Here is a 72,089-nt window from a genome sequence, read left to right as displayed (position 1 = left end):
GACGCCTTGAGCCGCAGAGCCGAGAGCGCTTCGATCCGGGATGTATATATGAGGATGACGGTGAATACTCCAGTCTTAGATACCATCTGAGAGGCTCAGGTGGAGGCTGTGAAACCCAAGAACCAAAAGAGAGAGCGTGTGATTGGGCAGGATTCCGAGTTTGTGACGGACAGTCGCGGGCTTATGACTTTCCGTGGGCGGATTTGGGTGCCCTTTACGGGCGGAGCTCGGCGTATACTGATGGAGAAGGCGCATAGATCGAGATTCTCGATCCATCCTGGAGCTACCAAGATGTATTTGGACCTAAAGACAGATTATTGGTGGCCCTGTATGAAACGGGATGTTGCTTGGGTAGTTGAGAGGTGCTTGACCTGCCATCGGGTCAAGGCAGAGCACCAGCGCATACATGGTCCATTGCAGCCTCTGGAGATTCCCCAGTGGAAGTGGGAACAGATCTTTATCGACTTTATCACCAAGTTACCGAGGACTGCGCTTGGAGTTGACGCGATTTGGGTGATTGTGGACCGGCTGACGACGAGTGCTCACTTCCTTGCTATTAGTGAGAGCTCTTCTGCACAGAGATTGGCCGAGATTTATGTGAGAGCGGTGGTATCTCGGCCTGGAGTGTCGATCTTGATAGTATCAGATCGAGACGTGCACCTTACTTCCAAATTTTTGAAGAAATTTCATGAGGAGTTGGGCACGCGCTTACATTTTAGTACTACGTACCACCCGCAGACGGACGGACAGAGCGAGCGGACGATTCAGATGCTTCAGGACATGCTGCGTGTTTGTGTCATGGACTTCGGAGGAAGTTGGGACACATACTTACCCCTGGCTAAGTTTTCCTACAACAACAGCCACCATTCGAGTATTGGTATGCCTCCCTTTGAGCTTTTATATGGGAGGAGGTGTCGGACTCCTATTTGTTGGGGAGAGGTGGGACAGAGAGTGATGGGTGGAACTGAGATAGTGCTAAAGATGACTGAGCAGATTCAGCAGGTTAGACAGAGATTACTAACGGCCCAGAGTCGCCAGAAAAGTTACGCAGACAGGCGACGATCCGAGCTACAATTCCAAGTCGGAGATTTTGTCCTCCTGAAGGTATCCCCATGGAAAGGGGTGATCTGATTCAGGAAGTGGGGCAAGCTGGGGCCCCGATACATTGGTCCTTTTAGAGTGACTGCCAGGGTAGTCATAGTAGCCTACCGGTTGGAGCTACCTGCAGAGTTGAGTCAGATTCATAACACCTTCCACGTGTCCTAGTTGAGGAAGTGTGTAGCCGACGAGACGACAATGGTACCATTAGAGGACATTCAGGTGGATGCGAGCCTAAATTATATTGAGAGGCCGATTGCGATTTTGGATCGGAAGGTGAAGGTTCTGAGAAACAAGGAGGTGCCCCTGTTTCAGATCCAGTGGCAGCATCAGAAGGCGTCCGAGTCGACATGGGAGCCGGAGTCGGAGATTCGGTAGCAGCATCCAGAGCTATTTCCGGAGCATGACTTCGAGGGCGAAGTCTGATTCTAGTGGGGGAGAATTGTAACATCCCAAGTCCAGGTATACCTTGTAAACCTTGATCTTTTGAGCATTTGTCCATTTTGGCCCTTTTTAGAGAAAATCTGGTAAATGAGTACGCGGGGCGTACTAGAGTGTACGCTCAGCGTACTCATATGCGTGCATTTGACGCGGAGACCACCTAGTACGCTGGGCATACCGGAGGGTACGCGGGGCGTACTAGGCCTAGAGTGGAAACCCTAATTTGGGGTGTGACCCTATATAAAGGATATGATGGCCTCATTCCTGGCCACCATTCCCAGACACCAAACCCTCCTAACCCTAAATATTCGTTCTTATATCTTGTGAGTGAATTTGAGAGCTTGTGAGTGTAATCTTGTGTTCTTGAAGTGGAGAAGAAGCTTTGGAGAAGAATGAGTGAGAGTCCAGGCTTTTTGATCTGAGCTTAGCTGTGTGGAAAGGTTCACATAGAGGTATAAATCTTCAAGCTTTCTCACTTTTGATTTGTGCATTTATATGGAGTATTTTAGGGTTTTGTCCCAAAAGATGGTGACTATATGAGATAATGAGCTCCAGAGACCTTGATCAACCCCCTTTTAGTGTATTTTGTGGAGTAGAGTCATAAAAATCCAATCTTGGACGTTAGAAGCAAGCCATGCATGAGATATGAGCTTTATGATGAAATAGGATGAGTATTTTGAGTGTTTGTGACCTAATCAGCCATGCAAAGGCTTAAAGTCACTGACTTTAAGGATTAAGAGACATTAGGGAGTCCAGATCTATTATATGAGCCAAGGACTTAACTGATTAAGACCAAATATGTTAGGAGTGTGAAACTGGGACGTACGCTGGGCGTAATCACAGTATGCGTAGAGTAGGGGTCGAGCACCCCTGATGTCTGCATGGCAGCCGAGTACGCCCAGCGTAGAGAGTTGGTACCCGCAGCGTACTCCCTGCCGTTGACTTTCGGTTGACTTTTAGGGTTTGGTCAATTTGTGGACTATAAGGTCATAGAGGGGTAAAATGGTCTTTTTCCCTTCTGTGAGTTTGTAGAAGGGTTAGTTTAGTTTCAGTGAGAGCCTTATTAATTAGGGATTATTATCATTGTGTTAGGCGGAGGCTAGACCGGTAATTCGAGTTCGAGATTATCCAAGTTCTTACGAGGTCAGTCTTCTTACTACACTTACCTTGAGTGGTGATGTGTGTGTGACCGGAGGGTCTTATGTGCATATACTGTGTATTGAGATATCCTGCTTATTTGTCTTTGTGATATGTATGTTGTGTATTATATTGAGTTACTGAGTTGAGGGACCGGAGGGTCCATCTGAGTTGTGGGACCAGAGGGTCCCACTGAGGCACATTTGACCAGAGGGTCTTATCTGAGCATAGCCATGAGAGGCTGATGAGATATGAGTGGTATTTTGGGGAACTCACTAAGCTTTGTGCTTACCGTGTTATGTGTTATGTGTTTCAGGTACTTCTCAGGATCACAGGAAGGCGTCGGCTTGATTGTACACACATCAGAGATTTTAGTCATGTTTTGAGAGGATCATGGATTTGTTATATATATAGTTTTTGGGATATATGTTGGATGATTTGATACTATAACACTTTTGAGATGTTTGAATTGAGAAAAATGTGTTTTAAAATTTGAAAATTTTGGTTTGAAAATTTACGTTGTTACAGGTATGGCCTAGGTGATTGATATGGATATGTGATTGATATGGCTATGTGATTGGTATGGATTATGTGATTGATATGGTTTATGTAGTTGTTACAGCTGATATGGATTATATGGTTATGTGGATTGTGTGGGGTATGCTCTGGGGAACTCACTAAGCTTTGTGCTTACGGTTTACAGTTTTGGTTTCAGGTATCATCGATTTGGAAAAGAAGGGCTCAGATTGATCACGGTGCACACACCTATGATTTCCGCAATGAATGATTTTGGGATGAACTATGATAAATGTTTTACTTAATGATGATTTGAAATGTTTGAAATGAATAGGATCAATGTTTTACCTATATTAAAAAATAAAATTTTTACCCTTGATTTTTGGGTCGTTACAAGTTGGTATCAGAGCCTTGGTTTGAGGGATTCAGACATACTTTTGGGTGCGTCTGAACTCAAACTGAGGATCTGTAATGTTTTCAAAAAGAAAAATGCTTTCAAGGAAAAAGTTTTCTAAGACAAGAAAGGGTGTGGTGCATGCAATCAGCCGAGCTCAAGTAAGTTTCCCCAGAATACCCATGTACATTATCTGTTATGACTTGGTTTATGAATCTGAGAATCGCATGCTAGTTAGGGCTAGGAGAGATGCCTTTCTATGTTGTATGAGCTGGTAGACGTGCAAGCTAGTGCTGAGTAGACAACGATAGATTGGCCTAATATATGATGCTTGTAGCCTTGGAAATATTATATGTCATGCTAGAATGAGAAGGATTATTGGTATTAGTAACTGTTAAGTGTATGCTTTTAAAATTATATGCAGTTAGGATCTTATAGCCTTAGAATAATTGATTTGGCCTTATTTCATGTTCCTTGTCTGGTTGTGGTCCTAGGGTAGATTCTATTATTCGACAGTCTATTAGATCCTGTTCTATGTATAATTTGCATGCATAAGGCAGCCGATAGTGAGGATGGATGGATGTGGATAGCACGATTTGCAATATGTGGGTTGAATGTTCAATGATAGTCCATTGGATCGGAGTGCTACTACACGAATGTTGTTTGCTTTGTACTTTGTGGAACTCTTGAGTGATGTCAGTCAACTACTAAGTGGATATGACGATATCCAGGAGGTGGATGGCTAGCATCATGGGGAGTTCTTCTACAACCGATGGAAAGGTGAGGTTGGGAACCTATGGAAGCCTAGGATATGCTCCAATGAGTTAGTAGGGTGGTTCGGTAAAGTTGGGAACCTAGAGGGAGCCTAGGAGTTGACTTGGCGGGTGTTATGTTGCTGTTTAGTGGATATTTGGTGCACCAGTGGATTAGGTGACTTAGAGGATTCGGGAGGATTGCTGTGGAAAGTATGGATATGTGTGGAAGGTAGTATGGGCCCATACTACTGAAAGTGCAGGATCCATACTCGAATCGGTGAGAGTCTTGGAGAATCTAAGAAGCTTATGGGAAGGAGAATTCTTTGTTATGCACTGATAGTGAGGATAGCTGCTTTGCCAGATGAGGATGAGCATACATAGGGAAGGACCAGGGTTTGGTCCCAGCTCCGGCAGTGAGCCAGTTAGTGGAAGGACTGCCAGGGTTTTGATTTCGCCTTGGATCTCTTGTATCAGGCAGCAAAGATTGATTGTGCGATCTATTGCACTTACGGGATTAGAGACTATGTCTTGGGGGTAGTTGTAGCCCAGGTAGGGCGAAGGTTGCTCCAGCTATTGCTGTTTAGCCGTTAACGATTGAGTTGGTGGGTGTGTCAGGGTGCAAGACCCTGAAGGATATGATTTCTGGAGTCAAGAGACAGGGATTGACTTGGAGCACCTCGGGAAGAGGGGACCAGATTAGGTGCATATATTAGAGGGTCCCGGATAGAGACCCAAGAGTTTGGGTCAGCTTTTGAGAGGCCAGCAGCGCAGGATTCAGTGCAGTACTTGCGGGAAACTACACGAGGGAGTTTTTCGTTTCAAAGGTTTTAGCAAGTGTATCTCTCGGTCTGTTTCCCTACTTGTGTTTGGGTTATACCTTCAAACATTGTCATATTCCATTTACATACGGTGAGTTACGGGGTTGTTAGTGAAAATTCGTTTCCCTCTTTGGAGCGTCCAATTTGGAGCGTCCAATGTTATCTGGTTCTATGGTCGAGATCGGTTCAGAGACGTGATGCGGAAGGTCTACGGTCAGGATTGGTGACCTAGCCATTGTGCTTGGGTTGCTTTTTGGAAGCGCCAAGGGAAGTGATCTTTTGCGGAGGCTTTGGTCTGGGCATCGGATATTTGGACTTCGAGATATAAGTGTGGCATCATTTCAAGGCGTCTGAGGTTATTAGTTTCGCTAGGATTCGGGAAGTGTTCTTCTGATCTTTAGAAGTTGTGTGGTCTTTGGGGTTTGGGCCAGTAATGGAACACTAGCATGGGTAAGCAGCAGGCTGTAAACAGCTTGTTTATTAAAGAGTAAAAAGGATTGGTAATCCTTCAAATATCATGTATTGTGAACATTTAGTCGAATCTAAGTGGGGGAGAATCGCGCGGGTATTCAGAACAGGGGCAGGTATGAGACCAGTATGAGTTTCTCATCCTCATTGAGGAAAATGGTGGCCCAAGTGGCTATTTGGTTTGAGGGTTGTGTAAGTTTGGAGTTCGGTAAAACTCCCTAGCATGTGAATCGCGTTTTCTTGGGGCTTGATAGCAAAATTTGGGGAAGCGGGTTGGAACTCCAGTCATGAATTGAGTTCCGTTCGGGTGTTCGGTCGAGTTCGTGCTTGACTCTATATGCGTTTCAAATTGATAGATTAGGGGTAAGGCATTGGGCTGCGGTTATGTTAGGGCAAAAGTGTTGTAAGACTATGGGGGAGCTGCAGCATTCACTAATGGTCAGTTAGGATAAAAGTGTTGTAAGACTATAGGGGAGGCGTAGCATTCACTAATGGCCAGTAGGGTGAAAGTGTTGTAAGACTACGGGGGAGTTGTAGCATTCACTAGTAGTCAGTGGGGTGAAAGTGTTGTAAGACTACGGGGGATCTGTAGCATTCACTAGTAGTCAGATAGTGTGGAAAGTGTTGTAAGACTACGGGGGCTCCGTAGCATTCACTAGTAGTCAGATAGTGTGGAAAGTGCAGAAAGACTACAGGATGGCCGTGGCATTCATGGATTCGTTCAGATGACTTAGGCCAGGGTGGGCCAGTTCGCAAGGTTGTGAGTAGGTCACAACACAACTAAAGTTAGGAAACGGTAGGTCGAAGAAGGTCGAGTATGAAGTAAGACTACAGTTATTTTGGTAGCATTCACTTTTTTGCATCAGATTCAGTGGCGACAGATTGTCATCCTATCATGATCGGATGGATCAAAGGATTAAAGGAGCCATGAGTAGCGGTATAGATAAGGCAGTTATTGTCAGAGGAGGTATCCTTTAGAGGTTATGTGGGACTGTTGTGCGTGTGTTTTTGGCTCAGCAATCGGGTAGGTGTCCAGTGTTCCGGACAGTTCGCAGACAAGTTAGGAGCAGGGAGGTCCCAGTTGTTCTTCAGGAGAGCAGCTATGTGGCAGCAAGATGAGTTGGAGTGATTTCAGTGATTTGGGGTCCGTGTGAGGAGTTGCTTCTCATTCGGGGCATATAGTAAATTGGTTATAGTTGGACTAAATAATATCAGAATTTGAATAGCCAGCTGGGAGATAAGTGCAGTGAACTCGGCAATGATTCGATGTGGGCGGTCTGTTAGAGAGTTAGCCCATCTTGAGACTTCAGATTTCAGATGGAGCAGATGTGATCAGTTTTCAAGGAATTCGTTAAACTTTGGGTTTTAGAACCCTACAAGGGATGGTTTTGGTTGCCCTGGGAAGGTTGGGGTGTGCTTGTAGTTGTGGCTGTGTTGCTCAAGATGTTTGGCATATCAGGGTCGGTAAGGAATGATTTTGAGGACGAAATCTAATTTAAGTGGGGGAGAGTTGTAACATCCCGTTTGAAATAGAGTTATTAAATAATAAACCCGGAACCCCGAGATGTAAATTTATATTTTATATTACTTTTAAATGGCCCTAAAATCAATAATATTTAGCGGGGTGTTGGTTTCGGGGAGCTAAATGATATAATTTTGGATTATGGGGGTTAAAAGTGTAAGTTTTGGATTTAATTTGAAAAGGATTTCAGAAGTAAGGGTGTGTTTTGTAATTAATGGACTTAAATTGAAAGGACTTGAAGGCTTATGGGGCTGATTGGTAATTTCGGGACCTATTATGAAAGGACTTTTGGAGACAAGGGCTACAGGGGTAAATTTCAGACATAAATTCTAAAAGATCTTGGAAGGAGGGACTGAAGTTGGAAAATGGAACACATGTTTGAAATGAGACACGGGATTAACTCCTGTATCCCTTCCCCCTCGTTTCTTTGCACGAACCCTAACCCTACGTCGCTATACCACCAGCCGTCATCACCATGTGTAGCATCTTCAGCCACCACCAGGAGAAGCTCCAAGACCACCACTTGGTGCCTCGCTGAAACGCAACCCTGCTGTCGGAGACGTCGTGGTAGCCAGATGAACCATTGAGAATTGCCAGAAGATCATCGATGACCGAAGGAGGTGTTGTGTCGTCGTTGTGGGAGTCAGGAGCGACTGGAAAAGCCTCGGTAAGAATGCCCGCCACCCACATTCCCTCTTCTTCTTCGTTTCTGTTCGTAGGACGTCATGGGACGTCGCTGCTGCCACCGGTGGCATTTTTGGCCATTGTTTCCGTCTTTTCCGGTGACGACAGCCACCTGAGAGGTGGCTGAATGCGAGTATGTTCGAGTATATTGATGGTTTTCGTTATTTGTGGTATTTTATGCGCATCATTTGGCCTGAAAACCAAGGAAGACCCGCCACCACCACCGTGAAGTGGTGTCTGCCATCTCTTTTTCCACCACCAGCCACCATGAGGGGTGGCTGTGTGCGTGATTTGGTGTGTGTGGGCCTAGTTCGTGAGTTTAATGTTGTATGGACATTCTTGGACAGGAAAAACGAAGAAAACTCATAACCACCACTTGCTGCTGCCTTTCCGCCACCTGCAGCCGCCGTTCCGCCACTGCTGGCCACCATCTCGGGAGGCTGTGGACTTTCGGGTGCATTTGGATTGATGTTGGAGTGATTTTGGTGTTGTGTGGGCCCAAGAACATGATCACCACCACCGTGAGGTGGTGGCTGCCGCCGTGAACAACCGCCAACCACCACTGCCCGAGCTGGTAGTGGGTGGTACCCAACTAGATTAGACTTTAATTAATGTAAAAATTGAACTATTGGATTAATTGGTTTTTGATTTGGTTGGAAACCCTAATTAGGGTTTAGAAAACCCTAATTTTGGGAATATGTATTTTGGATTTGTCGGGACCCGCATAGGACCATTGGCTTGGAATTTTGAACTATGCCTGATTAAGTTGATCTAGTGGAGTAATGGACTTAATGGATTAAGTCCTTAAGGGGTTAAGTAGGAACACTTAACCCTAATCGTCATTTTATGTGCAAAACCCTAATTTGTTTTGGGTTCTTATTGGGCCATTTATTGGACTAAGCTGTTGTGGGCCTTTGTGGGCCAATTGGGAACATATTTATGGACTAAGGAAATTCTTGGACTTTAGGATAAGACCCATTAGAGAGGCTTGGGCCCAATTTGGAAAATTGGGCCATAAGTGGGCCATAATTGGGCCTTGAGGATTATTAGCTATTGGGCCATCAGAATGCCAAGTGTTTGGACTAGAATAAATGGGTGGTCCTTAAGATAAGCCCATGTAGAGGTATTGGTTGATTATTGTGCTTTTGGGCCTTCAGAGTGTGAGTTTGGGCCTTGGTTTTGAACCAAGCTAGGTTAGGGGTAAAATGGTCCATTTAGCCCAAGTGTAGATTTATGGTTATGTATTGGAACCTAATTATTAATTGGGTGTCGTTTTGATGATTGACAGTTCGGGAACCTGTCAACCAGTAGTTAGAGTTTTAGCTGCGGGACTTCAGCAGTGCCAGGTGAGTCTCCTCACCATACCAATGGGTCTAAGGCAACAAGGCTGGCCCATTCAGTTAGTTGTAGTGTTTATTGTAGATTCACTACTAATATGTCTGGTATGCATGTATATGTGGTATGTTAGTGATTATGTGGCATGCTATTGACTATGTGGTAGGTGGTATGCTAGTTGTCTTTGTCATACTCTCATGGAAGAGCATGAGGGGAGCCCATGGCACCTGGATGTAAGACCATGTGCAGAGCCAATGGCTTTCCTATTAAAGGCCATGGGGGAGCCCATGGCACTTGGATGTAAGACCATGTGGAGAACCCATGGCTTTCCTATTGAAGACCATGGGGGGAGCCCATGGCACTTAGGTGTAAGACCATGTGGGGAGCCCATGGCATCCTGGAGTAAGACTCTGGGGGGGAGCCCACGGCATCCGTATATGTTTATATGCATGGCTATGTGATTGGTATGGCCTATGTGATTGATATGGATATGTGATTGATATCGCTATGTGATTGGTATGGCTTATGTGATTGATATGGTTTATGTAGATGTTACAGCTGATATGGATTATGTGGTTATGTGGATTGTGTGAGGTATGCTCTAGGGAACTCACTAAGCTTTGTGCTTACGGTTTACAATTTTGGTTTCAGGTATCATCGATTTGGAAAAGAAGGACTCAGATTGATCGTGGTGCACACACCTATGATTTCCGCAATGAATGATTTTGGGATGAACTCTGATAAATGTTTAACTTAATGATGATTTGAAATGTTTGAAATAAATGGTATCAATGTTTTAGCTATATTGAAAAATAAAATTTTTACCCTTTGTTTTTCGGTCGTTACAGCTTTAGACTCTTTTTGAGAAATAAGTGGTGGTAACACAACTGTTGTAGTAGTGGAATCAATCGAAAGCAAATAATTGACCAACACAGGATTCCTTGGGTCAGCCAACTTAAGCATTGAATCAGGAATCCAAGCGATGTTGTAAAAAACATTAGCATCATCCACAAAAACCCTTGGAGCAGACATCGTTGGAAAATCAGCAAATTCAATACCAATAAGGATGAGAATATTCTCCTGACTGTAAATCTCTTAGAATGAGTCCCCAAAACCTAGCACTCGACAATCTTGTTGCTAGATTCGTATGAGAGATTGAGATTCCAAACTCTTCCCACAAAAGTGATTCATAATCAACATTAAGACCATAGTATAATCCTGCCATAACATAATATACTTTAAGCTTGGCCATATTAAGCCCAGAACTTCTTCCTGTCAAACACCTTAGAACAATCCCAAACAAGAAACTCCAAACACAAAGAAGACTGGACTTCTTAAAATGACTAATTGCATTGAGAGTAGGTTGATGTCCCATTTCATTGAACATATGAATAAATTGATCATTCGTGACTTCATAGAAAGTACTTGAAGTTGGTAGTCTCAGAATTTGGGCAAACTGTTTCCAAGTAAGCATCTTCAATTTTGAGTTCGTAATCTGGAACGTGGCCACCTTAGTTGTTTTGTTTTAGACCGCGGTTGAAGAAGCAAGAGACAACCATTTCATAGGGATTGCAAACAATGAAGAAAGAGCATACGACATAATAAAGTTATTTAGAGTTTGAATAAGCATATGTAACGCCTCCGGATATGAGTCAAGAGATGGAACTAGACAAAGATTGGTGTTTTGAATCTTCATCATAGGTTGCGAAATTCTTCGTCATTGGTTGTTGTTGGATCATCATTTCGAGGAGTAGTAGCCGTTGTAGAGAATTTTGAAGAATTTTAGAAGCGATGGACATTTAGGGTTCTTGAGATTTAATCAGAAAGCAGAAATATGTAAAAGGAAATTATCATCGTCCTTTTATACCTTGTGTTCTTTTTGAATTTGAACTGATACCCAATAAGAAAATGGCACGTAGTGTGTTGGTTACTTGACCAGCACTGTAAAAATTTCCATGTAAGAAAAGTGATCACCACGTTGCTCCTTGATTTCCATGACAATCCTGAATCGTCACATCCATCGGATCTTTTGTTGTTCCCAATTGGATAACGACCGTCATTGGTTTCGTTCCCCAAATGAATACGCAATGTGTTTCGTCACCAAGTAAAGACAATTATGTCAACATGGAGGTTGGGCTCATTCGCTTATGGGATTGTTAAGCGAAATCATATGCCAGACTATGCAAAATCTAAGTTTCGAGTTGGTAATACCCAAAACCTCAAGGATTTTAGTGCTTTCGTGTGCCAAAGAATGAGATAGAAGCAATAATAAATATAGTGAGTATAGTGATATTAAAAAATCTTTGGATATAAAAACAGATTGATCCCGGGCAAAGATCTCTTCATTCAACATCAAGAGAGATGAATAATTGCTTGTGTGGTGTCCCGTGAATTACAATCGAATACTCGTAGATGAGTATCGAAGGGTTTCTTTTTCTTTTTGTTTCGAAGGTGGCTTCAATTTTACACAGGATCACAACTTAACATAAGTGTGATTCAGTTGTGCAAAATTACTTGGATGACCAGTGTAGTCAAGAACAAGTATGGTTAGTGATGATTATAAGTGACAAAAGTTCAGAGAAAATATTCAAACGGAAATCTCATTCCAAAAAAATGAAAAACTGGATCATTTTAGGCAAAAAATATCTTGGTATTAGAACATTTTGTCAAGTTCACGCAATACGAATGGAAATGAGATTTTGAATATCAAAATGGTACATAGAAACAAATGTTTCGTGAAAATATTCGACAAAATTGTTCATCGTCAATTCATTGATGTTTAGGTTCGTCGAGTTTCACCGTCATCACGAAAGAATGACTCAGGATCATAAACACAGATGTGTGACATATCTACATTATGGTAGGTTTTGACCATAGATTTCGAGGATATGTAGTGTAGTGTGTGAATTGGGTGAAAAATATTGGTGAAAGAACTCATTGTACCTCTGCTAAAAATTTGGACCAAGCAGAAAACTCTTGACTCATCATGAGAAGAGTAAGGTAGCTCGTCGACTAGTGTAAATATAGCCTGATTGGGAAGAAACTTTTGTGTGAAGGTTTCATTAAGGATTCGAACACAAATAGTCTTTGAGCCTTTGAGGACAACATGTTGTAGCATGCTTCTAAGGATACTTAACTAGTATATAGTTTCGAATAATATATGTTCCCTTGATGAATATTTTCATGTGGCATGCAAACGAGCATCATGTTGTTACAATGAGATCTAAAAGAAAATATTTTTGTATTATAGTTTTTGTATTTATCAAAGAAAGAACAGAAAATAAGAAAATCTTTTGGGATTTTTGATTTTTGAAAAAGCAATAACAAAGAAAATCTTTTTGGATTTTTTATTTTTGAGAAAGGAAAAACAACAAAAATAAATAAATAAAAGCAATCAAAACATTACCTAGATATTTTCGACCCATAAGCTAACCGTCTTCAAGAGTAGGTTGTGCGTTGAATGTCTTCCATCAGAGGTGAATCAAAATCATGTATTAAGCGATTCAGAAGGAAGTCGAATGCGAAGCCAGTCAAACGCTTAACATGAAAAATAACCTCTGAATAGAACATAAGCAATCAAATATGAATAAAACACATGAACGTTAGACCCACTTATGAAAAGTAATAAAAAACAATCGACAGTAAGGTAAAGCATATGTTCAAATAAAATTCAACAAGAAGGTGGAACAGAGCTTGCGTCCATCATTCCCAGTCCATTTAAAATCCTTAAGAATGATTTTTCATCTAAAGGTTTTGTGAAAATGTCAGCAAGTTGATCTGTAGTTTTGACAAAATGGACTTCAATATTGCCATCTTCAACGTGGTCTTTGATAAAATGATAACGAAGAGCAATATGTTTTGTTTTCGAGTGTTGGATTGGATTGTGACAAATGTGAATTGCGCTTTGAGAATCACAATACAAAGGTATTTTATTCATGTTGATTGCATAGTCACACAATTGGCTTTGAATCCAAATCACTTGTGATGTGCATGCAACATCAGTGATATATTTTGCCTCGACAGTCAAAATAGAAACACAAGTTTTCTTTTTCGATTGCCATCTCACAAGTTTTCCGTCCATAAATTGACACCCTCCAGTTGTGCTCTTTCGATCCAGTTGCCATCCACCGAGGTCCGCATCAAAGAATGCTTAGATGAAAAATCTTGTCTTTGAAGGATACCACAATCCTAACGAAATTGTACCTTTGGGGTATTGAAATATATTATTTACTGCGTTAAGATGGGGTTCTTTGGGATTCTATTGGTACCTGGTACAATTATATACAACAAACATAATATCGGTCGACTTGCAGTTAAATACAAAAGTGAATCGTTCATGCTCATATACGTTGTGAGATCGACAACATGCTTATCCAACGAAGTGCTTAAGCATGTGCCAACATCCATAGATAATTTGGCTTTCATATTATTCGTCATGCCAAACCTTTCAAGAAATTATCGAGTATATATACCTCTTGATTGATAAAAATTCCTTCCCTGCTCTGACGAATATTCAAACCCAAAAGTTATTAATTTTACCCACCATGCTCATTTCAAATTGACTTTTCATTAATTCCTCAAATTCCTTTGATAATGAAGGATCAGTCGAGCCAAAGATAATGTCATCGACATAAATTTAAACTAGCATTAGATGATCGCCTACTTTCTTTCGAAATAGAGTAGGATCAACTAATCCTTCTTTAAATTTAGGAATTTTCAAAAAAATTGTTAGAGTTGCATACCAGGAACGAGGTGCTTGTTTTAACCCATAGACTGCCTTGTCTAAAATATAACAGTGATCAGGATACTTATTGTTAACGAAACCTAGTGGTTGTTCTACATACACCGTTTCTTCCATAAGACCATTTAGGAATGCACATTTCACATCCATCTGGTAGACGTCGAAATCCTTGTGAGCTGCATAAGCAAGAAAAATTCGTACCGCGTCGGGTCTTGCGACAGGGGAAAAGGTTTCCTCATAATCAATACGTGCTTGTTAAAAATAACCTTTTACGACTAGTCTCGCTTTGTTTCTTACAATATTGCCTTCTTTGTCAGTTTTATTCTTAAAAATCCATTTCAAACCAATTATTGAAATATCGTCAAATTTAAGAACCAATCTCCATACCTTGTTTCGTTCAAATTCAGCACGTTGATATTGTATTCAACAACACAATCAGGATGTTCTAATGCAGTCTTTATTGTTTTTGGTTCTAATTTCGAAATGAAAACATTAAACATACAGAATTCTTGATGAACATTTAACACCTCATTTTTGGCTCGAATCTGGGCTCGTGTCAAGACACCAGAGTTTGGATCACCAAGAATTTATTCTTTCGAATGATTTCTTGTCCATTTGTCCATGGGTGGATATGCAGGATCAAAGTCTAAAGATGCATCTTCAAAGATGTCATCAGCATCCGAAACTTCTCCTACAATTGAAATATTAGCAGTTACATCATGACAATCATTATTTGGAAGATTACCGTCAACATGATTCGATCCACATGGCTCCCCCTCGACCAATGGATTTGTAGCGTGATGCTCCCCTCGACATCAACATGGTTAGGGAAGTGCTCCCCCTCAATATCAGCATTGTAAGGCATGTTCTCCCCCTCAACATGAGAATCTTTCCTTCGATGTAAGGCATAGAAATCAAGTGCTCCCCCTCCACTAGATTATCATTCGAAACAGATACTCTTTCAAAATTTACTCTTGAAGTCGATGAAGAATGTGCTTCGTTTTCTTCATTTGTGACTGTCGAATCGTCAGATTATTTCGATGCCTCAGGAATTTAATTATCATCAACATTGATCTCTGAATTAATTGCCCTATCAGGAATACAAAAAATTAATTCAAGATCAGTATCAAATGTATACATTTGTTCAGACTCAACATTTGAATTCAACAATAACTGCTTTTTAAATGAATGATTGTTCAACTCTTTTGACATAATGATCATCAAATGTGAGATTTAAAGTTTCTTCTAGCTTCCTTGTTTGTTTGATCAACACCCTATAGGCTACATAATTATGAGAATATCCCAGGAAAATTCCCTCATCAGATTTCGACTGAAATTTGGAAAGATTATCCTTGAGATTCATGATGAAACATCTGCATCCAAAAACATGGAAAATTTTCACATTAGGTTTCCTTTTGTTTATAATTTCATAAGTTGTTATGTTAAAATAACGATGAATAAATGAACGGTTTTGCATAAAGCAAGCAGTCGAAACTGCCTCTGCCCAAAAGTATTGTGGCAAATTTTCATAAGTGAGCATCGTTCTCGCCGCATCACACAATGAACGATTCCTCCTTTTGACAACACCATTTTGTTGTGATGTGTATGGGGACGAAAAATTATGATATATGCCAGTTTTTTAGCTCAATTCAATTTTCTTGATAAAATCAAATCATTACTTGAGCAGTTTCAGACTTCTGTCGAAGAAAGAAAACCCAAGTAAACATTGAAAAATCATCAACAATAACTAGTATGTACTTCTTCTTATTGAGTGCCTCAACAGTTGAAGGTCCACACAAGTCAATGTGAAAAAGTTCCAAAGGTTCAATGATTTTTGAATCAATTATGATCGAATGACCTTGACTATTTTGTTTTCCCTGTTCACATGCAGCACACAATGAATCATTGTAAAATTTTAAAACATGTAAACCACGAACATGATCGTTAAGAACAAGTTTGTTTAGATTTTTGAAGTTGAGATGAGAAAGATGTTTATGCCATAACCAGCTGAGATCTGAAGATGCTTTCGCTAGCAAACACACTGAGGGAATGCCCACAACTGGTTTCATGTTAAGAGTGAACATGTCTCCCTTTCGTTTCGACTTCAGCTGGATCTCCTTCGTTTTCTTGTTGGAGATAATACTTCCTTACTCATCAAAAAGAACTTGATTACCTGTTCCAACAACTAGTTGCAATACACTAATCAGATTGTGCTTTAAACCTTCAACATAAGCGACTCGATTCACGATGAATTTCCCATTTGTCACTTTTCAATAACCTTTGACTTTACATTTTTGGTTATTTCCAAACTTTAAAACTCCAGCGTTTTCCAATTTTCGAATGTCTCTTAAATTTTCTTTTCTCCCAGTCATTTGATGCGAGCATCCACTATCGATATACCAATTTTCATCATATTGGTCGTCACATAGTACCTGCAATCAGTCAGGAGAATTTATGTCCCCAAGACCATTTGGGTCCTTGGACATTAGTTTGAAACATATTGTTCAATTAAAGAACCTAAGAACCAATTATGAACTTTCGATTTGAAACAGTCAATTAAGTCAATTTTATTTGATTTAGGCATCGAAATATAATCATGCAATGGGGAAGGTTCAACTTTGATTTTCACTTTTTCATCCTTTTTCTGAGAGGCATCAATTTTCTTATTTGGATTTTCGTACTATTTTCACACCGTTGGAGTGGACTCTTGAGATGAAGTATTTCCATTCATTGAATCATTCAATTACTTCTCATAAGCAGTTTGTATTTGCCCTTGAGAATACTTTCGTGATTGATATTGTTTTCCTTTTTCTTCAAGCCAATGATTAATGTTCTTAACATCACTTCTACCTTTTGTGAATGAAGCTTTCATCTTCTGTGTCGAATCAAGATTTGGAAATTTGGGTTTTTAGGTTTAAAAGGCTCACTCTTCCTTCCTTTAACTTCTAATTTCTTAAATTGTCTTTTGGGAAATGATCTTTGTGAATGATTTTGAAAATGATTTTGATATTGGTTTTGATAACCAACACCATTTTGTTGAAAAACTTTTCGATTTTGATCAAAACTTCTTTGTACATGCTCAAAACTTCTTTGATCATGAATTTGAGCAAAATTCCTTTGTCAATGATTTTGAGCAAAACTCCTTTGTCGACGATTTTGACCAAAACTCCTTTGTTCATGATTTTGAGCAAAACCCCATTGTCCATGATTTTGACAAAAACTTTGTAAATTTCTTTGTAAACCACTTTGTCGAAAGTTATTTTGGACATGGTTTCGACCCCTTTGAAAATCATTTTGTTTTTGAAATTGTTTATTTTGAAAATTCTTTGTATTTTGTGAAAACTTCTTTGATGTTTCATGAGATTTTTGTTTAAAAACCTTTTCTTTATGAAAAGCTTTTTCATTTTTCCAATAGGCTTTATAAAGAGCTTTTGATTTCGAAATTCCTTCCTCAGAAGCCAAATTTTCTACTCCTCTTTTGAAAGTTTGTGTTTTCGCCTTTTGATGTTTTGGATCATTAGGTAAAGAATCAAGACATTTTTCTTTGTTTTAATTATCAACATCATATTTTTCTGTTTTCACAGCCCAAACACATTTTGGTTTATTTTGTGGTTGAAAAGTTTTCGAATTTTTGTTCAAACCATTTTTGATTGTGTTTTGATTCGAATAAAATCCTTCTTTCGTCACACTCTCATCACTAAAAGAAAAACACGATTTTGCTAGGGAAGGGTGCTATTGAATGTATTTTCATTGTTACTCTCCAATGGATCGTGCTATGGAATGTTGTTCGATAGCAATGTTGCTACCACATTGTCTACGGAATTTATTTCCGGCAGAGAGCATGAGACTTGCTAGGAAAAAAGCTACCAACTCTAAATCCGTTGGTATTATGCTACCGATATTTTTATGGAAAAAACATTTGTAGCAATTTTCCAATGAATTTTTTTATGAAAACACTTTCCGTTGTACTGCTGCTATGAAATTAATTATCGTGGTTAATATGCAACGAAATTTTCAACAAAAAACAATTTCATAGTTGTTTTGCTATGGAAGTAGCATTCGTAGGTATTTGCTAGGGAGCTATGCTATGGAATTTCATTTCATTTGCTTTTTTTTCTATGCAAAAAAAATCTAGCTAATTTGTGACAACATTTGTTAGGAAATTAAATTTCATAGCAACTTTGATAAGGAGTATTTCAAATTCATAGATATTTAGCTAAGAAAATTTGCAACGGCAATAAAACTCGTTATGTTGCAACTTTTTTTTACCAATTTTGCTAGGAATTAATGTTTTGTAAAGTATTTTACATTATAGTGTCATATTATGGAATTTATTTACATAAATAAACCGTGCACTCCAATTCCTATATTCGCAAACCGACAAGCAGAAGAAGATAAATTAGGGAAAATCGATGTCGTCGTCTTCAAGCAGTAACGTGAGACTGTGCGGATGTAGACATCTGGTTGGAATGTGGATGGCATGGATGTTAAATAATTATGGACGAAGGTTCCTTGGTTGCACAAACTACAATGATGAATATATAAATTGTGGGTTTTTTCGTTGGATTAACCCACAACTCCCGAACAAGTGGTATAGAGAGAAGATGTACGAATTGAGAGCTCAAGCCAATGGTGATGATGTCATTTTAGATGCCCCCCCCCTCCCCGACGCTCCTGTGAATTTTCAAGTCAATGAAACCCCGACTCAAGTTGTTATTCAAGATACTAATGAACATGGTAATGAGCCTCGAGTTAAAGGAGGTCAAGTTGGATTTATCAAGTTCATGATCGTGTTTTTGGTTTGTTTATTTGTTGGGATGTTGTATGCTTAATTTTCTTATTGTTATTATGATCAATGGAGGAATTGTTATTATGATCGATGGAATTGGTAAGCTATGGTTTGAATGATATGTTTTTGAATTGGTAGTATATTTTGTTTGGTTTATTGCATTTTATATCTCTTTAATACTACATGAAAGAATAAAAATTTGTTATTATGTTTATATTATCTTGAATAATTTTATACCATTTCAAACAAAGATTTTATTAGGGAATCATCAACAACCCTTTATCGTGATTTCGATATGGTGGATGGATACTAGGTCAAAGTATATTTGGTAGATATTACTCATTAATCTCACTTTCATGTGCTTTCAAGACATTGTACAAATTTACAAGAGAGTAACCATCAAAGCTTTATTGTGTCTTGATCATCAAATTGATATTTCTCCACTCCTTTCTTAAACCCATGAGAAAGGAGAGATTGAACTCTAGTGATGAACGTGTCACTCCAAGGCGAGAACACTTAATGATCAATTCATTCAATCGATCATAATATGATTCGATTGATTATGTTTCCTTCTGCTTGAATTCTCCCAACTCTAGCCAACATTGTTTGACTGAACTCTTCTTTGTCTTCTCATTTCCTTGATATTTCTCCTTCAGTGTATCCCAAAATTGCTTTGCAGTTTTACATCCTTGAACGTAATTGTAGACTACTAATGGAAGAGCACCACGTAATTCACACATACATTTCTTATCGTTTTCCTTCATCCTAGGTCCTCTTGTGATCATGTCATCAGAAATTGCAGACGTACCAACATTGACTAACATCACCTGCCAATATTCTCCTCTTTTGATGGATCTAATCATATCTTCATCAATCCCATTCGGATAATCATCCATCATGTCAGCCCGTTGCTCATAATATTCTGGAATCAACATCAGAATCTTTGTTGATGATTCGAGCAAGTGAGAGAAATTAGACATTGTGTTCATATTGAAATTTGCCATTGTTGAACGGATTTCAAAGAAAGAGAATTTTTTATTCAAATAGAAATATAAGAAGAAAATGAATCAGAGATTGATCATAAATTAATCGACCTAACACACAAAGTGCAGAATCACTTCAATACAATCAATTGACACTAGTTTCCTGATTCAATTTTGCAGAAAATTTGGAATCGGAAAGAGCGATTCAAAAAAATATGAAAATATGATAAAACTTCAATCGATTGAGTGAATCCTTCTCTGATACCAATTGATGTGAGTTAGAGATTGATTAAGAACACAATTGAATCAATAAAAGTTGTAAGAAGACACAAGATCTAAATATGGTCTGTTTGGCTCTATTACATCTGAAGAGTAAAAGAGAGTTTCAGAGTACAAATGAAAAAATGGCGCTCAGTTCTGATCGTTACTGTACTCTATGTACTTACCCTATTTATAGGGTACAACAAACTCACAAAAAATACAAGGACTAGACATTAAGTTTCGAAACTGAACTTCTTTCGACACTAACAAACTCTGACTACTTTCAACTTCTCACTATATACATTTGACTCAACAGATGGTCAGATTGAGCGGACTATCCATACATTGGAGAACATGCTACGGGCGTATGTACTTGTTTCGGTGGTAGTTGGGATACGTATCTTCCTTTGGCGGAATTTTCGTATAACAACAATTATCAAGGCAACATTGATCGACCATATTTTGAGATTCTCTATAGGGGGAAGCGTAGGACCTCGATTTGTTGGGGAGAGGTCAGTCATCGGGTCATGGGGAGTACCGAGGTGGGGCTCAAGACGACGAAATTAATTCAGCATGTTTGCGACAGACTTCAGACAACACAGAGTCGACAAAAGAACTACACAGACAGACACTGGTTAGATTTGGAGTTTTCAGGTTGGAGACATGGTACTCCTGAAGGTGTCACCTTGGAAAAGTGTCATCCGATTCAGGAAGCGGGGCAAGTTGCGCCCCAGGTACATAGGTCCTTTTAGGGTTTTAGCCCGGGTGGGCAGGGTGGTGTATCATTTGGATCTGCTGGAGGAGCTTAGTTAGATTCATAGCACTTTTCATGTCTCTAAGCTGCGGAAGTGCTTGGTTGATGATTCCACAGTGGTTCCATTGGAGGACATTTAGGTGGATGATCGCGTGCATTATATAGAGAGACCAATGACGATCATTGACAGGAGTACGAAGACTCTGCGAAACAATGTGGTGGATTTGGTGAAGGTGCATTGGCAGCACCAAAAGGGTTCTTAATGGACGTCAGAACCTAAGGACGAGATGAAGGATCATTACCCGGAGCTATTTGCGACAGCATACTTTGAGGATGAAGTCTAATTCAAGTGGGGAAGAATTGTAACACCCGATTCAACGTACTCTTCATTTTTGACCCTTGGTGTGTAAATAGTTTGCAAATTTGGTCCTTATGGGCCATTGTTGCCATTTTTGGAAAAGAGGGAGTACATTGGGCATAATCCTCGTACGTTGGGCATACGCACTCAGGGAATAACCATAATTTTTAAGGTTTGGACCCTATTTAAGCAACACTATGACCTATGATCCTCTCATTTCTCAGCCTCCATTACCATTTGAGCCTCATTTCGAAACCCTAGCCCCTCTAGAGAATATTTGACCCTCTTTGTGTGTGTTTTAGTGTGTGTTGGTGAGCTTTGAGGAAGAACAGCTTTGAAGAATGAGCTTTGATCAAAGGAGAGATTGTAGATCCAGATTCTACTCATCATTTCCAGCTTTATTGAGGTATAAAATTTGGAACTTGCTCATTGTATGCTTAGATCTAGTCTTTATGGAATTTTGGTCACTTTTGGTCCCATGAATGAGATCTACTGGGAATTATTCCACTCCAGAAGTTGGGAGTTGCTTCTCTTGATGTTTCTAAGGTCCCTAGTCCATAAAGTTACCATCTTGATGGTTGTGGATCAACCATGCATGTGTTTATGTCATATTGGTGAAAGTAGAATGCTAAATCTAGGGTTTAAGTTCATTTGAGCCATGTAAAGGTTCCAACTTAAGGAATTTATGGATTAAGACGTTCCCCAAGGATTGGATCCGAAGTTTGGACGTTTGGTTGTAAGCATTAAGTGCTTAAGGAAAAAGAGCTTAATGGGCACGTACGCGTTCGATTCCCCGATCAAGCATGTGATCTAGTATGTTGGGCAGCATACGTCTGGTACGCGCAACATACCAGGCATGCTATTGGGCTTTCCGGTTAGGGCCATATTTAGATTATTAGGGTTTTAGGCCTTGTTGGGCCACTAGCCTTTCTGACTTTAGGCCATTGTTAGACTTTCGGCCTTTTGGATTTGGGCCCATATTGGGCTTTGGGTAACCTTTAGGAAATTGGGCCATTATTGGGCTTTTAGTGCCATTGAGTTTGGGCCTCATATATTAGGCTAAGTGACGAAAGGGTAAAATGGCCTTTTACCCTAGGTGATGGACCAATGAAGTAGATTCCTGGTTATGGATTATGGCCCAATTATTAAATGGGGTTTTATTTGGTTGGTTAGTGCGGAGATTCTCCATTTTAGCAGCTCGAGCATCTATTTGACTGACAGTAGACTAAGGTGAGTTTGCTCACTATACTTTAGGACACTAGGATATGTTATGTGCTTGTAGTCTTTGTGACTCCTGATGTATGTGTTGTATGTCTATGTGCCTCTTTGATATATGTATGTAGGGTGAAATAGACTCGGGGGTGAAATAGACTCGCGGGTGAAATAGACATGGCACAACCTTGAGCTGGCATATGAGTTGAAATACACTTGGGGGTGAAATAGACCCGCCATAGCCTTGAGCTGGCATATATGTATGGTAAGTGGTATTTTAGGGAACTCACTAAGCTTCGTGCTTACGATTTTTATTTTATGTTTCAGGTACTTTTGGATCGAAGGGGAAGAGTTCGGGAGGATTGCATCGCACACACCATGCCTTATTTTACTTATTTAACTTTGATGTGTTTTGGATGATTATGAATGTATTATCATTTCCATTTGGTTTTAATAAACACGTTTGGTTAATGTGTTTCATTAATATGAAAACAAAAAAATTTGGTTTTGAATTTTGGGACGTTACACACACAGAGAAAGAGAGAGAGAGAGAGAGAGAGAGAGAGAGAGAGAGAGAGAGAGAGAGAGAGAGAGAGAGAGGGAGAAATCAAATATCATCCTACTTTTTCTTCCTACAAATCATCCTACTCACTAGATTAAGGTAAGTGTCAAAATCAAGAAAGGATATTAAGAGAGAATTAGTGGATTCCACATGTCATTGTTTTACATGAGTAGGAAGATAAGTAGGAACAAAAGGTATAAGGATATTTAATTTTTCATATATATATATATATATATATATATATATATATATATATATATATATATATATATATATAGATATATATATATATATATATATATATATATATGGCATATGTATTATATATTTATATGCTTTCAATATCATAAGCTATATGTTTATGTATCAGATTACAATAAATGAATTTGTGTGTATATGATTTTCGAAAGTCTAATTCTATAAATATCCCTCCAATTGTTGTGTGTACCCTTCCCTGTCTGACTAAGTGTGTGTACCCCTGTATTTGACAATTTAAGTAAGTGAGGGGTACATACAATAGCACCCTTTTGAATTTTATAATACTAGGTGATTATGTTAGCTTCAAGTAAAGTAAATGATTGAAACCTATAAAATGATTATATTCTCTTACACTCTGTTTCCGAGTTCAATTTAGCAAGGAAATAGAAGGAAAATAGATGAAAATAAGTAGAAAGTAAAAAATGAAAAGAAAACTTTCTTTCATAAATTTCCTTCCAATATCTAAAGAGATATCTACAATATGTTTAATTTTTCTTTCATTTCTCTCAAACTCGTGAACACAAAATATAATTTCTTGCATTTTTTTTGGTCTTTTCTCTCATTCTTTTCTTTCCACTTCTTTGCTTTTCTTTGCTAACACTCAGGAACTAGGCATTAGAGATGGAAATAGATATACATAACAAAAAAAATTTTATTGATTTGTAAACAATACTTTTTAGGCATACACACCAATTTATGCTTTAGATGTCTGTACAACTGTATAAAAAAATATAACGTCCCATTTTCACAAAAAAAAAATTCATTTTTAATTAAGGTAAAACTTCCCATTTAGGAAAAACCATTTGTTCCAAGATACATTTCTATGAAATTGAATAATATAATAAACACAAAATATCCATGGCTGCTGAAGAATGTGTACAGTCATGCCTTCACCTCCTCATGGTCACCAATGGTACTTGAAAAACATTTAATCCACAACTATAAACCAAAGCTTAGTGAGTTCCCCCAAAATACAATACACCACAATATGCATACAATACATGAACACCGGACCCATAACACGAAGACTTGATTGCCCCCGGGCCCACAACACGAAGACTAGATTCCCCTTAGGCCCACAACACGAAGACTAGATTGCCCCCGGGCCCACAGCACGAAGACTAGATTCCCCAGGGCCCACAACACGGAGACTGGATTGGCCCTGAGTTTGGTGGCCTACAACAACAAGTAGGACCACCTCAACCCACCCCACAACAATATGTCGACATATGAAACTAACAAGAGATCAAATAATCACATAAGCACAAACAACTATCTACCCTCGTCTACCTGTCTAATAGCTCACTACTGCATACCCGGCCTCATATAACAGTACATCACTACTGGCATATCTCTAGGGAATGCATAGCTATATGTAACTAGAGGTGAGATAAACATTCGAACATGAGATCCCACTCTAGAGCCACAACCAAACAAGGAACAGGCAAGAACGCCTAGATCAATAGTTCTCAGTTATCCTACGTGACTACATACAATCCCTAGGGCACTCCACTAGACGATCACCAACCCACTGGTACTCTAACCAGCATACTGCTACTCCTATATCCTAACATACAAGGATATACAATCTAATACATAGTATAGTGAGGAAACTCACCTGAATCGAAGACCCAAAAAACACAGCAACACTCACTCCTTGTACTAATTACTCATGCGAACCGACTAGCACCAAAACAAGGTAAAACCTTAATCAATAACCCAATTCCTTCAATTTTGACCCAAAGTCAAACCGGTCAAAAAGTCAACGGTCAGCGGTTAACAATAGCCATCGGTCGACAGGTCAACGATTCCCCACGACCCGGCAAGCTCTTAGTCATGTCGTGGCCAACTAAAACAAAATAGTCAATCATCCGCGAATCGGCATGACATGTCAAGCCCATGGCCACGTCGTGAGATCTGGTAAAATGCCAACTTTTTCGTTAAGTGCTTAATCCCTTCAGATCAAAACCCAAAATCTCAGATCTACTCTTTCACAATGACTTAATGGATAAAGTTTCCAACTTTATCCATTTGAATTTCATATCAAGGCTAAATCTAATATTCTAAGTCCATTAAGTCCTTAATGAGGCTAGAACTTGAGCATGAGCATAAGATACACCAAACATGGTCCTTTTTCTCATTCCGCAGAAGCCTAATGCCCTAGAAAATCCATCACAAGCTCTAAAGTTCTTCAAACTCCAAGAGCATCCAAGGAAGGGACCAAAATCTTAGAAAAAGGACTCAAACTTGCACCAAGAAGAACATAAGTCAAGATGAGAGCTTTATACCTCTAATCACTCAAAATTTTGGAGTAGATGGTGGATCCAAACTAGTACCTTTCTCCCTTGCACCAAGATGGTCTTCCTCTTTCTTCAAACTCCACTAAAGACTAAGAACTAAGCTTCAAACCAAAGGTACAAGCTCTCAAAACTTCAAAGAGGCTAGGGTTTCATTTGGAAGGGATAGAGGCTGAAGAGGATACCTAGGTCATGAGTTACTGGCTTTATATATGGAAGAAACCCTAAAAATTCATGGGCTTAGGCTGCAGCTTCTGTCAGTTCGTGACACTCTACTTGTCACGTCGTGACACCCATTCCAAAAACACGACATCTAATTGGCACGTCACGACGTGACACCCCATTCACCACGTCGTGACGCAAGGTTTTTCCTAAAAACTTTACATTTGATCTTTCTTAACCCTCGGCCGATCTGTTCTGAAAAACGGGTGTTACACATAAATTGTTATAAAAATTAACAAGAAGCTAGAAAATAAAAAAAAAAAACAATTTCAAGAAGATAGTTGAAATTAGGTTTTGTAATCAAACAACGTAATTGGTTTCAAGTTTGTTATTTCTATGCACAAATCAATCAAAAGAAATTCTATTTAAATAAAGTCTTTATGATCAATTTTGGAACGGAAAACTCTAATTACTCCAAAGCACTCATATAGTTGTCATCAAAATAGCATCTATGGTCGAATGATTCAAACTGGACAATCTCTAATAGTCAACCAAAGAACATAACAATTTGATTGAATCGCAACTAAGAATCACCAAATCTCCACCATTGACCATTGTGAGACCAATTTTCTTACGCCACTTCACAACTAAGAAATAAAGGTTAAATGTCTTCTATGTGTATCAAACGACACAAAAGTGACTCTAGATCAATTCATCTATTGACCAAATTTGTCTTAATTGGGATCGGAATAGATAATACCTTCCAAACTAAAATAGTGAACAAATCTATTTTATCTAGTGGAATCATTTTCGGCTTCTAATAAGACTTCATCAATGTAAAGTCTAGTGGAACTTACCGAAAAAATCTAAGGATTATCAAGATCTCACATTCATTTTTCAATTTGATTCGAAGGCAACATGGGCTAGTGAGTTGCATTAAATACATGAGACGAGGCTTTCAACCCCACCCTTCCTCATTGGTTGATGCCAAATCCAACTACAATCCTAATCAGACCAAAATTAAGGTATAGTTTCATGAAATGTATTTGATGTTAACATGGATAGTATTTTATTTAATCAATTATGAAAAATGTGACTATTTTAACTCACCTCTCTTATATAAGTTTGTATAAATTTTTATCTATTATTATTATTCATATATTCATTCGTAAATTTATAATGGTTAATATTATGTAATTTTTTGAATGAATAATCATAATAAACTGATAGCTCTTATAAAATGATAAATTATAATAGACCTATGATGATAATCAATTTATATTATGTAATTAATGATGTAAATTTATTATAGTTTACAAAAATAAAAGTAGATCGGATCATTTTAAGACGAGAACGAAAGTTCTTGTGTTAGACTGGACTTTTTGGCTCTTAATCTTTTAGACTTGAATCGATCTAAATCTAGACCTAACTATGTGTTGCTGATTTTAATGTTATACTAATCAAAATATATACAAGTGCTAAAGGGGGCTCACACAATATAACAATAATATAACTAAATAAGTTGGATGGTGTTGAGTGCATATTTTCATAAAACGAGTTTAGTTTTCAAACACCAAGGGTTTGTTGGTCGATGAAGGCTTGCTGTATGAAGGACAGTCGATGAAGGCTTGCTATATGAAGGATAGTCTAAGCTACTGACGACAGTCTGACAGTCACATTGCCGAAGACAACTTGAGCTATCATGGACAACCAAACTATATGTGAACTATTTTATAGACCGACAACCTTTTGTTCTTCAAAAACTGCTCTTTACATGTCAAAATCGATGTTTTTGTCAATCTTATCCAATTTTGTGTAGTATGAGCGTATACTAAATACGCCAATTATATAACTCTTAAAGGTCTTAAACATTCCTACACAACTCTAGTACCTTAATTTCTAATTTATGCGTAAAATAAAAAATTTATTTTATAGATTATTTCATATTAGACCATTCATTATACCCACCACTAACCACTATAGTGGTGGGTGTTACGTCATCACCACACTCCCTACCACTAACCATGAGATACATACCATTAAACACATCACTCCGCCTTATTTTTTTAATTAAATTTAAATAAAAAATACATAAAAATCATATATTTTTTTTTTAAAATTACTAGTTTTCATTAATTTGAAATATCAAATTACATTAATTAAAATTAAAAAAATAAAAATTACATTAATTAAAATTAAAAAATAAAAATAAGATTAAAATTAAAAAACCTAAAATTACCAAGCTTAAATAAAAAAAACTATCCCTTATTCCTATGTCAGACTCGAACGGACTCTTTCATCGCCAGAATAGCTCCAAACCTTCGCATTTGAGGTCGTTCGGTTTCATTTTCAAGATTTTCATATCGATTTTTGTTTGAATCACCAATTGTGTTTTTATCATTTTTTTGTTCTACCCGACTCAACATCTCCGCCTTCGTTTCTTGAACGTCCACATAACGATCAAATTTCTCTCCAAATTGATCCATAACACTAGATCCTGAAGCTGTTGAAGCCACTTTTTTTTTTGCTTTATTTCTTCCAACGGGTTGACGAATAGGTTGCTCATCTTCAAGATCGAGCGAATCATCGTTGATGTCGAAATGTGTTCGCCCATCCGATTGTTGAGCCGTTGCATCGGGGTTTCTTGAACGCTTTGAATCAGAAGATTGTGAACTTTCTTTCGTTTGCCCTTTCCCTTTTGGAGCATCTTTCAACTTTAGCCAAGGTTTCACATACGGAAAAGCTTTGCGGGTTGGCGTTACTTTTTAAATTGATCCAAAGCCGCCTTGAAGACATCAAAATCGTTTGACCCGCTTTTCCTTATGTTTAAGAGGTTGTTGTAAATTCCTCTAAATTTGGTGCATTTTAGTCGAATATCGCACCACTTCGAGCTAATTTGATCGGGATTTCAGCTTTCACTTCCCGTTAGCTCATAAAATATCGCGAGAACTTTCTCCCGAAAACAACCGAACGTTTGACTATCGCGTTTGATTAGGTCTTGGGAAGCCGAAATCCATGCCTCGGCTAGCTTTTCTTCTTCGTCTTTTGTCCATGGAACCATTTCTTGGGTGGTTTTGGGTCGGACCAGTTTTTTTCCTTTTTTTCTTTTTAGGTTGAGGACTTGAGGTGGTGGTGAAGGTTGAGTTTCCGAAACAAAATCCGGAGAATGAGGGGGTTGTGATGGTTGTGGTTGTGATGGTTATGGTTGAAATTGTTGTTGTTGGAGTTGTTGAAATTGTTGGAAAGTTTGATATTGTTGAAGTTGTTGTTGGAAGGCCGGGAAAGCTTGATATTGTTATTGGAAAAGTATTGTTTGTTGGATAGAGAAACCGGTTTGAAGCAAATTGACAAAACCACCTTGAGGTGATTCCATGGTCAGGAATTGGCGAGAGGTTGTGTCTAACGCAAAGCGTTATCGGGTTTGCGATTTCTATAGTTTGGAGGGGTGTTTTGGTTGGGATCCATGGATTTGGTTGTGAAAATATTGTGTGTATTTTGTGTATAGAGTAAGAAAAGAATTGTGTAAGAAATAAGGTTTAGAATTAGGTATTTATAGGTGAAAATGGTATGTAAATTTTTTTTTTAAAAAAAAATACAATTTTTTAAAAATATTCGCCGCTCAACGGCTAGTCAAACTGTCAAGGAAGTACTTGAGCCCTATTGGGCGTTTAGTTTCGTCGTCCGGAGAACGGTGTACGACAACCACGATCGACCGGCATAGCGTCCACGGCCGTGGTCGTGGTCCAACTCAACCACAAGCCTTCTGGTGTCAAGTATACCGGTTGGCCTTACAAGCATATATCCAAGAATTTTTTCTAGTTTTCAACAACCTTGTTTTAGCCCCTTGTTCCTAACAGTACGCTTCTTCTATACCACGTTCACTAGAGCCCATGATTTTTTAGGAACGGTCCACACGAAGCAATGTCAAACGCTACTCTATTATAGCATCGTGGCTAAAGGTCTATTTTTCTAGAAAGAGTTTGTATCAATACATTATGTTGTATATGACACTTCAATACAAGAGAATTTTGGTATAAGCTCACATAATAAATTTTGTAACCTTTGTTTTTGTTTATAACGGATTAGTTAAGTGTGTTTATTTGTTTAATTCCAAAAAACTATGGTAGTTTATTTAAGAATCAATATTTGAAAATAGAAAAGGTCAAGTACAATAGTTTTTTGGATTTATATTCTGATAACTACCATAGTATGTAAAATTGGTTTTTTGTAAGTTTTGTCCCATAATTTAGGGCATGATTAGTTTGTAACATTGGTTTTTCTATAAATAATTGCTGATAATTTGATTTAAACAATTCTGTATTTTTTAGAAGGACAATAATTAATTTTTCATTAATAAATGGAATTGATAAATTGAATGGCGGAACTAGCCCACTAACGTGGGCCGAATCTATTATCATATATTCATACAACGTGGTTGGCGGCAGGCTTCAGTCGCTAAGTGGAAATATTACTACATTTATTATTTTATTAGCTATCAAGGTAGGCATTTTAAATTTAACGTTTTCTTTAAAGATTTACTAATTATAATACTATTAAAAACCAACTGATGAATAGTAACTATTCCATTTAAATGCCGCCACTTGCTTGCTTTGTTTTTTATTCTTCTAGTCAACGTTTATTATATATGTATATGGATTACGCCAAATATAAAAAATACTCCAACTAGCTAACTTGTTAAAGGCATTCGTAATGGAAGTTTAAATAGGAATTGAATAAATGTTTATTAAGATGGAATAGAAGTTGAATGGAATGTGAGTGTTGAATGGAAAAATTATATGATCACTGAATAGTTTAATCAAATTAATATTTTTCTTTTTTAATTAAATTTCAAACTAAATATATATAAATATATATGTAATTATATTCATATTAATTTTGTATTTGATTTTTATACTTTTTTAATTAAACAACAAATAAATAACAATATTCTTGGGTATAATATTATTTAATGTATCATATTTTTAAGCATCGTATTTATTTAAATCCATAAATCCAATGAAATATTTAAAAATAAAAACTCATTGAAAAAGAAATATATCAGTTACATGTCTAATACAAATTAATTTTGATAAAATATTACATTAATCGAAACATTAATGTTTCCAAATTTGCTCCACTAAAGAAGAAAAAAAATACAATTAAAAAAGAAAAAATCAAGCATAAAGATACGTCAGTCTTTACTTTTTTATTTTTTTAATTAATATATTTTTAGGTATTAAATGTTTTAGGTTTCGTAAATTTTAATTAATGTATTTTTAAATATTGTATTTTTTAACTATTATTTCTTTAGTTTTTGAATTTAAAATTTTGTTTAAAAATACAATCCCTCTTCATCCATTCATTCTTTAGAGTTCTGTGGAATATGACGATCATTTAAATTATAAACCTTAATGGAGTTGGTGGTCAGAAGTTCGACACACCTTATCTCCTATATCTTTTTATTTGATTAACTTTGCATTTTTATAAATTTGGCCCAGCTTTATCATCAAATCAAGCCCATTTCAACTTTTTCTTTCTTATTATTTTGGTTCAATTTTTACAATTTTTTTATTATTTTCTTTAAACTTTAGTCCAATGCTTTTAAAAAAATACATTTTCACAACTTACAAAATTAAATTTTGTTAACTTCTTTTACGTCCTTCTAAAACTCAATTTTTATAATATATATATATATATATATATATATATATATATATATATATATATATATATATATATATATATATACTTTTTATAATTTATATTCTTTTAAAACACTTTTTTTACAATTTTCTTTTATACTTTTTATATAACTTTTAAAAATACTTTCCATTAAAAGGTATTGAAAAAAAAAAAATGAGTAACTTTTTTTTTCTTTTACACAAACAAATTTTCATTGTAACCTATAGGGAACAACTATAGATGGCCCCTAAGGTTTACAAGATTCTTATTTTTTTTCCTAACTTTTTCCCGTTACACGGAGGGTCTTGTGGTTTCATATCTTGCGTGTTTGGTCATTCATTGAATTAAAATGACTTCCGTATCATATATATATATATATATATATATATATATATATATATATATATATATATATATATATATATATTCATTTTCTTAAACTAATTTTAATTAAAACAATAACCCCACTATCCTACTCACCCTTTCTACTATCTTCATGCCCTCATCCACAACCACCAACTACAATTGTATTTGCGTTTGTTGTCTTCCACCAACACACCACCATCATCGTCCTTGTAAAATAAATTGTGAAATCACCTTATTTATTATTCAAATCTACACCCACAAACTAGACTTAAATATCTTACTTGTTTCGTCCCAATCAAACATTAAACAGAAAAGTCTTTATCATTGATCTCACAAATATATTTTATAGATTGTTATTAATAATCACAACTCGAGCTTCCTAGTGAATTCTGATACCTCGTTCATCTATACTTTTCTTTCCTTATACTTCATTGGTGTATGTGTTATGGTTTTTGGTGGTTTATTACAAGCACATGTTATAGCTGAAGTGACACTGACGGATTGTACAATAGTAGGGAGAATGAGTAGAATACATGAGCAACAGATCTACTTGAGAGGGATGTATCGTTGATGATATCAATACTCGCTGTGACTTCTAAGAAGCGTCGTGAGGAGGAAGATAATCATGGACGAATGAGAAAGAGAGTGTTGTGGGAAGGAAGAGACGCATGAACAATGGAGAAAGAGAAGCACAAACAGGGTAGCCCATGTTTACCAATTAAGAGAGAAATATAAGAGAAAAGTTATTTGTGATTAAAAAGTAGGGTGGGAGTGTTCTAAAAAAAAGTGAGGGTTGGCATTAGCGGAGCTAACATAGACAGATTTAGGTGTTTGGACCCCACTTAATTGTGGGACCACTATATATATATATATATATATATATATATATATATATATATATATATATATATATATATATATATATATATATATATATATATATATATATATATATATATATATGGGAAAAGGGAATATACATTACAGCCCCACCTAAGTTTAGGTACTAAACCTCTTGAAAATACATTGTTTTAGTATATAAAGATTACGGTTAATGGATTCACGATTAATACTTCAAGATGTAAATTCAAGATCGACACAATAGGGTTTAGGGTTTAGGGTTTAGGGTTTAGATTTAGGGTTTAGGGTTTAGGTTTAGGGTTTAGGGTTTAGCTTTAGGGTTTAGTGTTTAGGTTTAGGGTTTAGGGTTTAGGGTTTAGATTTAGGGTTTAGGGTTTAGGTTTAGGGTTTAGGGTTTAAATTTAGGGTTTAGGGTTTAGGTTTAGGGTTTAGTAATGTTCACTTGGGTGAAGTAATAAACGATAATTGAGAAAAGAAAACAGGGATGGTAAAACGATAATGAAAGAAAGAAATGTTGTGGAGGATGATATATTTACCAAGTGAAACCAAACCGGGTATATCTAGCATGTTAAAACGACATATTTTAGAAGTTTAGTACCTAAGCTTAGGTGGGGCTGTAATGTATATTCTCTATCCCCTATATATATATATATATATATATATATATATATATATATATATATATATATATATATATATATATATATATATTCTAGAGGAATGCTGGAACGGTCCCGCTTTGAGTTTAAATGGCCCCCTTTAGTTTAAATGGCATCAACAAGAATCAGATCACCCCATAATCCTGATTTTTTTTATTTCTCTGTATTCCTTTTCTTCTTTCTCTTTAACCTAGCCCCCATGCCCCCAAATCACCGTTCCATAAAATATCTTTGCCGAAGATCCGAAAAAAACAGCCTGACGTATTCACTAGAACCAGACGCCAATGGCTTGAGTGAAACTCCAACCTTCGTTAATCGTTGCCCCTGATCTCTCTCTCTCTCTCTCTCTCTCTCTTTGATCTCTCTCTCTCTCTCTCTCTTTCTTTCTCTCACTCATTCACTCTCTAGCTCGGTAATATACCTTAACTTTATTAATTTGATTTTATTTTTAGGGGAAATCGATTTTTGTTGGTTTGTATTTGTTGTGGTTGTGTAAATGTATAATGTATTGAAAGATCTTGTGTGCTCAAGAATCATATTAAAGTGATATTGGTAATTAATATATGATACTAATGGGTCACACTAACCACAACTTGATATAAATGATTATTTATTAGAAATTGATTTTAATAAATATTCAACAAACTCTTATAATTAAAATTAGAAATTATTTATTTCATGTAAATATTAATTTTTATTAGCAAGTAATATTATATAATTCATATGGTATGAATTAGTAAGTCATGTATAAAATTTTGGACTAGATCTTTTGTCTTTTACCAAAAAGTTAAAGTTTATATTTCATAAACTTGGTTTATAAAATTTAAGACTTAAGTCTTCTTCCTTTTTTAAGGTATGGCCGAAAATACCTTACGTGATATGAGGTATGAACTTTTGACTTATTTAATGTAAAGTAATAAGAAGCATAAAGGATAATACAACTAGTAGATGCATGAGTTTTTAATGGTTAGAGACCTATGAGTATTGTGTATCTTATATACATGAGAGAAAGGCTTTCACTTTTTGGTGTCCACACTCTTTAAACCGTAACATGCTTGCATGTTGGGTTCTCTCTCAATTTTGTTCATCTTTGGAAGATTAACTCTCTTGCTTTTTCTCTCTTGAATTTTATATTGGTTATGAACTTCAAGCTTAAGAGCCTTAAGAGTTTTATACAAAATGAACTAACATTCTACATCAAATTGAGTTATTGTTGGTGTCTCTAAAGTTCATCATTTTTCATCAACTTCCAAACCTCCCAAGAGTTCCCAAAGAACTACAAAGGTTGTTATTTCTTCATCTTCTTCTTTAGTTGGTGTAATCTTTCTAAAACTTGCAAGATGATGCTTGGTGGTTTAACTTGTTTATGTTATTCAAAAATTTATAAGTCTTCCGTTGCTAAATCTCTTGTTTTGTTAAACTAGTTTTTGAATAAAAACCCAACAATTGGTATCAAGAACCACCTTTCAAGTTTGGTTAGATTTTTTGATTTTTGGAAATCATAGTTTTTGGAGAATATGGATAACTTGGTTTTGTATAAAAACAAGTTCATACATATTTTCTATGACAAATTTATAATTGTTATTTTATGTGACAAAAGTTTTCATGCATCTGTTGTCATTTAAAGTTGTCTTAGAAAAACAAAGGTTGTTTAATGTGTATGTTGATATGTATGATGTGCATAAACTAGTCAAAGACAATTGTGTTTGTTGTGTTGTTGTTTTTATTATAAAAATGGTTGTAGTAATTTATTTATTCATATTGTATGTAATAAATCAAATAGGTTAGTTTTCTTGGTTTATTTTTATAAATAATAGATTAGTTGTTAGAAATAATTTATTTGTACAAAAATGTAACAATGAATGAAGTTGGAGCCCTTTTTTTGAAGACCAAAGAGCAATTTTCGAGTTTATGAGCATGCTAAAAGTAAGTGACAGTTTCTGAAAAGTGTCAGTAATGTTGTTTACAAAGGGTTGTTGGACTTTTAGCGACATTTACTGAAATATTGCTATAAAGAAGTTTTTCCAATCTTTTGCAAGCAAATGGTGTTTCTCAAGTGGGAGCTTCTACAACAACATTAAAAGAAGATTTTTGGTCTCTTAAAATGTCCCTTTAGGAATAGACTTGACATTTTTTGTGTTGGCTCACAAAAAATGTTATTAACTGGTTATGTTTATGCACATATATTTTATGTATGTTTGTGTTGTTTATTATATGCAATTATTATGTGTGGTTGATAAATTAGTTTTTCGCATGGTAAAATAATTTTTTGGACAAAATAAACATCACATGGAGTTTGTTTTTCAAAATTTATAATGTGGACATAAGATGTAATAAGTTACTGTTTTAAAATAAAATCCGGATTTATAAAAACGTTAATAACGTCAAATTTTGAAATACTCAAATATAAATTTTAAAATTGTGATTTTTATAACTTATACAAACTCCAAATATATAAGTAATAAAAGGAAGTTTTATTAAAGATATAAAAGATTCAAATGCACTCAAACTTAATACCGATTGTTAAAAATGAATCACGTTAACATTATATAAAAACTCATTTTTATATAGAACCTTTAAAAGTGATTTTTTTTTGAAAATCGGTACCATGGTTTATTATATGCATATAATAACCATGATATCATATGTTTTTAAAACTAGAATTATAAAACATATAAAAGACCCTTCTAGAAACCTCAAATCTATGCAATCCATCTTGAAGAACACTCGGACATCTCTTGTATGCATTAGTGGGATAAAGGATACCTAACCGCTTAGTGTTATCTTTCTATGGCTGGGGTATCTTTGCGATTTCTATAACCAAGTTATAAGCCGATTACACATGTTTTTCAAATTGGATGATTTGATCAGAAATCTTTTGTGATAAATGATACCTAAGCAAGAGAGTTCCAAGGCATAGATGGGATCAAACATGTCTAATTAAATTTTTTATTAGCGATCCCATAAATCTAGGAATTATATAGTAAGATATAATAGATAATCGATATCTACTGGGTTGAATTCAAGTGGATGGGATAAAATATACCTAACCATTTATTTCTTTTGTAACTTGGATCCTAGACTTTGATAATTAATGTTTTTGGAAATTAAAAGGGTATTAATTATTAAAGAGTTTAAATATTGAAAATACTAAATGAATTTTGTTAAAATTTTGTAATTAAATAACCCATTCTTATTACCATGAAATTGCCATTTTCTTTAATGACTTAATGAAACAATAACATTAAATAGATACAACTTCAATGAATGGGTTTATGCCTTAAGAGACAATCTCGTGAGATATACGAAATTGTATACACTTAAAGGCCCTAGTCCTAAACTATTTGCTTTGAGAAATAAACTTGAACAAGATACCTAGTAAATGCATCACTATGATGCTAAAGATGTTTCAAACATCAAACTAGGAATAGTACAAGGCCAAAAAAAAAGATTCACCTTGTGTGATAAAAGAAGGACAAAGTTTTATGGACTGAATACCTTTAAGCCCATGAAATCCAATAAGGCCCACATAGACGGATCTTGTTTCTTTTATGGAGAAACTGGACACTGGAAGAGGATCTATTCCTCTTATCTAGAAAGAAAGTCTGGAAGAGACTAGTACTTCAGGTATCTACTAAATAGATGTCACACCCCCAACCATCGGCAGAAACACCGGGTAGTGTAACGTTATTCTTCGTATCACAGTTATATAACATACATTGAACAGTACTAAAGAAAATACATACCTTTATTGATAACTGAAAGTTACATAACTGTTTTCCTAGAACCTATTACATATTATCCGACTATGGCATACTTCTTAATGAACAGAAAGGTAATAGTAAAACTTCTTCTGTTCGAATACATACCAGCTTTTCAAGTTCTTGAAAACACATGCATTTTAAAATACGTCAACATAAAGTTGGTGAGTCCACAGGTTTTGACTCCATAAAATAATACATTTTCCACATTCAAAAGTATAGTTTTTGAAAGTATCATTTTGACTCTCCATCATTTAGTATGTATATTAGGTATAATAATTTACTTATCAATTAAGTGTTATACCTAAACATTCCTTAATCCTAAGGTATAAGTAGGGGAAACTTATACTTAACATTACTACTTGTATACGACAAAGTATAATGTTTCTAACAATTTGCTACCATGAGCCTGTAACCGTTGCTATGACGTAATACCTCTAATAGAACACACTCATGATTTACTATGAGAAACAAACACACTCATGGTTTACCATGAGAAACAACACCGTACGCTTCATCGACAACGGAACAATAACAAATAAAAGGATAGTTCATCACTTGCTTTTGGTTGACTGTAGCTAACAGTCACAAGTGGGGTGGTCAACCCGTATACTAATTATACACGACTTCCTCGCTCACACGGGATTAACGGTTACAGTTCAGAGGATTTCCACTAAGATCCCCAATCTTAGTTGATGAATATAATTACTCATGTAGACTTTGACGGCTTCCTATAGCTCTAACAACAAAAGCATCTTTATGTCTAAAACCCTAAGTTACTAGACTATGCTTTTAAACATTACTCCTAACTTCATAATATTTAGGCAGTATAACAGCTATATCTTGAAGTAAAACCAGGTTTTATCTTGACCAAAAACCAATAATAACAACATATAACGTTCCTAGTTTTATCTTGACATAAAACTATCAATAACAATACCAAGTTTTATCTTAACATAAAACTAACAATAACAACGTATAATATATCCAGTTTTATCTTGACATAAAACTATTAATAGCAACATACTTTATAACTTAACATATAAATCTTCCGAATATAACTTCGGAACTATATCGCACACAACATATATATAGAATCTTAAGTATAACTCAAGATCTACATTAGTAAATTAACATAATGATAAGTTGATAATAGTTGTATATATTCAAAATATTATATTTAGAACAACTATACCCCGACTATTATAACTATATAGTGTCATATAGACATAATAATAATATATATATAATATCTAGCATGCGTTTTCCCTCGAAATATTAGAAAGTGGGGCCGTGAAACTCACCCTAGTAGCGTGATTTTATGTTATCTAAGCAAAAATGGTCAGCGTACGAGGTCGTCGGGACTCGGGATGCAAAATGGCCTCCAAAAACGAGATAGAGAGAAGAGTTTAGGTGTAAGAAGTGTTAAGGTCGAATTTGCTATTTATAGGCTGATTTTTGGCCATTCACGACGTGAACCAAGCATGTTCACGTCGTGAGCTCGATCCTGCTCACTTCGTAGACCCGCCATTTGGTCCCTAGCTTCGGATGGTGTCCCTTTGACTCCTCACGACGTGAATCAATCCTTGCCCACGTCGTGAGTTTGGATCTTATCCCCTCGCAGCATCGTCACACCTTCTAGATCCGAAATGTGGCGGTTTGAGTCCTCACGTCGTGAGTTTTTATGCTCACGTCGTGAGTTTAGTCAAATTAGGGTTTCTGACAGCGACATCTTCGGAAGGCCATAACTTTTGCATACGAACTCCGTTTTTGACGTTCTTTATATCCACGCGTAGGTATTTACGAGTACTACAACTCACTTTTAGACTTAAATAGCTATTTCTAAGTCTATTTTAAATTCCTCTTATTATAGAGATTTATAGTGTTTGGTTTATCATAACTTCTTCATGCGAAGTCAGATTCAAACATTCTCTATATTTTTGGGATCGTATGGACGTATACTTTGAGTTGTATTATAAAGAAGATTCATATTTGTATTAGAATTTATCATGAACTACATAACACTCTTACCACATTACTACGTTAACAAAATCACATTACATGATTGGCATAATCACATGTGATTGTCTATTGACCTATTTTGACTAGTGTTACATTCTCCCCCCGTTAGAATAATTTCGTCCCGAAATTTATCTTATGGATGGGGTTTCGTCAAATAGTTGGGGGTATTTTTCTTTCATCTGATCTTCACGTTCGCAAGTAAATTCAGGTCCTCGCAAAGAGTTCCATCGAACTTTCACTATGGGAATACGACTTTGCTTTAATCGTTTGACTTCTCGATCCATAATCTCAACAGGTTCTTCTACAAAGTTGAGTTTCGTATTGACTTGTATCTCTTCGAGAGGTATAAAAAGTGTGTCATCGGAAGGACATCTTTTGAGATTTGATACGTGAAAAACATCGTGCACATTACTTAGCTCTTGAGGCAACTTAAGTTGGTATGCGACGGAACCAATTCTTGCCAGAATTTCAAAAGGTCCTATATATCGTGGGTTTAGTTTGCCTCGTTTCCCGAATCGAATTACACCTTTCCAAGGAGAGACTTTCAACATTACTTTATCTCCAACTTGGAATTCTAAAGGCTTATGTCTTACGTCAGCATAGCTCTTTTGACGATCACGTGCAGCCTTTAATCGATCCTTAATTTGCATGATCTTTTCAGTTGTCTCGTGGATTATTTATGGTCCAGTACGTAAGGTATCGCCTGTACGTTCTCTGGCCATCTGCGTATCTCCAACTTCTGCCCAACACACTGGGGAACGACATTTTCCTCCATAAAGAGCCTCAAATGGTGCAGCCTTGATGCTGGTGTGATGACTATTGTTGTAGGAAAACTCAATTAACGGTAAATGAGTATCCCACGCATTTCCAAAGTCTATTACACAGGCTCGGAGCATATCTTCTAAAGTCTGAATGGTTCTCTCACTCTGACCATCAGTCTGTGGATGGTAAGCGGTATTCATGTCTAGACGTGTTCCTAAGGATTTTTGTAGAGATTGCCAAAATCGTGAAGTGAATCTACTATCTCGGTAAGAAATAATAGAATTTGGAACTCCATGCAATTTGACAATTTCTTTAAGATAAACTCTAGTCAGCTTCTCCATCTTGTCGTTCTCCTTAATTGGTAAGAAATGGGCGGACTTAGTCAACCTATCGACTATCACCCAAATAGTGTCGGACCCACTAGGAGTTTTAGGTAACTTAGTGATGAAGTCCATTGATATCTGCTCCCATTTCCATTCAGGTATTTCCGGTTATTGAAGTAAACCTGAAGGCTTTTGATGTTCTGCCTTTACTCTAGAACAAGTCAAACATTTGCTCACATAAGTAGCAATTTCAGCCTTCATGTTTGGCCACCAATAATGTACTTTTAAATCTAAGTAAATTTTGTCAGAACCTGGATGCACGGAATATCTGGACTTGTGGGCTTCTTCTAAGACCAAGTCCCTGACTCCACCGAACCTAGGCGTCCAAACTCGGTTCATAAAGTATTGTATTCCGTCATCTTTTCGTATAAGTTGCTTTTCCATTCCTCGCAAAGCTTCGTTCTTAATGTTTTCTTCTTTCAGAGCCTCAAGCTGAGCTTCTATAATTTGTGCGGTAAAGTTAGAATGGATAGTTATAGTTAATGCTCGTACTCGTCGGGGTTTAATATTTTCTTTCCGGCTCAAGGCATCTGCTACCACGTTTGCCTTTCCGGGATGATAACGAATCTCACATTCGTAATCATTCAACAATTCAACCCATCTTCTTTGTCTCATATTAAGATCTTTTTGGTCGAAGATGTGTTGGAGACTCTTGTGGTCGGTAAAAATAGTACACTTAGTACCGTATAAGTAATGTCTCCAAATTTTTAGTGCAAAAATTACAGCTCCCAATTCAAGATCATGGGTAGTGTAATTATTCTCATGCATCTTAAGTTGTCGTGATGCATAGGCGATAAATTTTCCTCTTTGCATCAACACACATCCCAATCCTTGATTTGACGCGTCGCAGTATACAACAAAATCTTCTGTTCCATCTGGAAGGGATAGGATTGGTGCACTACACAACATTTGCTTCAGTTTCTGAAAAGCAGCTTCTTGTTTGTCTTCCCAGTTGAACTTTGTATTCTTCTGGGTTAGTGCTGTAAGTGGCTTGGCTATTTTGGAGAAATTCTCTATGAATCTACGGTAATAGCCAGCAAGTCCTAGGAATTGACGCACCTCTGTTGGCGTCTTTGGTGCTTCCCAATTCCTGATTGCTTCAACTTTGGATGGGTCAACATGAATTCCTTCGTTGCTAATTACATGACCTAAAAATTGTACTTCTCTAATCCAAAACTCACATTTGGAGAATTTAGCATACAACTTTTCTTTTCTTAGTAGTTCCAAGATTATTTGCAGGTGTTGACCATGTTCTTCCTTGGTTCGTGAATATATCAATATATCATCGATAAATACGATCACGAATTTATCCAAGTATGGTTTGCAAACACGATTCATGAGATCCATAAACACTGCTGGGGCATTGGTTAATCCAAAAGACATAACTAAGAACTCATAATGACCATAACGTGTTCTAAATGCTGTTTTTGGAATGTCGTCTTCTTGTACTCTGAGTTGATGGTATCCTGATCTAAGATCTATCTTTGAGTAGTAGCTGGATCCTTACAGTTGATCGAATAAATCATCAATTCTTGGAAGTGGATAACGATTCTTGATCGTTAGCTTGTTTAGCTCCCGATAATTAATACACATTCGAAAGGATCCGTCCTTCTTCTTGACAAACAAGATTGGTGCTCCCCAAGGTGAAAAACTTGGTCGGATAAAGCCTTTGTCAAGAAGTTCTTGTAGTTGGCTAGACAATTCTTGCATTTCAGATGGAGCCAACCGATAAGGAGAATTTCCTACTGGTGTTGCTCCTGGAATTAAATCGATTCGAAACTCGACTTGTCGGACGGGAGGTATTCCAGGTAGATCTTCAGGAAACACGTCAGGGAAATCACACACTTGAGGTATGTCCTTGATTTCTTTTGTCTTTCTCTTCCTATTTACAATGTGGGCTAAGAATGCGCTACATTTCTTATGTAGATATTTCTGGGTCTTAGTACAAGAGATAACTTTGAGGTTCTTCCCAGATTTATCACCATAGATAATCAGGGCTTCGCCGTTTGGTAAGGGTAGTCGTATGGCTTTCTCATGACATAGAATTTCGGCGCGGTGTGAAGATAACCAATCCATGCCAACTATGACATCAAAACTACCGATAGGCATTGGCATGAGGTTGACGTGAAAAAGGTAGTTATTAAGAGTTAACAGACAGTTTTCTAGGATTTCATGTGTTTTCTCAGATGATTGTTTGGGATTCTTCCTATTAAACTTGCGCTTGTTTGTTCTAGATTTGGGAGACTCAGCCTTTGAGACCACTTCTGTTCCTTGGATCTCTGTGAGGGTTAGCTGATGAGCTATCCTCTTGGTGCTGTCATAAGTCGTAGGCTTTGATGCGATCACCATGCCTTTAATTTGCGATGCGAAACCCCAGATATATCGCTCAATCTTTTTATATTCAGGGTTTACAAGTGCTGGACACATTACAGCAAGATAATTAAATCTAGCGGTATAAGCTTTTATCTCTGAACCCTTCATGGTTAGGGTCCACAGTTCTTGTTCCAGTTTATGTATCTCCTCCCTAGGACAATACTCCTCTACTAGCATTATTTTTAGCTCTTCCCATTTCATGGAATTTGCAGTATCAATTCCCATGGTATTCACATGGTTGTTCCACCAGGTGAGTGCTGCATCAGCGAAAGTACATGCTGCAAATCGTACTTTACAATCATCTGGACAAAAGCTTATTTGAAAGACGGACTCTGTCTTTTCTATCCACCTCGTCAAATTAACTACCCCTTCATTTCCATGAAAGCTTTTTGGCCTGCAATTCATAAAATCTTTGTAGGTACATGTTCTAGTGGTCCCTACATGGCCTTCATTTCCAACTCCATCTCTTGTGACATTAGATAGAGCCGCATCAATTCTTTGAGCTATGATTTCTTCAAGTTGTACTGTACTTATTGAGGGGTTTATTTCTGTTGGTGGTTGCGGTTGTTGTTGTTGTGGTGCTGATGGTCGGTTAGGGGTTAGCCGATTACTCCTTCTAGGCATTTTGTTTTAGTTCCTATTATAAATAATAAGAATTTTATGAGTTTTGTTAATCATTTAATACACGAGTACTAAATACTCCAGTTATTATTCACAGTGTAAAACGTAATAGACAACACAATGATTACTGTAACATATGCTTCATATTATGACCAGTGGTTACATCAGTTTATTTAGGTTATAAGAGAAAAGTTTCTATAAACATTGCAAAATTTGCAAGGTTTTCTACATCCTTGCTATAAACTTTCCTCCTTTCGCCTTAACTAGTCTGATTTTCTCTATTTACATAACCACTAGTTGGAGCTTATCTACCAGAAACCTAAGTGATGACCCAGCACGTCAGTGACATTAACCACTAGCTCTTCAAGTGCTTGAGTTCTCTGCTCAAGACTTCCCGTGCGTTCTTCATTTCTTGAGGTTTGATTGTAGAGTTCTAACTCTGCAATCCTGGCATCGTGAGTAATCATGTCATTATAAGCAAAATTTATACGATGATGGACATCCATCACCAATTCCTGATCTCGTGTCCTTTGTCCTTCTAGCCTTCGCACTCTTCCAGAGAGATGAGTAGCCCTCCCTTCGACAATTTCCATTTTGTCTTCAATTTTGACACTTTTCTCAAACAATTGGGATAAAGTGTTATCTTCAGAAGAATGTGGGAGATGTGGTCGAGATGATTGACCAGTCTCATACATCTTGGCAGCTCTTTCTTCTGCCACCCACCTATCAACGGTTTGTGCGATCCGTGCAGGTTCATCTTGAACTCTATGACTTCCTGAAGATGTCGCCTTCTGATTCTTCTTAATCTTTGGCCATATCGGTATGGATTTACGTGCCGTGCGTTTCATTTTTACTCCTCCTGGAACTTTATGGTAAAGAGTGTTCAGTGGTGGTAAAGATGATGCCACCGATTCTGTCTCCTCCATGGATTCGCTTTCTTCCATTCGTTCACTCTCTTCCCATTCGTTGGAGGGTAAAGGTGCTCCATCGTCAGAAGGTATTGGATGAAAGGTGGTTGGATTTATAGGGTAGTAAGGATCGCCTACCATCATGGGGAATGAAATTTCCTCTTCTTCATCCGTATCCTCGATGATTATCCATTCTCGTGAATGTGCCATGTCGAATTCCTATATGTTTTGGATCACCAAGAGTTTTAGTCTATCAAATATTACTCCCAAATTAAATAGTTCATATGATCTGATCATAATAAAATGTAGTTGCGCACCTACACCTAGTTGTGATAGGATATATGCACATATAAACTTTAGTTGGAATATTTGATCTAAATCCTTGAGATCAAAAAAATTCCGGGTATTAAGGTGTATTCTCATCGCGGGTCTGAGTCTTTACATATGACTCTATATTCTTATTTATTGTATTCATGCTTTAATTATTGTTTGTTACTTCAGGTCTATCTGATAAGGCTCCGGCCAGTCAGGACAGTCGAAAGGGCAGGATCATTTTAGCATATTGCCGTTCTGAAATCCAGCAACCCAAATCGACATGTCTATCTTGTCACCGCTCCCGTAAGTAGTCCTTTAGTAGAATAATTAATAATACTTTTTATTTATAGGTTAAGGTATATACCTAAACCTAATAGAGTAAGCCCTAAACTATAGACGTGCTTTCCTAAGCAAGTGCTAGTTCACAGTTATATAACATACATTGAACAGTACTAAAGAAAATACATACCTTTATTGATAACTGAAAGTTACATAACTGTTTTTCTAGAACCTATTACATATTATCCGACTATGGCATACTTCTTAATGAACAGAAAGGTAATAGTAAAACTTCTTCTGTTCGAATACATACCAGCTTTTCAAGTTCCTGAAAACACATGCATTTTAAAATACGTCAAGATAAAGTTGGTGAGTCCACAGGTTTTGACTCCATAAAATAATACATTTTCCACATTCAAAAGTATAGTTTTTGAAAGTATCATTTTGACTCTCCATCATTTAGTATGTATATTAGGTATAATAATTTACTTATCAATTAAGTGTTATACCTAAACATTCCTTAATCCTAAGGTATAAGTAGGGGAAACTTATACTTAACATTACTACTTGTATACGACAAAGTATAATGTTTCTAACAATTTGCTACCATGAGCCTGTAACCGCTGCTATGATATAATACCTCTGATAGAACACACTCATGATTTACTATGAGAAACAAACACACTCATGGTTTACCATGAGAAACAACACCGTACGCTTCATCGACAACGGAACAATAACAAATAAAAGGATAGTTCATCACTTGCTTTTGGTTGACTGTAGCTAACAGTCACAAGTGGGGTGGTCAACCTGTATACTAATTATACACGACTTCCTCGCTCACACGGGATTAACGGTTACAGTTCAGAGGATTTCCACTAAGATCCCCAATCTTAGTTGATGAATATAATTACTCATGTAGACTTTGACGGCTTCCTATAGCTCTAACAACAAAAGCATCTTTATGTCTAAAACCCTAAGTTACTAGACTATGCTTTTAAACATTACTCCTAACTTCATAATATTTAGGCAGTGTAACAGCTATATCTTGAAGTAAAACCAGGTTTTATCTTGACCAAAAACCAATAATAACAACATATAACGTTCCTAGTTTTATCTTGACATAAAACTATCAATAACAATACCAAGTTTTATCTTAACATAAAACTAACAATAACAACGTATAATATATCCAGTGTTATCTTGACATAAAACTATTAATAGCAACATACTTTATAACTTAACATATAAATCTTCCGAATATAACTTCGGAACTATATTGCACACAACATATATATAGAATCTTAAGTATAACTCAAGATCTACATTAGTAAATTAACATAATGATAAGTTGATAATAGTTGTATATATTCAAAATATTATATTTAGAACAACTATACCCCGGCTATTATAACTATATACTGTCATATAGACATAATAATAACATATATATATAATATCTAGCATGCATTTTCCCCCGAAATATTAGAAAGTGGGGCCGTGAAACTTACCTTAGTAGCGTGATTTTATGTTATCTAAGCAAAAACGGTCAGCGTACGAGGTCGTCGGGACTCGGGATGCAAAATGGCCTCCAAAAACGAGATAGAGAGAAGAGTTTAGGTGTAAGAAGTGTTAAGGTCGAATTTGCTATTTATAGGCTGATTTTTGGCCATTCACGACGTGAACCAAGCATGTTCACGTCGTGAGCTCGATCCTGCTCACTTCGTAGACCCGCCATTTGGTCCCTAGCTTCGGATGGTGTCCCTTTGACTCCTCACGACGTGAATCAATCCTTGCCCACGTCGTGAGTTTGGATCTTATCCCCTCGCAGCCTCGTCACACCTTCTAGATCCAAAATGTGGCGGTTTGAGTCCTCACGTCGTGAGTTTTTATGCTCACGTCGTGAGTTTAGTCAAATTAGGGTTTCTGACAGCGACATCTTCGGAAGGCCATAACTTTTGCATACGAACTCCGTTTTTGACGTTCTTTACATCCACGCGTAGGTATTTACGAGTACTACAACTCACTTTTAGACTTAAATAGCTAATTCTAAGTCTATTTTAAATTCCTCTTATTATAGAGATTTATAGTGTTTGGTTTATCATAACTTCTTCATGCGAAGTCAGATTCAAACATTCTCTATATTTTTGGGATCGTATGGACGTATACTTTGAGTTGTATTATAAAGAAGATTCATATTTGTATTAGAATTTATCATGAACTACATAACACTCTTACCACATTACTACGTTAACAAAATCACATTACATGATTGGCATAATCACATGTGATTGTCTATTGACCTATTTTGACTAGTGTTACAATAGAACTCATACTTTTCATATAACACTTAAGTACTTGGTACTTAAACGTTATTCTAATATTTGTAAATGGCTTGCAGATATTTACAGAAGAGTAACCAGCTGAGCACAATCAAGTTCGAACTACACTCTCGGAGTTTAGTTTGTTAATTATGCTAGGAATATAATGCACTTGTATTATGAAACAGGGTTTGCTTTGGAACAATGTATATTTTAATTTAGTCTGCCTATATATATGTCTCAGTTTAATTTATATGATTGACTATTTACTTAAATCGTCTTTCATGAAGATCACCTTCATATTCAGAAATGATTAAAATTTTGATTATGAGACTAGATCTCATAACAATAATTATAAAGTAAATATCAATGTTTTATAGATAACAAATTCTATATGCAAAATAGTTCGACATAAACTTGTTTTAAATCAAAGTCATATTTGACCTTGTTATCTTTATTATATAAATGTCATTCATATATTCCAACTTCAAGAAAGGGATCCTTGAAGGCAAATGATGTAGTTTATTTGGAATATATAAATCTTATTTATATATAAAATATTCCTAATGTCATTTTCACTAAGTAATAGAAAAAAATAAATTATTAAAGAACTATACATTATGGTGTATGACTTCGTTTCTAATAAATACCTAAAATTTTGCACAAGATACCAAATAAACTTTATAAATAACTATAGTAGTTTTAATTATATTTTACATGTTAAAACATAATTTTGAAATCCTTGTTTAAGTTTTCAAATATAAAGTTGAGATAATAAATGATGAATTAAATCTTACTTGATATGATTACTTTCTAAATTTGTAGAAATGTCCTCCTTTTATTTCTTTGGGATAACACATATAACACTATGTATTATACCTTGAGTACAAATACCAACTAGTAAGTAGATATCACATTTTCTTCATAGGATTTTGTGTGGAAAGGCTCCATCCCTATCTTACTTAAATTATTTATGGATTTAAAGCCTATGTTGGACTAAAGCATTTAAACCCAAAATCTACTGAATACGTATTATATAATACTCTAAATGTGGCTTATATTATTATATTTAAACCTATCAAGAATAAGTTCTCTGATTCCTTTGATAGCTAAGTTAGCAGAAAGCAAGGTTTTAATGACAAAACGAGTGGGAGGTACATGGAACTTAAAGCATCTCAAGAACCATAACCTGATGTAATTATAGTTTACACTAGTTTTAACAGGGATTGTTAAACTTGAATAATAGTTATTCATAAACACAAATTATTCGCTTTAGTGGTAGAAAGCATCTATGACCTGAGAAATGTGGAATCTCTCATTGATGAGCTTTTATTGATGGTTTCTTGCAAATCCATCAAATACCAAGATGCTATGTCAAATCTCGAATCCGATTAATGACTTAGAGTCATGAACATGAGATGTAATCCATGTATGATAATCAAGTATGGTCTTGATTGAACTTTCTCTTTATAGCAAGGCTAGAAGGAGAAAGTGATACTTCTAGAAAGAATACATTACATGGATAACCATAGATATTTAAAGAAGACTTATTATAAAAGGATTTTCTCATACTCATGTTATTGACTATGGTCCTTATCATACTCATAAAATTGACTATGATCAAACCTTTTTCACAAGTAGCTATGATCAGATCAACAAGGATATTGTTTACTATAAATTCATATTCTCAATATGAGATATATATAGCAAATAGATTTCAAGAAAGACTGTTTTTCTTAATAGACATCTACTAGAAGATATCTATATAGATTAGCCTGGAGGTTTGCTTAATTCATCTTATCCTAGAAAAATGTGTAAAACTTGAGATCCACTTGTGGATACAAAGCAAACATCTCAAGGTTGAAATTATCATTTTAATATAAAATCACAAGTTATGCTTTTATATCAAAATAAACATAACATGTGTGTTTACTAAGAACTAATGGGAGCATAGTGACATTCCTAATCTTGTATGAATGAGACATACTTAATCATGAGAAATTACATTCTGGCCATGCTAGGCATTTTCACCGTGACTTAGAATGTGTTTCTACAATGAAAGACTTAGGAAGAACAAGATACATTATTGTAATGTAAAATCTATAGAGATAGATATAATGAATGTTAAGATTTTTATATCTTTTTTTGCATATATTGACAATATCTTGAAAGAGATCAAGGTACAAAATTCTTTAGGAGGAACCTTGCTATGTTATAGAAAGGGAAGGCAGAGGCACCGAATGACGAAGAGAGGCGGCTTGTCACATAGCACTAATTTTGGGCCAGCCTCAAAAGGACCTAACTCATAGGTTTGAACTAGAAGAAATGATTTATATTTGATTTACTTGGCAAATTAATGCAACATTTATGCCATATTATGGATAAGACTTGTTATATGATCATGCTATGAGCATATCACAATACACCGAGTGAATACAAGGTTAAATCACCAGATAACTATATAAACATTCTAAGATTACTTTAGAATAACTAAAAGAATATATGTGACACAACTAGTTTAGAATAAAATCTTCATGTGAAGAGCTACATAAGATTCTGATTTCTAAACAAATTTTAGATAATTATGAATTATAATTAGATTATGACTTCATTGTGGGATGAAGAGTAAGTTTAGTTGGAATAAGGTCCAACCAAAACAAAATGACAAAATATACAAAAAAATAAGAATACAATACTTTAGAAGCTGAAATCTAATATGATTGGATGAATGATGAGCTCATTAAAAAGCTATGTTGATCTCCACCATTCAAGGATCACATAGAAATTTTTATGACTTCGAGAGTATACTTAATCGAGCTAAGAGACTCTATGTTACGAAAGAACACCAATCAGAGACTCCAAGATATGTAACTATATGTAGAGTAAAGACAAATATAGATATGATACTATTTACAGAATTCACAGAAATTAAGTTTAGTCAAGCCCATTAATAAATCCCTTCTTTTGAGCTAAGTATGAATGATCACACATCAACTATAAAACTTTATTATTCTAGAAATGGGATTTTGATTTGGATTTAGTATTTGGATATTGGAACATTATAACAACAACTCTTACATAATGTTTTGATATACTGGGATATGATCATAACATCAATACTTGTTGTGTTCTATATTAATATGTTTAATCCATGAATAATCTTATTATTCTAAAGGTTCATAGTTGGTTATAACTGTGGGAGCAATTATGAAGTAAGACTAATATGAATTGGATTGGATGACCTTCACCAGATGAAGGTAGGCAATGTGTTGTAACAAAGTTTCATAGGTACTTGTCAGAGAACTGGTATTGAACTGGCCCGCATCAAGATCATCTCATGGATCCCTATCAAGAATGATACTTGATTAAAAGGTACTATATTTGTATCCTTAACACATGAGATACATAGCGGGACTTAAGTATAGGGAGTGTTGTGCTTAGATATGGTTAAACGTTGGTCCTAAACCGGCCAGTTATAAAAGCCATTTTCTGGTGTGGTATAAACTTGCAAGAGGCTTATGTAGTAAATATGGGATTTGTTCCTCTTATGTATTGAGAGTTAGACATCTAAGGCGCCTTACCATAAGTTGAACACCTAATGAGATTGATCGCGATCTGTATCTCATGTTCAACATGATGTTTGTGATAAAGGTATAACTGATAAACTTACCTTATACACCAATTGTTGCTTGGAGATTTTTGGGAATTAGGCGTTGGTAGAATGGCACAAAGAGGTATGTTGATGGGGGCTGTGAAATATTGTTAGACGTTCACCACTGTCTATCTTAGTGTAATATGAATCTTGCGCAAGTGGAAGATTGAAAGATCTTGTATGCTCAAGAATCATATTAAAGTGATATTGCTAACTAACATATGATACTAATGGGTAACACTAACGACAACTTGATATAATTGATTATTTATTAGAAATTGATTTTAATAAATATTCAATAAAGTCTTATAATTAAAATTGGAAATTATTTATTTCATGGAAATATTAATTTTCATTAGCAAGTAATATTACATAATTCATATGTTAGGAATTAATAAATCATGTACAACCGTTTGGACTAGAAAAATTCTCTTGTCTTTTACCAAAAAGTTAAAGTTTATATTTTATAAACTTGGTTTATAAAATAAAAGACTTAAGTCTTCTTCTTTTTTTAAGGTATGCCCGAAATTACCTTAAGGGATAAGAGGTATGGACTTTTGACTTATTTAATGTAAATTAATAAGAAGCATAAGGGACAATCTAGCTAGTAGATGGATGGGTTCTTAATGGTTAAAGACTCATGAGTATTATGTATACTATATACATGAGAGAAAGGCTTTTACTTGTTGGTGTACATACTCTCTAAAACAGTAACATGATTGCATGTTGGGTTCTCTCTTAATTTTCTTCATCTTTGGAAGATTAACTCTCTTGATTTTGCTCTCTTGAAGTTCATATTGGTTATGAAATTCAAGCTTGAGAGCCTTAAGAGTTTTATACAAAAGGAACTAACATTCTACATCAAGAAGATTCATTGTTGGTGTCTCTAAAGTTCATCACTCTTCATCAACTTCCAAGCCTCTCATGAGGACCCAAAGAACTACAAAGGTTGTTATTTTTTCATCTCCTTCTTTGGTTGGTGTTTAATCTTGCTACAACTTGTAAGATGATCATTGGTGGGTTTAACTTGTTTATGTTATTAAAAAATTTATAAGTCTTCCATTGCTAAATCTCTTGTTTTTTAAACTAGTTGTGGAATAAAAACCCGATAATTGGTATCAAGAGCCACCTTGCAAGTTTGGTTAGATTTTTTGATTTTTGAAAATATTAGTTTTTGGATAATATGGATAACTTGGTTTTGTATAGAAAACAAGTTCACACATATTTTCTACGACAAATTTATAATTGTTATTTTATGTGACAAAAGTTTTCATGCATCTTTTGTCATTTAAAGTTGTCTTGGAAAAACAAAGGTTCTTTAATGCGTATGTAAATATTTATGATTTACATAAACTAGCCAATGACCATTGTGTGTTTTGTGTTGGTTGTTTTTATTATAATAATGGTTGTAGTAATTTATTTATTCATATGGTATGTAATAAATTAAACATGTTATTTTTCTTGGTTTATTTTTGTAAATAATAGATTAGTTGTTAGAAATAATTTATTTGTACAAAAATGTAATAAGAAATCAAGTTCGAGCCCTTTTTTTTGAAGACAAAAGAGCAATTTTCGAGTTTATGAGCTTGCTGAAAGTTAGTGACAGTTTCTTAAAGTGTCAAATTTGTCTTATTAGTGTTGACAAAGGGTTGTGTTGGGATTATTAGTGTTGTGTCAAATTTGTATTGTATACATTTATTTATACCGAGATGGGCCTGTCCATTCTTGTGTTTATGCTTATCATCTAGCCTATATATATTGCATGTATGTATCAATTAGGGTTAACGTTTTGTCGCCCTACATAGCTCTTACAGAGAAGTTCTCATTGAACTCTTCTAGGGTTATTATAATCAAAACATTCTACATTATTTTGATCATTGTTCTTGTCATTTATTTCACTTATTTACTATAGAATCTATCGATCTTAATTATTGTTTCTACAATTGGTATCAGAGCAGGAGATAGTGTAATTAATTCTCTATTCTTCTATCGAGTTTTTACTAGGGTTTATTGTTTTTCTTGGATCTATTGTTGGTGTCTCAATCGCTTCAATCGGTTGTAGGCTCTAGATCTAGATCTCTAGTTTTTTCCTAGATCTTGATTCACGTATTACACTTCTGATTCTATATATGTTTTAGTGAATTCTTGACATCATGCAGAACCAAGATCCTCATACTCTTTCTTTCAATCTCTCTAGTAGTATTGGATCTACTACAAGGATTCTGATACTTTTCCCTCAAGATTATGAAGTCTGGGCGCTATACTTTGAAGACTATGTTCTTGGTATTGAAGAACATGGCGCTACGATATGGCGGGCAATGACTCAAGAGACATTCACGTATACATGTACAAGAAAAGAAATCAAGACTTTAGCCGAATACAATGCACTCATTCTGGAACATACAAACGTTCCACAAGATGAAAAAGTGTAACACCGTAAATTTTCATACAAATGTTTCATTTTAGATTCACATAAAACACATCAGCACATATCACAAATCCCCAAAATGTCAAATTATTAAAACACATGTCCTTAATTGTTTGAATAAAATCCAGGATCCTCAGAAACATAACTCCATCTCGTGTGTACAATCAAGTCGGCGCCTTCCCGTGATCTTTGAGAAGTACCTGAAGCACATAACACATAACACGGTAAGCACGAAGCTTAGTGAGATCCCCCAAAATACCACACACATCCCATTAGCCTCTCATGGCTATACTCAAATAAGACCCTCCGGTCAATGTGTCTCAAAAGAACCCTCCGGTCCTATCCCAACAATGCACAAGATAGTAGACGACATAAACCACAAAGACAGTGTGCACAAGATAGTGAATGACATAAATTACAAAACATAATGCATGATATCACATACCTCAGTATATGCACGTACGATCAATATTTACACAGATTACTATAACAACATAAGTTACAAAGACAGTATGCATGATAATACATATCACATTATAAACAAATAAGACCCTGCGGTCCATAATGTACTAAGACCCTCCGGTCTACAATGTACAGTGACCCTCCGGTCAACAATATACTAAGACCCTTTGGTCAATAGTGTAAGTAAGACCCTCCGGTCATCAACAAGAATAAGACCCTCCGGTCACACACAAATTACAACACAGGTAAGTATAGTGAGAAGACTCACCTCGGATGGCGAACAGATCCTATAATGTTGCTGCTGCACTCCGACTTCTATCACTAAGCCAAACCCACAAATAACCCCATTAGGATCTAAGACCAACCTTCACATTATTAGGTCTAAATATGGTTAACCAATCCGGTCCATAAATAACCCAAGCCCAATGGGCCCACCAAGGCCTAATACCAGATGGGTCCATAAAAGGCCATTAATGGCCCAACTATGGCCCAATTTTCCAAATTGGGCCCAAACCCTCATATGGGCCTTACCCTAAATACCATCTAAATATTCTAGTCCACATGATTACTCATGGATAGCCCAATCACCAAAGCCCAATTGAAAGGCCAAACACAAGGCCCAAGCAAAATTAGGGTTTTCACATAAAATGACGATTAGGGTTAAATGTTTATCACTTAACCCATTAAGGGCTTAACCTATAAGTCCTTCACTCCACTAGGCCATTCACACCATGAAGTCGGACATAATTTACAGTATCGATCTAACAGTCCAACGCAGGCCCCGGTGAAATCCAAACTAACAAACCCAAAATTAGGGTTTTGTAAACCCTAATTAGCGTTTCTAGCCCAATCACAAAGCAGCCCATTCCAAGATTAGGTGTTTAGGCCCATTAGGGTTCCACTAGATCGGGCACCACCCACTGCCACCCCAGGCGATGGTGATTGGCGGCGGCCCATGGCGGCAGGCGGCGGCAGCCACCATTTCCAATGGTGGAGGTTAGTTTTCAGACCAAAACATCGCTCAACCAACATCGTACGACCATTGCACACCCAAATATACAATAACCGCACACACAGCCACCCACGCGGAGACAGGTGGTGGTAGGGAGCGACAGCCACCACCTCACGGTGGTGGTGGTGGATTCTCTTGGTCCCTAGCCTAGCAAACACATATATACGCTCGTAAACATGAGCCTAACACTGAAGTATACTCAACCCAGCCACTTCAGGTGGCAATTGACGACCAGAAGTACAAGAGCGGTGACCCAAGGCCACCGGCGACCCCAACAACGTCGCATACCCAGCAGTAACGAAAGAGGGGGAAGATGGTGGCGTGTTGACTTACCGGCAACATCCTATCGCGCACGCCCAGCACAACGATGACTCAAGACTTCAGCACTCGGTCCCAGTGGTTTCTTCGACTGCCACATCGTTTCTGGCATTATGGTGGCATTCTCGGTGGCTAAGGGATCGCTGACGGAGGGCGGTGCTCGGTCTCGACAGGGGCGGCGGCTAGAGGGGATTATGAGTGATGGTGGCGGCCGATACAATAGTGTATGGTTAGGGTTCTCCTTATCCAACGGGAATGGAAGGAAAAAAAGGATACAGGGTTAAACCCGTGTCCCTCTCAAACTATGCTGCCAAATGAACACTTTTGGTCCCTCCTAACTAGATTATTTTCAATGCAAATCCAATGGTTATCATATAACCCTCCACTTTGAGAATTATTTGCAAGACAAATCCAAAAATTACCTTTTAGCCCCCATGATCTGAATTTAACACATTAAGTCCTTCCTTCTCACATTTCCCTTCATAATAAGTCCTAATAATTACCAAACACACCCTGACTTCTAAAATCTTTACGAGATAAATCCTGAAATTACACTTTAGCCCTCAAAGGTCCAAATTATATTATTTGACTCCCCGAAACCAACACCTCGCTAAATATTATTATTTTAGGCCACTATTAATATTCACCCTTATCCATTTATTTATTTAATATACAGGATGTTACAAAAAGATAAACTTATGTGCAACATAAAGGCGATGAGAATCATAAGGTTTTCTCTTCCTCCGGACACTTTCCGTCTCATGAGTTCATGTACTACTGCTAAGGAGATATGGGATAGGCTCAAGGAACTCTATTCGAGTGACACTGATTTGGAACACTCTATGCAAACACTTATCTTATTAGAGTTTGTAGCGTTTGCACAAAAGTTTGATGAAAAACTAGATCAGACATTCAATCGATTCAATCATCTGTTGAGCAAGATGCTTAAGCATAATCTATAACGTGAAGTTATAGAACAGAAATTCACGTTCGTCAATGGATTGAGATCTGAGTGGAAAGCTATTATGTCTACTGTGAAAGCACATGAACAGTTCAAGAGCTCCTCACTGGCAAAGCTTGTGGGAATTCTGAGATCCCGTGAAGATGAAGTTACGAAGGAGTTGAAGATTGTTGCTGCTATGGGATCCCTGGCATTACTTGCAAAGGGAAATAAGGCAACTGAAGATGATTCGGAATCTGATCTCTCAGATAGTGAGATCTCTAATGAAGAGAAGGCTTTGTTAGTTCCCAACCCTAAGAAGTTCTTCAAGAAAAACTTCTCTCGTTACAGGAACAAATGCAGGTAGGGTGGTAATTCCAGTTCCGAGAAGCTAAGGGATGAGTTTTTCAAGAACTCAGGAAACGACAAAGAGAAAAAGGAGAAAAAGCTTTTGGGTGGTGCTGGCTATGAATGCAGTTGTTGTAATGGTAAGAATCACTTTACCAAGGAATGCATGCTTAGGAGAATGAATGAAAAGAAAGAAACTGAGAAGGATGAAGCCTACTATCTTCAGAAGATAAAGGAACTCAGGAAGAAGAATGCAAAGACGACGTTGATTGTGCAAGAAGGAAACGATGAAGATGGAAGAGTCGAGGTGTGGTCAACAGACTCTGAAGATGACGAGGTCAGGAAACCCACACATGGCGGGTGTTTTGTGGCAAAGTCGGATGAGCAGGAGTATGAAGGTAGATGCTTGATGGTTCAGAATCGCGTTTCAGAACAGAGAGAATTCGCAACTGATGGCGGTCAAAATTCCGAAAGTTGTTTTGCAGCAAAGATTGTTTCAGAACAGGTGTTAGAATGTGAAAAGGTCATCGATAAGGTACACTTTATACTTAAATTTCTTAACATTCCTGTGTCTCGTTATGATTCAGAACTAGACGATTTAAAATATACGGTTTCTAATTTCAGTGATAGTTTAAAAAGAACTTGTCTTAGTAATGCCAATCTAATTGATCAACTCAACAGGGTAACGTTTAAAAGTGAAGAGAAGAGATTAAGGAACGATAAGTTGGAAGTAGAGCTCACTAGAACTAGAGATGATATTATTTATCTTAAGAGAGACAATCTTGCTTTTTTAAAACAAAGGAACATTTTTTGTTTAAATAGCTAAGCGTTTATATTTCAATATTACTCAATTGCATCTTGATTGCGAAATAGGAAAAGGTTTGCACAAAATGATTTTTCCCTTTCTTGAATTTAAAGAGGATGAAATCGATGCGGATTGTTATAAGTGCGAATCCATTGTTTCTTCTTATGAAGTTTCTGACACATACAGAATTGGACTTGAGAAAATCGAAGAATACATTAAGTCCAAAGACCATACAAATATGTTGAAAAAAATGTTGAATGATAAGGATAAAGAACAAATCAAATCTGATACTATGCAAAAATTTGACTCGTTATGCAATAAATTAAATTCAGAAAATACTTTTGATCCCGAAAACGTTTTTGAATTTCAGAAATGCGATATGAGTGAAATTTATGTAGAGGATGAAATAGATTGTTCTGATTTTGTTCAAAATACCGATGAGCCTAAGAAAAATTTGATTTCTGAAAATTCAATCGAATTTATTCGTATTGTTGAAGTAAAGGCTTTAATATGAAAAAGCCATAGTTTTAATGAAAGTACAAATAGTTCCGAATCAAGTTTTGTGAAAACCGGATTGAACAAAAAGGATACTTCAGAACTCACGTCCCTTGTTAATAATGATAATGCTGATGGTTGTGATGAATACTTCTGGTCCGGACCAATAGACAATGCAAACAAAGCAAAAGGTCTTTCTGAAATGACCTCCTGGAAAACAAAAGGGAAGTATGTTTTGGAACCACTGAATCGTGTAGACCTTTGTTACGATCAGGCAGGGCCAAGTGCAACGAAGGATGTTCTTAGTTAAACCTCTTCTGAACAACACGAAACGCCAGTCAGAAAAGAGAAACCTAAGTTTAACATTCATAAGTCAACTGAAAAGCTTATTGCTAAGAAAAGACAACTGAATGCTAGATATAGGAGGAACTTACAAGAAAGAAAGCGTTTTTGGAAAAATAAGAATTCCAATCAAAATTCTATTAATTCAGAAAGATATTCAGTTCAAAATATGAATTCTTCTCCAATTCAGAAACCAAAATCAAAACCTTTTTCAAAACTACAGGTTTCAAAAGCACAAGTTTCTAAACCAATTGAAAAGCCAAAATCCAATTGTACTCCAAAAACATAGTCTTCAGAATTTGTCAACACATCAAAGATGTTAAGGGCAAAAGTAAAGGTGTTTCGGAACCATAGATTTCTCTCACGGAATATGAAGCAAACTTGAAAAAGGAGGAAAAGACATTTGCGAAAAAGATGGCTTAGAAACACAAAGATTTTATTCAACGAAAAGCTAATTTAGTTGAAATAAATCTTTGGGATGATAAAATGGAAGTTCAAAAAATAATAAAAGAGAAGAAGAGTGTTTTGATAAAAATATCCTTTTGGGTTGATAAGACTAAGATTTTTCTTGTTCTCAATAAATCCTCACAAGTACCCAAGATGGTTTGGGTTCCTAAATCTCTTTGAATTTTGTAGGTTATGCGTGACGAACAGTATGATTCGGAATGGTATATCGACAGCGGCTGTTCACGTCACATGACTGGAAGGAGAGAAGAACTAAGTGAATTCAGATCGTTAAAGGATGGTGGTCCAGTAAAATTTTAAAACAACGCTACCAGAGAAATCAAAGGCTACGGGATATTATGAATGGGGAATTCTCTATTCGGAAGGTAGCTTATGTAGAAGGCCTGCAACATAATCTAATAAGTGTTTCACAATTGGTTGTAGGTATTGGGCTAAAAGTGTTGTTTGATGACGAGGGTTCTGAAATTATAGAGAAGAAATCTAAAGCAGTGCTTCTGAAGTCTAAACGAAAGGAAGAAATGTAACCTCTGAATTTGAAACCTATCAAAGGGAAGCCGTTCATTTGCCTTCTTACGAAATCATCTTCAGTTGATAGTTGGCTATGGCACCGACGACTCTCCCATTTGAATTTCAAGGATATAAACAAACTCATACTAGGTGATCTTGTACGTGGTCTACCTCTTCTGAAGTTCGAGAAGGAACATCTGTGTGCTCCTTGTGAGTTTGGAAAGCAAAGTAGGAAGAGTCACTCAACCATCATCAATACCAAAATAATCGAGCCACTAGAATTAAATCATATTGATTTGTGTGGTCCAACTGCCATCGAAAGTATTGGTGGTAATAAATATATCTTGGTTGTTGTTCATGATTTTCCTAGATTTACCTGGGTGTTCTTTCTTAGACTGAAATTAGATGCCACTTCGAAGCTGAAAGATTTCATCAACAAGATAGAGCTTCAATTACGAAAGCATGTTCGGAAAATTCGCAATGACAACGGTTCAGAATTCAAAAACCAAGCGTTTGAAGAATTATTAACTGACAAAGGGATAAATCAAAACATCTCTGCTCCTTACACTCCACAACAGAATGGCGTCGTTGAAAGACGAAACCGCTCTCTTTGTGAAGCAGCAACGACGGTGTTATCATTTGCGAATCTTCCTCTCTACTTATGGGCTGATGCAATTGCAACTGTTTGTTTCACGCAGAACCGTTCATTCATCAACAAAAGATTCTTAATTACAGCGTATGAGATTCTGAACAAAAGAAAACCTAACGTTAAATTCTTTCATGTGTTTGGTTCCAGGTGTTTTATATTCAATTCTAAAGAACAAAGGATCAAATTCGATGCGAAAGTTGATGAAGGCATTTTTATGGGTTATTTGTTAACTTCAAAAGCATATAGAGTTCTGAACAAGAAGTCAAGAAAGATTGAAAAAACCTATTATGTCAACTTTGATCATAACTATTTGAAGAAGTATCAAAAAGCAGATTGTCAATCAGAGGAAATCTTTCCGTCAACGAATTCGATAACTATTCCTCTCTCGAATCTATATGAAGAATTTTTGAATTTGTTCTACGAACCTGATAAAGCCATCAATTCTGAATCTAATGCAAAAGATAATCAAGGGGATGAACTGAAGAAGATAGTTGATGAAGCTGCAGAAAATATCGAAACCTCTCATGACTCGCCAACTCTAAATGCTTCAGAATTCCCTAATCCACCACAAACTTCTGTGACAACCCGAAACTTTGTCCGTTTCTGTTACGCGAGTTTTGTTAATAAAATTTCGAATTTGTTAACTTTTCCGTCAAACTTTTGGTTTAGAAAATAATCTAGTTATATTCAATTAAATTATTTACGAGTTGGAACCAAAAATCGCGCAGAAACCCGAATATCTCGAAAAATCAAACATTTGCGGTCTAAATGAGATTACGACCGTAAACGTGTTTACGGCCGTAAACCCGTTTGCGACCGTAAACCTGTTTACGGTCAGCATAAAGTAGACCCCCCATAACGCCCCTATAAATACGACACCCCCATCTTCATTAGAACATTTCTGGACAAAAACTCTCTCCTTCTCTCTCTAAAAATCTTAACCGTAAACACTCAAAACGCCTTCAAGCTTCGGAAAACATCGAGAAACCACGTTTGGAGTCACTTGGAAACGCCTGGAAACGATTATCTCTTCGAAATCAGCAAGCAGAACCATTTTTCTTGAGTTTACGGTCCACCTTCAAGAACCGTAAATCCTGTTCTGGAGTTTACGGTCCAACCTTCAGAAACCGTAATCTCTGTTCTTGAGTTTACGGTCCGAGTCTTCAAGAACCGTAAACTCTGTTCTTGAGTTTACGGCCGTAAACTCACCGAGCATTCAGAAACCGTAAACTACTCTTGTAACACTGGGTTCATGGTATGATTTTATTTAAGTTTTATTCTTATTTTTGCCACGAACTCGGCGAGTCTGCGTCCCGACTCGCCGAGTAGCAGCAGGGTGGACACGGGATTTGAGCGGTGAACTCGGCGAGTCGATGCATGGACTCGGCGAGTCCACCTGTCTGAATGAAACTCTATTTTCAGAGATTGCACCCTATTTTACCCATTCTAAAACTCCCATTTCGTCCCTTTCACTTCCAGAAGAACTGTAGAGCAAAACCCTAGCCCATATTGATCCTTGTGAGTGATTTTGGCTTGGTAAAGGAAGTTTGAAGCTTAAGAGAAGAAGGAGGAAGTTGGAGGGTGCAAGGAAGTGTGGTAGATCCGAAATCTACCCTGGGAGAAGCTCCTAACCAGGTAAGAAAGCTCCTTCTTGATCTTTAGTATAATAGATTCCCTTTTTGTCCCTTATATGTGGATTACAAGACCTTAAACCTCCCAAAACTCCGTGTGTTTATGACCTAGGAGCTTAGATTTATGGGTTGGAACCATTGCATGTCTCAAAGTTGGCCAGAATGGGTGAAGAGTCGAAGGGTACTCGGCGAGTGCCAAAGTGCACTCGGCGAGTTCCATGAAGATGGCCTTAGACTCGGCGAGTTGGATAAACAACTCGGCGAGTCCTATGAAGATTGTCTGGTACTCGGCGAGTCGTTCCTCAAACTCGGCGAGTCCCTTGAATATAGCCTTGAACTCGACGAGTTGGTCTTCCAACTCGGCGAGTCATATGATCAGTCACTAGGATAAGAAGGGTTTAAGTGTAGGAGGTCCAACCCTCCGTAGTCGCACGTGGAATTAGCAATTTAACGTGTAGCTATAGTCCCAGAATCTCCAAATCTCCAAGGTTGATGTTCTGATGGAAGATTGGAGCGATTTGTGAGACCTGTTCGTCGGACTCGGCGAGTCACCCCCTTGGACTCGGCGAGTCCAGTCGCGGGTTTGTTAGTTGTCCCCGTCTAGCGAGTCGGGTTGACTCAGTGAGTGGGAACAGGGACCCGATGAATCAGAGTCGGGCTAGACATAGAAGGACTCGGCGAGTCGCCATATGGACTCGGCGAGTCCAGTCAATCAGAAGGTTGACTTTGACCAAGGAGTTGACTTTGACCAGTCATTTGACCTTAGGGGTATTTATGAGTACCTAATCCATATTTACGGATTTATAGCCGGAGGGATTACCGGTACGGCAGCCAGGCCTACTCTGAGCAGGTTTTTCAGCAGCTACTCTCGAGGTGAGTTTCCTTCCAGTAGGGACGGGTCTAAGGCACCAAGGCCGGCCCGTATAGACGATATGTTAGTATCGGAGTGTGGGCGGAGCCCGTATCTCATAGCTGAGTTTGATTGTGATATATGCCAGTATGATAGAATTGCTTATACTTGTTGTCTGTGTGATACTTGTATGTTATGGTTTAGTAGCGGAGTGTGGGCGAGGCCCGTATCTCCATGGATAGCAGAGTGTGGGCGAGGCCCGTATCTCCTAGCTAGTAGAGTGTGGGCGAGGCCCGTATGTCTATGGGTGTGGGCGAGGCCCGTATCTCTTAGCTGTTCATTATATGATTGCATGGTATGTGGCATTATGGGGGAACTCACTAAGCTTCGTGCTTACGTTTTATAGTTTTGTTTTCAGGTATCTCTTCAGCTAGGCGAAAGGAGCTGGCGCGGTAGCGGCATATCACACACACTCTTGTTTCCGCACTATGGATTTTCTGGGATGTACTCTGAATATTTTACTATGATGTTACCGGTTTTCAGACATAAATTAATATTATGAATGTTTTGTAACGATGTTTTATGTATTAACCTAATTTAAAAATGAAATTTTTAGCTGGTATTTTTGGGATGTTACAACTCTTCGACCGTAAACACCTTTTTAGTGGTGTTTTTGACTGAAAACTCACCTTCTTCGATTCGATCAAGTCCCGGTAACATTCCTCAACCGATTTCAAGTGTACCTCTAACACGTTATCTAACGAAATCGCTAATTTAGATACATATACATATTTATTTGATATTAGGATTTCGTTAAGTGTCACGTGCAACAACTCGAGGATCTTCATTTCAGTCAGCGATTTCACAACAAGAACTGTGAGTTCATACCCCTACATTTTTCCATATTTTCAATGTTTTCAGGGGGGGAATACAAGCTAAACATAAATGTTTTCAAAACTTATGCAAATCTCATACTTTAACCCTTTTGTGTTGTGTTGAGCATACGGGACGTTTTCACAAAAATTTGCATAGTTTTCTGGACACGCTATTCACTATTCATGCAAACTATAATCGGTATAGTTTGGGATTTTTCTAAAAATATAACAAGTACAGAAACTTTCACTGTTAAACATATGCACTGAGACAGAAACCATTTACAGTTTACATCACCACTTTATCATGGTATTCATAACTGTAATTATCATTATATACGGTATACATACGGATTTTCACTACGGTAGAACGCTACTACACTACATGTAAACTAGATTGTACGATACTGTGAGGCGCTACTTCACTACTGTACCCTTAGGTGTACAGGGATAAATCCTACCACTGTATAACCAGAGTCTCCTGGAGGGAGAGCGTGAGATTTGTGAATAGATCTATTCGGGACTGATAATCCCACATCTGGACTGCTAGCTACAGTTAGGCGGGCACGCCTGAGATGTACAAATGTCATTTAACTCGACGCCTGAAGAACGTTGGAAAGGTCTCTAGTCATATCAAGAATGGTTATACGACTCACAATATGTATAAATCACCTTTAGTTTACAACTTAACACTCTTCAACAATTCTATTTTTACTAAATATAACTGATACACACTACGTATTCTGGCAAAAGCCAGGGTTTTTCAAACAGAACCGATTATGCAATGGATTCACATATAAAATACTTACACTTCATGATTAGTTTTAGCTAGTCACATGAGGTAGTATTTTCGCATATCACTACAGTTTTCAGTAACGAACATCCATGGTTTTATACGAAATCGATAACGCTACCCTTTTCACTAAAGAAAATATCGGATTTTCTTGGAAACATACAAAATATCGGATTTTCTTGAAACTATACAAACATTTTCCGAACTCATCAACGATTTTTACTACAAACCACCACTTATGAACTCACCAGCTTTATGCTGATACTCTTTTAAACTACTTGTTTTAAGTTTATACTATACAAAGCTATTGAATCTAATTCAAACAATGTTTCAAACTGATGTAAACATTTTTATTTTAGTATGCACTGTACTGGTTGTGTTGCTACGATTGCTATTATTCATTGGTTGTGATGCTACACATGATGTCCTCCACCCCGGAATGTTTCCGCCATCGGTTTCGACAGATTGGTATCAGAGCCCTTGTTCATAGCGAACTAGTATACCGAACCTTACGTAGTATACAACTATAAACACTAAGGGGCCTAAGTGCTCTACGCTAAAAGTATACTTTCAAAATATAAAGTATTTTTAAACCTGGGCAGTTATGTAATCAAGTCTAGGGTGAATATAGCCTGATCAACTATATTCAATCGAGACATGACCAACATGTGCTTGGGAGTGACTGTGGTGTTACAGCAGGCCTAAAACTTACCAAACATCATCTCACATAAAATACTATAGGAGTATTTTCGCTAGAACCAAACTCGGTATACAGATTCACTCTAAGTATTGCTACCTCTCCTTCCTTAAGCGATAACTTACTTGTATTAGTAACCTTTCTGTGTTTATCGCTCGGTAAAATACTTTCATTATCAGGATGAGATATTTTGTTTTATATCCCGAGGACTTACAATCCTCTTCTCCCTGATTATTTCTAGAACAAGATGCCTCCCCGACCAAGGCCCGTCAGAAGGAACGACAACACTCCGCCACCACCACCACCCCCACAGTTCGACCCCGTCATGTTTCAGGAAGCAGTTACAGCCGTCGTGACTGCAGCAATGGCTCAAGTGAATGCTAGTGGGGCTGGAGGTGGAACCGACCCCCAGAGACAAGATGGAAGTCAGGGACATCAAAAAGAGTGTTCCTACAAGGACTTCATGACTGCGAAACCCAAGTCCTTCGAAGGAAATGGAGGTGTCATCGCCTTGACTCGATGGTTCGAGAAGATCGAATCCATCTTCGAAATTTGCGTTCGTTCTGAAGCAAACAAGGTGAAGTTCGCTGCCTGCACCTTCACCGACAGAGCCTTGACCTGGTGGAATGGTCGAGTCAAAACCCTAACCCTACCAGTGGCTAATGCCATGGGTTGGGAAAGATTGAAGGAGCTCATGCTCGCTGAGTACTGCCCGAGGGGCGAAGTGCAAAAGTTGGAGCACAAACTCTGGAACTTGAAGATGAAGGGTTCCGACATCGTTGCCTACACTGCTAGATTCTGTGATCTGGCTCTCCTCTGTCCGGGAATGGTCACCATGGAAAGCAAGAAAATTGAGAAGTACATCTGGGGACTGACGCAACCCACCAAAGGAAATGTCTTGGCTGCTCGACCAACCACATTTGAAAGCACCAAGGATCTGGCACAGACTCTGATCGATCTGGATTAAGTGGCAGCTGTCTCTGAACCACAAAAGGAAAGCGGTGGGAAGAAGAAGAAGTTTGGTAACAAACGAAAGGGCCAGTCTTCGCAGGAGCCCTCCAAGAAACAACAAATAGTGGTAGTTCATGCTGTTACTGCCCCTGCTGCTGCTCCCACTGCTGTCCCAACCACCCAATCTCCTACCAGTGTTTATGCTGGGAAGCTCCCCCTGTCCAACAAGTGTAACTTTCATCATCACGGACCCTGCCGTGAGCTGAGTTGCAACAGCTGTGGAAAGAAAGGACACACAGCTCGATACTGCAAGACACCAGCTCAACTAACCAACCAGGCTTCAGGAGCGGGCGCTGGTCAAACTTGTTATGGATGTGGAGAGGCTGGGCACTTTAGGAGAAACTGCCCCAAGGCAACAACTGGTGGCAATGCAGGGAGAGTTCTAGTGATGGGCCAGGAAGAAGCAGTTGCTGATCCTACTGTTGTTACGGGTACGTTCCTCCTTGACAAATCTTATGCATGCATTCTCTTCGATTCTGGTGCGGAAAGGATTTTTGTTAGTCATACATTCAAACATCTAATCAAATGTAAATCCCAACCTCTAACCGAACCATTTACCGTCGAGATGGCTAACGGAAAGAAGGAGAGCACTAACGACATACTCATAGGCTGTACTCTTACCCTAGACAATTATTCGTTTCCTATAAATCTTATGCCTGTGTCCATCAAGAGTTTCGACGTCATTATCGGCATGGACTGGCTAAGCTCCAATCGTGCTGATATTCTTTGCTTCGAGAAGGATATCCGTCTCAATCTTCCCTCTGGCGAAGCTCTCATGATTTACGGAGATAAGCCTAGCTCGAACCTCCGAATCATTTCTTGCATCAAAGCTCGGAAGTATCTGCGAAAGGAGTGCCATGCATTTCTAGCTCACGTTTAGATGTGACGCAAAAAGTTAGAGACCTCGAGAGTTTTCCCGAAGTCTGCAACTTCCCTGATGTCTTCCCTGAAGATCTCCCAGGAATCCCTCCCGAACGCCAAGTCGAGTTTCGTATCGACTTAATCCCCGGAGCTACTCCTGTAGCTAAATCTCCTTACCGCTTAGCGCCAGCGGAAATGCAAGAATTATCCAGTCAGCTCAATGAGCTGATCAGTAAGGGATTCATAAGGCCGAGTTCCTCACCCTGGGGAGCTCCGATCTTATTCGTGAAAAAGAAAGATGGATCCTTTAGGAGGTGCATTGACTACCGAGAGCTGAATAAGCTGACTATCAAGAACCGATATCCCTTACCCAGAACCGACGATCTCTTCGACCAACTTCAGGGAGCCAGTTATTTCTCAAAGATCGATCTGAGATCAGGGTACCATCAATTGTGAGTTCATGAGAATGATGTGCCCAAAACAGCATTCCGAACTCGCTATGGACACTATGAGTTTGTAGTAATGCCCTTTGCTCTAACCAACGCACCGGCAGTATTCATGGACCTGATGAATCGGGTGTGCCGCCCTTTCTTAGACAAGTTCGTGATTGTGTTCATCGACGATATACTTGTCTATTCGCGGAGTGAGAATGATCATAAATAGCACTTAAGGCAGGTGTTGGAAACGTTAAGGGCAGAAAAGCTATACGCGAAATTCTCGAAGTGCGAATTCTGGATCAGGAAGGTGAATTTCCTTGGACACGTGATTAGCAAGGAAGGAATAAACGTGGACCCTTCCAAGATCAAGGCGATTGAGAACTGGTCTGCACCAAAGACACCCACAGAAATCCGGTAATTCTTGGGTCTCGCGGGCTATTATCGCAGGTTCATTCAGAACTTCTCCAGAATCGCTAAGCCCTTAACTACCCTGACGCAAAAAGGGGTAACATTTAGTTGGGGAGTCAAGTAAGACACTGCTTTTCAAACATTGAAGCAGGCCCTATGCAGCGCACCTATCTTGTCCCTGCCCGAAGGACATAAGTCTTCGTTGTCTACTGTGATGCATCCAATCAGGGCCTAGGGTGTGTGCTCATGCAGAGAGGAAAGGTCATCGCCTATGCCTCGAGGCAGTTGAAAACAAATGAAGTCAATTACACAACTCACGATTTAGAGTTGGGAGCAGTGGTCTTTGCGTTAAAGATCTGGAGACACTATCTCTATGGAACCAAGTGCACTATCTTCACCGACCATAAGAGCTTGCAACATATTTTCGATCAAAAGGAGTTAAACATGAGACAACGGCGATGGGTAGAGTTACTTAGTGACTATGAATGCGAAATTCGCTATCATCCCGGGAAGGCCAATGTGGTAGCAGATGCCCTCAGTCGAAAGGAGTATTCAGGACGTAAGGTGAAGGCACTAACAATGACCATCCATTCCCATTTAACCGCGCAAATCAGAGAGGCTCAGTTGGAAGCCTTAAAACCCGAGAACGTGGCAAATGAGTCACTGCGAGGAATGGACAAGAACTTGGAGGTCAAAGGAGACGGAGTGTACTATTTCATGAACCGGATCTGGACCCCAAAGTCCGGCGGGTACAGAGAGGTTGTCATGAATGAGGCTCACAAGACGAAATACTCCGTACATCCGGATTCGGATAAGATGTACTTGGATCTCAAACAGCTCTATTGGTGGCCAAACATGAAAGCAGAGATCACTACCTTCGTGGGCAAGTGCCTGACTTGCGCCAAGGTGAACATCGAATGTCAGAAGCCCTCAGGTCTACTTCAACAGCCGGAAATACCTGAGTGGAAGTGGGAAAGGATAACCATGGATTTTATCACCAAGTTACCCAGATCTCCGAGTGGGCACGATGCCATCTAGGTAATTGTCGATCGATTAACGAAGTCCGCCCACTTCCTGCCAATCAAAGAAAACTTCAAGATGGAGAGACTCACCCGAATCTATATTCAAGAGATAGTTCTCCTTCATGGTGTACCTGCATCCATTATCTCCGATCGAAATAGCAGGTTTACATCGAGGTTCTGGCAGTCTCTACAGAAGGCTCTTGGAACTAAATTGGATATGAGCACGGCTTATCATCCGCAGACTGATGGACAGAGTGAGAGAACAATTCAGACATTGGAAGATATGTTGAGAGCATGCGTCATCGATTTCGGCGCTTCATGGGACACTCATCTTCCTTTGGTTGAATTTTCCTACAACAACAGCTACCATACCAGCATCAAGGCTGCGCCGTTTGAAGCCCTCTATGGCCGTATGTGCAGATCCCCTCTGTGCTGGGCTGAGGTGCGTGACACGCAGCTAGCCAGGGGTCAAGCCCCCGACAGTACTCTCACTGGTCCTGAGATCATCCGAGAAACAATTGAGAAAATTTTACAAATCCGAGAACGACTGAAAGCCTCTCGAGATACACAAAAGAGCTACGCCGATAAGAGAAGAAAACCCTTGGAATTCCAGGTTGGTGATCGTGTCCTTCTAAAGGTCTCACCCTGGAAAGGCATGATACGTTTTGGGAAACGTGGAAAGCTAAACCCAAGGTACATTGGACCATTCGAAATCCTTGCTAGGATCGGTCCCATGGCATACAAACTTCAGTTACCCCGAGAGCTCAGCAACATCCATCCTGTCTTCCACGTGTTGAACCTAAAGAAGTGTCTGTCCGATGAGACACTTGTGATGCCTATCGACGAGATTGAAATCAACGAGAACCTCAACTTCGTAGAAGAACCTGTCGAAATCATGGATCAGGAAGTCAAACGAACGAAACAAAGTCGCATCCCGATAGTGAAGGTTTGCTTGAATGCCAAGGGGGGACCTGAATTCACTTGGGAGCGCGAAGATCAGATGAAACAGAAGTATCCGCATCTTTTCCCTAATCCATGACTTGTGTTCTGCGTTCAAATTTCGGGACAAAATTCCCTCGAACGGGGGGGATGATGTGACAACCCGAAACTTTGTCCGTTTCCGTTACGCGAGTTTCGTTAATAAAATTTCGAATTTGTTAACTTTTCCGTCAAACTTTTGGTTTAGAAAATAATCTAGTTATATTCAATTAAATTATTTACGAGTTGGAACCAAAAATCGTGCAGAAACCCGAATATCTCGAAAAATCAAACATTTGCGGTCTAAATGAGATTACGACCCTAAACGTGTTTACGGCCGTAAACCCGTTTACGGCCGTAAACCCGTTTACGATCGTAAACCTATTTACGGTCAGCATAAAGTGGACCCCCAACAACGCCCCTATAAATACGACACCCCCATCTTCATTAAAACATTTCTGGACAAAAACTCTCTCCTTCTCTCTCTAAAAATCTTAACCGTAAACACTCAAAACGCTTTCAAGCTTCGGAAAACATCGAGAAACCACGTTTGGAGTCACTTGGAAATGCCTGGAAACGATTATCTCTTCGAAATCAGCAAGCAGAACCATTTTTCTTGAGTTTAAGGTCCACCTTCAAGAACCATAAACCCTGTTCTGGAGTTTACGGTCCAACCTTCAGAAACCGTAAACTCTGTTCTTGAGTTTATGGTCCGAGTCTTCAAGAACCGTAAACTCTGTTCTTGAGTTTACGGCCGTAAACTCACCGAGCATTCAGAAACCGTAAACTACTCTTTGACCGTAAACACCTTTTTAGTGGTGTTTTTGACTGAAAACTCACCTTCTTCGATTCGATCAAGTCCCGGTAACATTCCTCAACCGATTTCAAGTGTACCTCTAACATGTTATCTAACGAAATCGCTAATTTAGATACATATACGTATTTAATTGATATTAGGATTCTGTTAAGTGTCGCGTACAACAACTCGAGGATCTTCATTTCAGTCAGCGATTTCACAACAAGAACTGTGAGTTCATACCCCTACATTTTTCCATATTTTCAATGTTTTCAGGGGGGGAATACAAGCTAAACATAAATGTTTTCAAAACTTATGCAAATCTCATACTTTAACCCTTTTGTGCTGTGTTGAGCATAAGGGACGTTTTCACAAAAATTTGCATAGTTTTCCGGACACGCTATTCACTATTCATGCAAACTATAATCGGTATAGTTTGGGATTTTTCTAAAAATGTAACAAGTACAGAAACTTTCACTGTTAAACATATGCACTGAGACAGAAACCATTTACAGTTTACATCACCACTTTATCATGGTATTCATAATTGTAATTATCATTATATAAGGTATACATACGGATTTTCACTACGGTAGAACGCTACTACACTACATGTAAACTAGATTGTACGATACTGTGAGGCGCTACTTCACTACTGTACCCTTAGGTGTACAGGGATAAATCCTACCACTGTATAACCAGAGTCTCCTGGAGGGAGAGCGTGAGATTTATGAATAGATCTATTCGGGACTTAAAATCCCACATCTGGACTGCTAGCTACAGTTAGGCGGGCACGCCTGAGATGTACAAATGTCATTTAACTCGACGCCTGAAGAACGTTGGAAAGGTCTCTAGTCATATGAAGCATGGTTATACGACTCACAATATGTATAAATCACCTTTAGATTACAACTTAACACTCTTCAACAGTTCTATTTTTACTAAATATAACTGATACACACTACGTATTCTGGCTAAAGCCAGGGTTTTTCAAACAGAACCGATTATGCAATGGATTCACATATAAAATACTTACACTTCATGATTAGTTTTAGCTAGTCACACGTGAGGTAGTATTTTCGCATATCACTACAGTTTTCAGTAACGAACATCCATGGTTTTATACGAAATCGATAACGCTACCCTTTTCACTAAAGAAAATATCGGATTTTCTTGGAAACATACAGATATTCATGGTTTATTACAGAACTGATAACATTACATTTTCACTAAGGAAAATATCGGATTTTCTTGAAACTATACAAACATTTTCCGAACTCATCAACGATTTTTACTACAAACCACCGCTTATGAACTCACCAGCTTTATGCTGATACTCTTTTAAACTGCTTGTATTCTCAGGAAATCAGTAGACAAGTACTTGCTGGATTTTCGAGGAGGGGAGCAATAAGAGTTTTAAGTTTATACTATACAAAGCTATTGAATGTAATTCAAACAACGTTTCAAAATGATGTAAACATTTTTATTTTAGTATGCACTGTACTGGTTGTGTTGCTATGATTACTATTATTCATTGGTTGTGATGCTACACATGACGTCCTCCGCCCCGGAACGTTTCCGCCATCGGTTTCGGGATGTGACAACTTCTGACGCTCAATTCTAGGGGAGAGCTAATATTCGACTCTCAATATCGATACTCATTTCCAGGGGGAATCTGATTCTGAATGAAGGATCACATGCACACTTCCAGGGGAGAATGAAAATAATGACTCCGACGTGCAATCAGAATATGAGGAAGTTTTTCCGAAGTCGATCCAGCCTATGATCCATATTATCCACCTATGACAAAATGGACTAAAGATCATCCAAAATCTCAAGTGATCGGAGAAGCGTCTTCAGGAGTTCTTACAAGGGCACAACAAAAAGCGAAACAAACTGCATTATTTTCAAAAATGGAATTTTGCATGTTTAATTCTTTCATCTCTAAAATCGAGCCTAAAACTGTGAAGACTGCTCTTGATCATGCAGATTGGCTTCAAGCTATGCAGGAGGAATTCAATGAATTTGAGAGAAACAAAGTTTGGAGACTAGTTCCCCCTCCGAAGGATGGCTTAGTCGTCGGAATGGAATATGTGTTTCAGAACAAATTGGATAAGGAAGGGAATGTGATTCAAAACAAGGAACGACTGGTAGTGAAAGGATACTGCCAAGAGGAAGGTATAGACTATGAAGAGACGTTCGCACCAGTTGCAAGACTTGAATCCGTTCGGATCTTTCTTGCATATACAGCTCACAAAATTTTTGAAGTTTTTCGAATGGATGTGAAATGTGCATTTCTGAATAGTGAACTAGGGGAAATGGTCTATGTAGAACAACCACCAAGCTTCATAAATGAAAACTATCCAAATCACTGCTATGTTCTGGATAAGACTGTGTATGGTTTGAAACAAGCTCCAATGCAATGGTATGAAACCCTTACTCATTTTCTAAA

Source organism: Lactuca virosa, chromosome 8, assembly GCF_052849685.1.
Source record: "Lactuca virosa cultivar CGN04683 chromosome 8, Lactuca_virosa_CGN04683_v6, whole genome shotgun sequence".
Classification (NCBI taxonomy): Eukaryota; Viridiplantae; Streptophyta; class Magnoliopsida; order Asterales; family Asteraceae; genus Lactuca; species Lactuca virosa.
The sequence above is the reverse complement of the archived record's forward strand: the minus strand, read 5'-3'. Positions refer to the sequence as shown.